Source organism: Populus alba, chromosome 13 (genome assembly GCF_005239225.2).
Source record: "Populus alba chromosome 13, ASM523922v2, whole genome shotgun sequence".
Lineage (NCBI taxonomy): Eukaryota > Viridiplantae > Streptophyta > Magnoliopsida > Malpighiales > Salicaceae > Populus > Populus alba.
This window is the reverse complement of record NC_133296.1, coordinates 12,116,488-12,173,345: the sequence shown is the minus strand read 5'-3', so window position 1 is coordinate 12,173,345 and position 56,858 is coordinate 12,116,488. Positions and strand designations below refer to the sequence as shown.

The following is a 56,858-nucleotide window of genomic DNA, read 5'->3' as shown; positions in this document are numbered from 1 at the left end:
TAATATATATATATATATATATATATATAAATATAGGAGCTCATAAACACCGAGGGACTAGGAACAGAGACGTGGGACACAAGGCTGGGCCGCCAGCTTGATCTTACCTGGGCTAGTTTTGGTTGCACAATAATAAACTCCACGTGAACAGGTTGATGACATGCAGGAAATTATGGTTTACTTTCACATGTCAATTGCCCGCCTGCTTCTACGAGGGCTAGTCCATCGGATTCTGACAGGTTTTTCATCCCCCCTCCCCCTCATGCTCGTCCATATCACCAAATATTTGATGCAAAACATGATATTAATTGTTGATTAATGTGATTCATTTTAGCATATGCTCCTGTGTCCAATTCTTTAATTGTGAATGGACCGACGGAATTGGAGGGTTGTGTTGCACTCTGTGTATGGTGGCCTAAGACTGTCCATGCATGATGTGGATGCCGACTCCATGAGTTGGAGAGTTTGGATTACTTGACTTTGTCAAATATATATACACTCCACAAATAAATAAATATTCCAATAAGAAAAGTAGGGCAAGTTGGAGTTGACTGGCCGATTTTTTAGTCTTCGTCGGAATATATATATATATAATTTAATAAAATGTTAAAAAACAAAAACAAAAAGGCAAAAGGGGAAACAAGGAATGGTAGTGTATTGTGGAGTGGGGCTGTGCTGGGATGAGTTGTCAAAGTCCACTAGATGCTTGGCTGAGCTGTCTGGCTTCTGCCTCTTGAATGGACACCATTATGGCCATGTTGCTTGTCCTGCCAATGGACCTCCTCTACTGAAAACTTTCTCCTTCGTTTTTTAGGTCATCTCTTTTATTTTATTTATTTAAAAAATACATCCGACACTGAGGCGCAATTTGAAACATTTCATGAAAAATTAAAATTTATTTTTTTATATTTTCAGATTATTTTTAATGTATTAATATAAAAAAATAATTTTAAATTTTTTTAAAAATATATTATTTTAATATTTTTTTAAATAAAAAATTCTAAAAATACTGTCGATATCACACTTTAAACACTACTAAATCTATTATGGTTACTTTTTATTAATATTTATAGTTTTTTTTTGTTTTGTTTTTAATTACAAAAAGGTATAAGAAAATGAAGTGAAATAAGACGAGAAAATTTATAATTTTCATATTAACAAGTCCGGTGTTGAGTAAACTTAACATTATCAAGTCAAGAAAGATCTACCAATAATAAATTCAACAGATTATTTATCCATAAAACATTATCTCCAACAAAACCACCACCATTTTAAAAGCACAAATTAAGAGATGTTCCATGCTAGACGTCGAGAAACATAATAGGTCCATGATAATGACATTTTCCCCATGAATAAGAGTACTTTTTTTTACAAGAGTAAATCATAATTACCATGAACAATTTAAAAAATTTGACAAAACCTCTCTAGCCTCCGGATCTAAAAGGGATTGTGTGTAGTAATTTATATATAACGTGTAAAGGAGGAGGTTGTTTGAACTTTTAAAAGTGCTGGCAATGTCATAATACATTAGAAGATTAGTGTAGTAATTTACCTATATATTAATAATAAAGATTTTTTTTTATTAAAGATTTGTGAAACTCAAACAGATGATTTCTAAAAAGCAAACTTAGAGACCTGACCAGTTAAATTAATAATGAGTGGTGCAGCTAAATTGGTCAGGCTTTGAGTTTACTCCATAGAGATCACCAATTCGAGTCTCATAAATTTCAGGATTATTGGAGGTTTTTATGATTATTAACTTTAAAATCTATAGAATTAGACGAGATACATTCAAGTTGTTCTAGACACCCATATTAATAAAAAAAAATTAATACTTGTTTCATAATATCGTGCATGCGTAACATTAATGTTTAGCAATGCGGCTGGTGCATTTTCAATAAAATTTTAGTTAATTTTAAAAATTATTATTTTTTAATAATTTTAAATTGTTTTAGTTTGTAATATTAAAAATAAATTTTAAAAAAATATATATTATTTTAATATATCTTTCAAAAAAAAAAAAAACTTTATTATCACACAGTACCTAGAAAAATCTGTGGCTGGAGAGACATGGTTTTCATCAATATTGGGTTCAAGGAAGGGTTATGTGTCAAGAATGACCAACTCAAACCAAAAAATGAATGATTACGAAGAAAATTGCGAGGGAGGGAGAGAATGGGGCAGTAGGAGTAGTAGGGGGCCTCAGCTATGTAGGGGACCCTGGAGGCCTGGACTGAATTCTTCAAGTACCAGCATTTAAGGGCTGTGTTTTTCTGCAGTTTCTTTTGTCTGTACCCACACACAACCTGTAAGAAAAAAAATAAAATCCATGTCCTTCCTTGACAGTTTCACTGCACAAAATTACACACAGAGGAGAGACATGTAAGAAAGAGAGAAGAGGGCTGTTGGAGTTGATCGTTAGCGTCACCAAGATCGTCATTATCAACAAGAAAACTTAAAAAGGAAAGAGGATGGATGGGATCATCATGGATGATAGGTTGATTAAATAAAGCCAAGAAGAGAAGAGGACACCTATCGGCGGTGTCTTATTCTTAATTTTTTTTTTAATATCTTGATGGAGATGTTCTTCTTTTTCCACACTTTCACACCAAAAGTCTTCAGCCACTCCTCTCCTCAAACAGTGCTATAATTTTATTTTATTTTGAAAAAGAAATGCGGGGATGGGTATGAATTGTAGAAAAATACTACAGGACTGGAGATTTTGAGATATGAAAATCATGGAAGCATAGCCTGTTACTGCTACTCGTCCAATTAACATTCCTCTATGATCAATCAAATTTGAGAGAGAGAGAGAGAGAGAGAGAGAGAGAGAGACCCCACGAGTGGGGCACTATTACTGCAATTAATCTTACAGGCCCAGCTATACAGATTCTTTCTTAGCTTTATTGGCTCTCGTCTCACCTACTACTCCTCTCTCATCTCTCTCTCTCTCTCTCTCTCTCTCTCTGTGAAGAGGGACAGCAGTCAATCACAAGGAAGAAAAGAAGATCCCCACGCACTACCAGACTATCAGTGCTGCGTGTCTAGAGAGATAAAGAGAGGATATTTACGATCCACAAAGACTTTTTTTTTGAAGAAATACACAAGGTCTTCCATATATTTATTTATTTTTTGGTGGTGGTTTTTTGTTTTCTGTGGTACTGGTGTGACCTGAAGGAGAAGAAAGTAGGGAGATAGAAGACATAATGGGTTTGAATCAATTATAGAAACAAGACTTGATTTTCTGGTGAGGAAGAAGAAGAAGAAGAAGAAGAAGAAGAATTATTTGTTGAAGAATTATTTGCTTCAAGTTGAAACCAGCCTCAGCCAGGGATGGAAGTAATGGAATCACAAAGAAACACAGCAAACCAACAAAGCAACAGTAGTGGTAACAAAGATCACCATGGCCAAAAACAAGAATCAGTAGCAGCTTCACTGCAGTTAGTCCCTCTTGAAAGTCGACCATCACAACTTCAACAACAACATGGGTCTACTGCTACTACACCCACTAGTCAGGGCCCATCCATGGCTCCATATCTAGCCAATTTGGTACCCATCCCTCCACTTCAACATCCAATTCTGCAGTCACAAAGTCCACCACAAAAAGGCCCTCAAAGGACCGCCACACCAAGGTAGATGGCCGCGGCCGACGCATCCGGATGCCAGCCATGTGTGCTGCACGAGTGTTTCAGCTCACAAGAGAATTAGGCCATAAATCTGATGGAGAAACTATTGAGTGGTTACTACAACAAGCTGAACCGGCCATAATTGCTACTACTGGCACCGGTACAATTCCTGCCAATTTCTCTACTTTGAATGTTTTCATTACGTAGCAGTGGTGGTACTATTTCAGCATCTGCATCAAAATCAGCTCCTCTTTCTTTTCATGGTGGATTAGCTTTCTATGATGCCAATAATGCCAGCGAGACTCGAAGAGCTATGGCTTCTAACCCTCCGATGTTAGGATTCCACCATCAGTTGTATCCTCAAAACCTTGTTTCTGATGATAATTACATGAGGAAGACTTTTCGAGAAGATCTTTTTAAGGAAACCACACAGCAACAAAGCACGGAAACAATTGAAGCCAGTAATTCTGCTAAATCAAGAGCTGGAGTTCAAGATCAAGAAACAGCCGGTTCTATGAGGCCAACAACAAACATGTTATCAACTCCAATGTGGGCAGTTGCGCCGGCGGCAACCACGAATGGAGGAAATACATTCTGGATGTTACCGGTTGGAGGTGGTGCCACCCCAACAGCTTCCGTTCAAGAGCCCCAGATGTGGACTTTTCCTGCGGCAGCAGCCGGAGTGCCATCAATGCAAAGGGTGAATTTTGGCGGCAGCGGCGGCCGCGTTTCAAGCCCGGTTCAACTTGGGTCCATGATAGTACAGCAGCAAGTGGGGGCTAATCAGCAACTTGGATTAGGAATATCAGAGAGTAATATGGGGATGATATTGGGTGGTGTGAATCCTTATAGCAGTAGTAGGGTTGGTTTGGGCATGAATTTAGAGCATCATAATCAAGACAATCAACCACAAGGCAGTGACAGTGGAGATGAAAACCCTAATGATTCTCAATAATATTAATTGTCAAAATAAGCAAGTTTTTTTTTTTTTTTCCAGTCTAAATTCAGTTTTGTTTGCGGCTGCCCTTTTTTTTGCTTTGGTATGGCTTTTTAGCAGTCGTTTTTGAGCTAAAATTATTTGGGTTTCTGTTTTGATTTTCGCCTTGTAACTGTAGAGTTGCCTTTTGAAGCTGCCATTGTTGATTGTTAGCCATGTCTGTTCATATGAAAGAAATGGAATTCTATGCATAACTTGGTGCCACAAATGATTTTCGCTTTAGAATTTTGTGTAACACAACATGGATTCAGTGGCCACTCTCCTGTCATCCTGAGAGGTTTCAATTTTGAATCAAGAACTGAACTTGGCCCCCAAAAGCCCCATTTCCCTACCAAGATCTGGTCTTTGTTTTCAAGTTTCCATCTTCTTTCTTTTGTGAAGGAGAGCTTTTGGTGGGTGGAAGGTAAGAGATTATTGTTGTTTTCTTCCCAGAAAACCAACCAAGATCATCGTTCATCTCCTTAATTTCTTCCTTTATTGAATATTTATTCTTTAGAATTATTATATATTAAAGACATGCAAGTTTCTGCGTGATCTCATTTTCCTGTGCTAATGCCTGTAGATTCTTCTTAAACAAGGGTTGAAGACACCAATGGCAATTACATTCCTGAATACATACATTAAAAAAAAAAAAAAAAAGCCAAGAGAACTTTGTTATTAATTTCTGCAACCATTCTTGTCCCATGCCTGCACTAGTCCTAGCATGATCTGCACAAGGAAATAATCTTTTAATCATGGGATAAACCTATCTGCAGAAATCATGGTTGTTTATATTTTAAGTTTATGGTTTTTGTCATGAGCAAGTAATTAAGGGGCGAATATTATATAAATAGGAAATGGAAAAACAACAAGAAATCAGTATAACTAAGAGAGAATATAAAAGATCTGAAAAATGGGATTCTCTCTTACCACATTATATTCTCTCATGGAAATAGGGAGCCTGTAAAAACGAAAAGAGTGCTGTAAGATGGAGGATGGCCTTGCCAGTTTCCACATGGCCTTCCATCAATGGATGAGGAGGATCCATCTTCTTCTTCTTCTCCTTCTTTTATATATACATGATTTGATTTGTTGGATTAGGGTTTGCCTGGTTGTCCACTTGTAGCATAAAGCAAATGGTGGAGGGCAAATAATGAGGAATCTGGTCGTCTACCTTTTGTCTTTCCCATATCCCGTTTTGTCCAAACAAGCTTGTCACTTTTATTATCCTTTTGGGTTTTTCATTTTTTAGATTTTTTCCTTTGCCAAATAAATTCTTGACTAATTATCATATGTGATTGCAGTCGAAATTGAGTAAATTCGAATTTAGAAAAATAAAATCAGGGTCCAAAGAGTACGATCTCCATTTGGAATTAAGGGGAGATCATGAGAGTTTTTTTTTTTTATATAATAAATACACTTTATAAAAGGGCTTGGCATCAATAATGCCTTGAATTCACTTGGTTTTTACTACAAAATAAACACCAAAATAAATTAAAAACAATAATAATAATTTTTTGATGTTAAGAGACAATGGAATTTCTTCTCTTTGTACCTAATATATACATGATTTATTAAGCAAACGATATGTTGGATATATAGTATTTATTATTTTTAAAATATGTTTTAAAATTCAAATAACTCATTTATAGTAAATAAACAAAAGATTGTACGATAGAATAAAAGTTTCCATTGATTAAAAATAAATAAATAAAATTAATGTTACCCATGCACGATAACTTGGTATGCTATCATTGGTTAAAAGGAATTTATGTTGTCTAGGCAGTATGAGATTATTGTGCATGTGTTAAATACTACTTAATAAACGTCAAGAGGAGGTAGATTTTAAAATAATTTTTAATTAATGCTCTCTTGTGATCATCACAAAATTGAAGCTCTCTTCCTTGATAGATGAAGTATGGAAAAGGTCATGTTACCCATATATATATATATATATATATATATATATATAGAGAGAGAGAGAGAGAGAGAGAGAGAGTTTTAGGATTTTGTTGGGAAAAAAAAAAAACATTCTTGATGGAAAAGTAACTCTATTTTCACTGCCTTTTTTCGGTGTAAGGAATTGAAAGCCCTGACTTGACTTAAATAATGTTTTACTTGTTATGAAATCTTGAATTATTATATATATTTTTTTCTTTTGAAAGAGATATTAATTTATCTCTTAATTGATACGGATGGGATGTTGCATCACTTGAATTTTCTTTAAGCATAATAATTTATGGAGTGCAACATGATTAATAACTTTTTTTATTATTAGTAACGTGAATGTTCGAGCTAACTTGCATATACCTCAACTAATTTTATGGGTCTTGAAATTAATGATCATGAAAACCTCTAACAGCTCTAAGGTTTGTGAGATTCGAACTAGTGACCTCTAGGAAGTAAATCTAATGTCTAACCAGTGAGTCACATCCCTCAAAGTTAACGTGATTAATAACTTGTTTTGGAGAGTGGTAGTTTTTTATTTTTAAATTTATCTTAAAAAAATTAAGTTGATATCTTTTAGTATTTTTTTAATTATTTTAATGTGCTACTGTAAAAAAAAATATATAAAAAAACTATTTTAATACATTTTCAAGTAAACTTTTTTAAAAAAAACATCTTACTTTACAAAACCAAAATACTCACCAAGTACTTATTTGACATTGTAATAATTTTTATTTTTTAAAGTATTTTTTACTTGAAAAATATATTAAATTAATATTTTTTTTATAGCTTTGATGTACTAATATTAAAAATAAAAAAATTAAAATTTATATTTATTTTTAATTTAAAAAATACATTAAAAATCAAATTATCCTAATTGCAATTATTGACCATAGTTAGCACCCAAGATGCTCCCCAGCAAAGCTTATCCAAAAGAACATGATCACGGCCGTCATATCTCGAATCTTCTTAATTTTAAATATACTAATTTGCATTATCAGGTTCCTAATTCTTCCCCCAAAAAAGCAAATATCTTAAAGCACCTTCACCATTGTTCAAGTAAAAAAGAAGTGAAAAAATAAGAAAGAAGACACCTTCACTTTTTCATGTATTGGCCATGGTCACCTTTACCTGTAATTACTTTACGCAACAAAAAAATAAGAGAAGTGTGGTAAATCAACAGCTGCTAGAGACAAAGGATAAAGACGAATTTGCTGCTAACGAAGACAGTTGTCCACAAGCACTTCCATGAAAGAGGGGAAAAAACACGTACTGCCTTGCTGTGCATAATAATTTTTTATTTTTTTATTTCCTTGTCTAAAGATCAAATCAACCTCTAAGCTAGTAGTAGAAGGCAAGCTATCCAAGCAACAGCTTGATCTGAAATTTGAATCCCCATACCTAGTTAAAGAGGGATGAATCCCCTAAACCATCAAAACACACGGATCTTGCAAATATAGGCCTGCAACCTGCACTTTGCGAGCATGAACTGCCGTTCAAACAGCCTCCCATGCTGCTCCATCCCTTTCTTTCGATCACCCAGAAGACAAGGATATACAAAAGCTTTCAGGTTACTGAAAAGGGCTCCCGCTGCCGTAAACACCTGGAGGCAAAACGTGAGAGCTGAATGGCAGGGGCAAATAGTTGGGTAAAATATAAAATTATCCAGACATATCAAGTGCTGACAAATTTCCTAGAATTATAACCCATTCCACTATTATGTGCCTGAAGACCAGATGGTCTCATCACAACAACTAAAAGAAAATCGAGTTCTAATGTATCCATCTTAAGCATGATGAACAAAGCAAAGAATAAGATCTTTCGACGAAGTAGTTTTCTGTGCCAAAGGATATATTATATAGCATGCAGTATTCGATAACCTCTTTCCAAGATTAAAGAGTGAAATACACACTGCCCAGTGAACAAAAAACAACCCTAATTGGGAAACTGTCAACTTGAACCAATGTCAACAATTCACAACAGAAGCGGGAAAAACTTGTTCCTGTTATTGCAAAAGCTCTGAATAATGACTTAGCCGGAAGCGGTCTTTTTCTGCTGGAAAATGACAGCATAGACAGGTACCATTACTCCAATGCTGAAGGCAGTGAACACAGCAAGAGGCATTTTGATTTTCTGATACTTCATCCTGTCCAAATTGTACATGTGCTTCGCATGAAGATAAAATGGTTCGTCATGCCCATGTGCATGACCTCCTCCCATCCTCTTCACCCCTGTCGAGTGGATGCCTCTATTCACTGTCATTAGACATGAAAAATTGATTCAGTCCTAGTATCATGAGAATAATACTGACATAAACCAGGCACAAACGGGCTGGGAGCAAAAGCAATCGTGAAAGAATAAATTTCTCAATAAGTTTCTTTCAAAAATTCAGATTGACTTTGGGGGAGATATCAAGTGGCCAGAAAATGGGGGGAGTGTACAAGAAGCAACACTTTTTCAAAAGATAAGCCTCCTTTGAGGATCAAATTATGTAAAGGAACTAGCATGGGAATTCAAGATGCTTGTCAAAATCCATAATCACACTCTCAAAACTATCTTATAGAAACTTCAGCAAGTCCAATACAAAAGGAGAGAAATGGTCAAAAAGTGCACGAACACTTAAAGCATCACAACTCATTATGTCTTCCAGCACTCTTTCATGGCAGTTTCTCAAATCAATTGAAAAAACTAACAAAAAAGGATACAAGGGTGTTTATCTGCTGATGTGGATGCCTATTAACTGACATCCCATCCATGCCAACCACATTCATTAATATGATTCCCATGTCTCTCACTTAACTAATTTTGATCATTAAAAGAAAAGGAAGCAGAGCAACAAAAACTAAGAAACTGAAAAAAAGTGTGGGGAAATAGCTGGCAAAGGAAGGGAATTGTGGATGCTGCACCTCCACTTAGCTGTTAAAAGGCATAATGCTCACTAAGCTTACATTTCTAGCAAAATAAATCCAATAAACCATGGCAACAATCCATTTCTCAGTATCGTGTCAAAAACCAACAATTTCCAATCATCATCTTTACATGAAACCCCAGAAAAGAAAGTGAAGTTTATCTGAAACCTCATAATTCACACACCCATCAACAGCACTCACAATCCCTCAGTCTTACGCTGGTATGAGATGGGACTTGATAGAATTGGCAATAACAAAGATGCTAGATAGGTTTGGTAGCAAGAATGAAATGCAAAATAATGGATTAGTATTTAATTTATCAATTAAACACTGAAAATAAATTGATTTTACTCAATCGTACTGAGAGCTATAGCTTTGTTATTACATGCACCTGATAATTAAAAGACAGGATCCGTTATTCCCAAAAACAACAAGAGTTAGAGTGAAAAATAAAATATAGATACAATTAAATCATCAATTTAATATGTTTTAATGCACAAATTAATATATATAAAAAAATTATAAACTAATATTAAGACCAATCAAGCATTTGCAACCATGCTTCTATTATAACATGCATTTATCGTTCTACATGACCTTTGGTATATATTTCACCTATATAATAATTATTATAGTCTCTTACTAGTGAAAAAAAATAAATACCCTTCATTAAAAGCAATACTATGTCGGAGTGGGTGAAAAAAGCCTTGCCAAACAGCTCGTCTTCATATAACAAAAACCAAACCTCAATTCAAACTACAGCTCATCTTTGCACGGCTACAATAACCAAACCTCAATCCCAAACTATAGCTTGTCTTCGAACAACGAAAACCAATCATCAATCTCAAACTATAGGTTGTCTTCAAACAACGAAAACCAAGCATCAATCCCAAACTATAGCTCGTTTTCATAAAATAAATATTAACTTACACTTGCCATTACATTTCATTGAAGACAAAGGTTGCAAAACAGCTCAATTAAAACCCTAACACATTTGCAATGATAACTGTTGTTACAGCATTGAGCATGACCTAATAACCAAAAAATATGGCATGAAAGGAATGATGACTAGAAGTTTCCCGGCACAATAATACACTTCAACCGCAATTTTTAGTCTTTTCCACCATGTATAGCACAAACAACACAAAACTTGAATAGCAGAAAATAAGAAAGAGCAGAAAAACAGAGATTACAAACAATATCCACTAAACATTATTTCTCTAAGAAATTATTAAGACAAAACCCACAATTTCACTTCAATCAGACCAACTTATGATAAAAAAAAAAAAAAAAAAAAACTATCAATCATTACCGAAAAAACCAGAAACCCTAAAAAATGAAAACAAAAACAAAAACCAATCTTAAAAAAAAAAAAGACACACAAACACATAATAAAACCTAGTATTTTTTATCTAAAATTTAAATCAAGATCATAAGAGAACCCTCCATTTCTATCCAAAAACCCAGACAATCCCAGTTTCCACTACTCCCCCTCAGTTTCTGAGCAACCAAAAAGACCAGAAGAGATTTTCCTTCACTGATAGATAACAAAAGGTTTAAAATTTTAAGATCATGGTCGTTGAAAAGATGAGAGTAACTGACCTGACTTGGATAGAAGAGATTCGGAAGCAGTGAATAGCTTGGAGGCTGATCTGAGACCGTTGTTCAACGCCATCTCTGCTGCTGTTTTACCAGAGAAAAAAATGAAGGGGAGAAAAAAAAACCTCTCTCACTTTTATTTTTCAGGTTTTTCTCTTCCACTGCTTGCAAGCATAAAAAAATGGGGTGATGATGGATGGGCTCTAGGGTTGTAGGCTGGCTGGGACTCTACGTATCTAGGCTTGGCCCAAATTTACCACCCTTTCCTGTTTTTTCAGGCAATTTTTTTCATTTTATTTTGCTCGTATGAAGTTTTTAAGTTTTTTTATTTTATGATCTCCATATAACATTTATTATCTAATAATTAATGTTTTAATAAATGACTTATATTGGGTTATTTTAAATTTAATTTAATTCTTTTAGTTTGATTTTAAATTCTTCTTACTTAATTTTGTCATATGGAGCCATTATGTCTTCTTGTAGAATTTGTAGTTTAAATTATAGTTATGATAATAGTAAAAAATAATAAAAATAATGATTTTTTTAATTTTAATTCTCATTCTTTGAATTGTCTTTTTGTTAAACTGATTTTTCTTTTCAATTTCACCCTTCAATAAAAAAACTTTAATTATCCTCTAATTTATTTATTTTTATTTCTATGCCAATCTTTATATTTTAATTGCTATTTTTGTTTTTGATCTCTTTGTATAGTTTATTTTTTTTTTAATTTTTATCTTTCAACATTTAATTTGTTCAATCTCACACTTTAATAAAAAAGAGTTAGTTACCCTCTAATTTATTTATTTTTATTTCAATATTGAATCTCATTCTTTTAATTATTATTTGTTGTTTTGGATCCATTGTTTAGTTTGTTTATTTTTTTCAATTTTATTTTTTTAACACTTGATTAGTTGGGGATTGAATTTTAAAATACTTTTATTTTCCAATTGTATTGTGGTGGAATTTATGGGCTTGCTTCTTATTTTTATGTATTATTTCATCAAGATACAAGTTTTAGAGAGCCTGCAGCAAGCCTCAATCCAAGAACTTTTGAGTTTGCTCTATTCTTGGTTAATGAACTCGACCCTATTTATTTTTACATTTTAAAAGTATTTTTTAAAAAAATTAAAAAAAATTTTTTATTTTTTTTTATTTTAAATTAATATTGTTTGGTGTTTTTTAAATATTTTGATGTGTTGATGTTAAAAATATTTTTAAAAATAAAAAAAATATTATTTTAATATTTTTTCAAATAAAAAATATTTTAAAAATAATTATAACTACATTTTCAAACAGTTAAGATTGCTTAGGAGGTTGGAAAATTTTGGTTAGTTTAATTGCTTTGACAATATTTTTTTGACTTTTCAATTTCTTTTTGCTTAGGAGGTTGGAAAATTTTATTATCTTATTAAGTACTGGATCGATCTTACTGCAACAAGTCTTGAAAAAAGCAATACAAATTATTCATTTTTTTTTTTCTTAGTTGTTCTGCATTTTTCCACTTATTTGAATCAATTGGGATTTAGAGCTCACTTTCACTGCTTAAATGTTTTATTTTATTTGATTAATATAAGTGTCCTAACCAACTTGAATGCACTTCGACTAATCTCACAGGTTCTAAAGTTAATGACTATGTAAACATCTAATAATCCTGAGATTTGTAAGATTTAAATTAATAATCTTTAAAGAACAAACTCAAAACCTGAATAATTGAGGTATATTTCTCAAGGTTGCTCGGTAGTATTTTTGCTCAATCACATCATGGTAGAATTTAGAGATTCTTAGTTACTAATATATGACATTCTTTGTTGTCTTTTTCTTTGAATCATTAATTAATAACAAAAGATTGAGGCTGGTACTTTCTGATTTTTTTTCTTCTGTAATAGAGTCTCGAACAAGTGTAGCGACTAACAAAATCTTCTTCATGGTTACAGCTAAAAGATCAACAAAAAAATTTTATTGCCAATAACCACAAACTGAACAGTTGTGATATTCAATGACAATGTCAGTGGTGGAGCTCATGGTTGAAAGAAATCATAGATAAGAAAATCTGGCCTTAATGTTGTCAGAATGTTTGAGAAGCTACTACTTGCCATATCAAATGGTTGCATCGAGTTTGGCAGGAGATGATTTGGAAAGATCTGAAATTAAGAAGAAAAGAATAAGAGACTGAGATTGTTTGTTGCTATTTATTTCATGTATTTTTTTTTATTAACGTGGATGTATTAGTTAGCTTACATGTACTTTGATTAATTCCACGAGCTTTAAATTTAACAACCATATAAATTTTTAATAGTCATCATATTAGGAACCACGTGACTTAAACTTGAGACTACAGTTGAGCAAATCTTTTAATCCCAAACTCTATTTATTGGGTCACTAGATGATTAGTTATTTCTTGTTTTTTCTGCAGCATGTTGTTGCATATTTAACTGTTTCTGCTAGCTTTTTCTCCATTTTGTTTCTCTCATTTGCATTGCTAGAAAAATAGGGTGTAAAATGGCTATGACAGTCATGTTTTTAGCAAAAACAATTGCCAAAACAATCAAAGCATGATGAAGAATCATGTCATGTTATTCAACAATATGATTGTCACCACATTATATTGGTTTGCTGTTGTTTATTTCTTTTTCCTTTTACAACAAGTTGCTGCAAATTTGACAATTTCTTTACGGGAGAAACATGCATTTCACTCTACTTCAATTAAAATTTTGCTTTCATATGTATTTACTAAATCCGTGTTGATTTTCTCATTCATATGCGACTATTTTACTTTACAAAATATCATTGATTAGTTAGGACTAGTTACATGACCCGTGTGATGCCGTGGATCCATTTTTTTGCATAAAAAATATTTAAAAAAAAAAAAACCAAGATCTAAAAGTATTAGATCTTTTTGCAAAACTATACCCAAGAGTCTTGGGTTTAGCTACAACGCTTGACCCAATAGTAATATTTATAATATTAATAATAACATTAAATTTGCATGACCCAAGTTTAAGTGGGTCTGGCTGCAATACCAGACCCAATAGTCTAGGATGTAGGTCTGGTTGCAAGATCGTGTTGTAAAAGTGTGATAATTAAATAGATTAATTAAAAATAAAAATAAAAAACAAAGAAAAAAAAAACCAACAGGAAGAAAAAAACTAATGAAGAAAAAAAAAATCTGAATTAACTGGGTTAACCCTTCAAACCAGGTTAACTCGTCAAACCTTGAATTCGTGTCGTGAAAGTTTGATAAATAAATAGAAAAAAAAAATTGACCTAACCCGTCAAACCCGAGATCCATGTCATGAAAATTTGATAACTAAATAGAAAAAAATCAAACATTAACAAACTAAATTAATTAAAAAATAAAATAAAAAGCATTAACCTATTCACCGTGGACTGCACTGTGCAGTCCACAGTCAATGTCATAAAAATGGAAAAAAAGCAAAAAAATAAAATAAAAACATCAGCCGATAACTAAATAGGAAAAAAAATTAATATTCATGAACTAAATTTAAAAAAAAAATAAAAATAAAAAAATAAAATAAGAAAAAAAATAACGAAGAAAAAGAAAGAAAAGAATAAATTAACAGAGTTAACCCGTCAAACTTGAGATCCGTGCCATAAAAGTCTGATAACTAAATAAAAAAAATTAATATCAACAAATTAAATAAAAAAATAAATTAAAAAAAAGAAGAAGGCATCAGCCTTTTCACCGTGGACTGCACTGTGCAGTCCACAGTGAAAGGCATAAAAAGAAAAAAAAAAAAAGCAAAAAGAAAAAAGAAACTAAAGGCATCAATCTTTTCACTGTGAACTGCATATAATATTAAAAGATAAAAATGGAAGAACAAAACTAATGAGAAAAAAGAAAAAAAAAATCTGAATCAACTTGGTCAACGCGCCAAATCAGGTTAACCCGTCAAACCTAAGATTCGTGTCATGAAAGTGTGATAACTAAATAGAAAAAATATTTAATATTAATGAATTAAATTAAAAAAAATATTAATTAAAAAGGAAAAAGCAAAGAGAAAAAAAAAACCTACAAGAAGAGAAAAACTAGTGAAGTAAAAAAAAAATGAATCAATTGGGTTAGCCCGTCAAACCTGGGATCCGTGTCATGAAAGTCTGATAATTAAACAGAAAAAAATTAATATTAAGAAACTAAATTAAAAAAAATAAAAAAACAAGGTAAAAAAGAAAGAAACTAAAGGCATCATCTTTTTCACTATGGACTGCATTGTGCAGTCCACGGTAAAAAGACTTAAAAATGAAAAGAAAAAAAAAACAAAGACATACGCCGCGGGTTAATTTTTTTTCCTTGCATAAAAAATATCAAAAAAGGCTAAAGATCTAAAAGTGTTAAGTGTTTCTGCAAAGATATACCTAAGAGCCTTTGGTCTAGCTGCAACGTTTGATCCAATAGTAGTATTTATAATATTAATAATAATATTAAACTTACATTACTCAAGTTTAAGTGAGTCTGTTGCAATACCGGACCCAAGTGCCTTGGATGTGGATTTGGCTGCAGGGTCGTATCATAAAAGTGTGATAATTAAAAAGAAAAAAAACCAACAAGATGAAAAAATAATAATAAAGAAAAATAAAAAAAATCTTAATTAACTGGGTTAACCTTTCAAACTAGATTAACCCGTCAAACATGAGATCCGCGTGATGAAAGTTTGATAACAAAATAGAAAAACAAAATTGACGAGTTAACCCGTCAATCCTGTGATACGTGTCATGAAAGTCTAATAATTAAATAGAAATAAATTTAACATTAACAAACTAAACTAAACGAAAAAAATTAATTAAAAACAAAAAAAAAATTCTGGTTAAACTCGTCAAACCGTGTTAACCAATTAAACCGGAGATCCGTATCATGAAAGTCTGATAACTAAATAAAAAAAATTTAACATTTACAAATTAAATTAAACAAAAAAAAATTCATTAAAAGAAAAAAAGCACAGAAAAAAGCAAAACAAAAAACCCATAAAGGCATAAAAAGGAAAAAAGGGAAAAAAAGGGAAAAAAAAAAAAAAGACAGCTGAGTGTTTCACTATGGACTGCATAGTGAAACATTGAGTAGTTTTAGTATATGTTACTAGTTAGATGACACCCGCCGATGCTGTAGGTCAATTTTTTTTTTTATAAAAATTATATAAAAAAAACTAAGATTTAAAAGTATTAGGTCTTTCTGCAAAGCTATACCCAAAAGTCTTGGGTTTGGCTGCAACGCCTGACTCAAGAGTAATATTTATAATATTAATAATAACATTAAACTTGCATGATTCAAGTTTAAGTGGGTTCGATTGCAATACCAGACCCGATAACATTGGATGTGGGTATAGCTGCAAGGTCGTCTCATAAAAATATGATAATTAAATAGATTAAGTAAAAAGAAAAAAAAGATAGAAAAAAAACCATTATGAAGAAAAAGAAAAAAAATCTGAATTAACTGGGTTAGCCCTTCAAACCAAGTTAACTTGTCAAATATTGGATCCGTGTCGTGAAATTTTGATAACTAAATAGAAAAAAAAAATTGACGAGTTAACCCAGAATTAACTTGGCTAACTTGTCAAACCCGAGATCCTTGTCATGAAAGTTTGATAACTAAATATAAAAAAAACGTAATATTAACAAACTAAAATAAATGAAAAAAATTAATTAAAAAGGAAAAAAAGAAAAACAAAAGACATCGGCCTTTTCACTGTGGACTGCACTATGCAGTTCACAGTCAAAGGCATAAAAAAAAAAAGAAAAAAGAAAAAATTAACTGGGTTAAAAAAAAACCTATAGCAAGAAAAAAATGAATGAAGAAAAATAAAAAAAATCTAAATTAACTGAGTAACCCGTCAAAACTGAGATCCGTGTCATAAAAAGGTTGATAATTAAATATAAAGAATTTTAATATCAACAAACTAAATTTTAAAATAAAACTTAATTAAAAAGGGAGAAAAGAAGAAGAAAAAACCTATCTAGAGAAAAAAAATAAAGGAAGAAAAAGAAAAACAAACTGAATTAACTGGGCAAACCCGTCAAACATGAGATCCGTGTCATAAAAGTCTTATAACTAAATAGAAAAAAATTTAACATAAACAAACCAAATTAAAAGAGAAATATAAATTCAAAAATAAAAAACAAAAACAAACAAAAAGCCATCAGCCTTTTTCACTGTGGACTGCACTAATATTTTTTTATTTTTTAAAAGTTATTTTTTAACTTCAGTGCATCAAAATGATCTAAAAATACTAAAAAAAAATATTAATTTGAAGGAAAGAAAATTTTTTTAATTTTTTAAAAAGAATTTTGTAAATACAAAAACAAACATAAAAGTGTTTTCTATTAGTGCGTTTGATAATGCGGTTACAACGTTGATAATTTGAAAGAAAATTGTTTTAAAATAATTTTTTTAGTTTTTTTTATTTTAAAGTGTTAATGTAAAAAATAAAAAATTATTTTAATATATTTTCAAGAAAAAAAACAACTCAAAGTTCAACTTTAACATATTTTCAAAACATGATGTATTTACTTTTTAAAAAATATTTTTTAATAAATTCAATAAATTAAATTAAAAATTAAAAATTATTTTAATATATTTTTAAATAAAAAATAATACAATCAAACAGAATCTCGTGCATACACCTAAAAGCTAAAGCTAAAATTAACTTTTCAAGTTTTGCCGTCAATCATTCACCCTCCTCTCTTTCTCTGCATCTCTCTGCCAAATCCAAATCCAAATAAATAAATAAAACAAAGATTGCTGTGCGTTTGAAAATGACATCAACAGTTCCTTTCCAAATAATCGACGACGACGACGACGTAACTTCTTCAATTCTGTTTCCTTAAACCTCCAATCCAGCAATCAATCTTTCACTAAATTCTCTCTCTCTAACTTCACTTCACTCTGTTGCTTGCAGGAATTTGATTGGGAGGCAGCAGTCAGAGAAATCGATGCCTCTTGTGAAAGAGCAAATAACCCTTCATCTACTACAATTAATCAAGCTTCTTCTTCCAATTTTACCCCTCCCGTTAATATTCTTAATAATTCTTCTTATTATTCATGTACAAAGACTGGGACTTGCAAGCAATCCACGCTCGATAAGTTTACTGGCAGAGCGAATCCGCCGGTGAACCCAACGGTTGAGGTCCGACATCTTCAGGGTAATGGCATCATCAACAGTGATGGGAGGCCGTGTTGCGTTGAGATTGATGCCGAGGCAGCTAAAACTTGGATTTACCCAGGTCTTTATCACCTTTTCTCTTTCAATGCTTCTCTTATAAATTTAGGGGGGTTTAGGCAAAAAGGGTGTTTGTGAAATTTTGGGTTTTGAATGAATAATTTTATTGTTTTTAGAGATTATTTTATTTTATTTTCTGGATGATAAATATGTCTATCGATTCTTATATTGCAGTCAATGTACCTCTCCGAGACTATCAATTAGCTATAACAAAGACCGCATTATTTACAAACACATTGGTTGCATTGCCAACTGGGCTCGGAAAGACGCTTACTGCTGCTGTTGTTATGTATAACTACTTCAGATGGTTTCCTGATGGTAAATCTCTCTACACAAATGCTTCAGTAAATGCACAATTTTTTATTAGAACTCACCTATAGTTTGAACCATAAAATGTGTTGGTTAATCGATTCAATCGGGTTCGGTTTATCATTAAAATAAAATAATTTAATTCTGTTTATTTTATTATTAAAATAATTGTTATCAGATTGATCTTTTGTCAATTCAATACAATTTAATTTGGTTCTTACTATCAATTGGATGGATGTTTCATCATAGCTTGAAGATTTGATGGAACGCTATGGGTTAGGGAAAAAATGTAGTGGTGAGTGAATTATTACAATGAGTCAACTTGAAAGCAGTTAATGCCGTGGGCCTCCTATGTTTGATAGGTTTGAATGTTTGATTGGTATGATGTGTATTCGTATTTCATTGCAGGTAAAATAGTTTTTGCTGCTCCTTCTCGACCGCTTGTGATGCAACAAATAGAAGCATGGCATAATATTGTGGGGACACCACAAGTAAGATGTTGAATTTAGTTGTCAATGGAATGCTTTGCTTACATATTGGTTTTCGGTTGGGAACTTCAGTTTGGCACGGTTAGTGTAATAAACTGATTGCAGGAGTGGACAATTGATATGACCGGCCAGGTATGCCCTACAAAAAGGGCATGTTTTTGGAAAACTAAACGAGTTTTCTTTGTTACTCCACAAGTGCTGGAAAAGGATATTCAATCTGGTAATATTCCTAGTAACGCCATAACACTCCTAACTGCAAAAAGGCTACACCTTAAATATTTTACATGGAAACTTTGTGAACATAAAATGGTTATGATATGTGAATTTTTGGAGTGAAAAAGAATTTTGGTAAGGAAGATGGAAGACTTTGTATTTTTTTTTTCCATACAGAATATGTGAAAATATATGTCCTGCGATTCCCAGCTATACTTGCATTGTATTTCTTTCGTTTATTCCATCAATAGTTTTCTCACTCGGAGCAAATTTCAGGAACATGTCTGGCAAAACACTTGGTTTGTTTGGTAATGGATGAGGCTCACAGAGCATCAGGAAATTATTCTTACTGTGTAGCAATTCGCGAGGTTTGTTGCTCTATTTTCTTTAGTTTTTGTTGTTACTGGCAATAAATTACTGTTTTGAGATACTATTTGATAATCTTGCTTTGTAGGTGCTGGCCATACCAGTGCAACTGAGAATATCAGCATTGACTGCGACTCCAGGATGTAAGCCACAAATAATCTAATTAGGTTCATTATAAAAGTAGCCACGCCATCTGAAAACTCCCATGTTAAATTCAAATTGTTTAGCAAAACAGCCGGCTGTCCAGCATATCATTGATAACTTGCAGATATCAGCTCTTGAATATCGCAGTGAAAGTGATCCTGATGTCATTCCATATGTTGATGACAGAAAGATTGAACTAATTGAGGTATGGTCTGCTATGGCTCTTTGAAAAATTATTGTTGGGTATTTGTATTTACCAATGAATTTGACATAGTCTATGAAATGTTGCTAGGTTGCGTTGGGGTAAGAAGCTGTTGATACTAACAAACGGCTTTGGAAGTGATGCGTCCATATGTGGCAAGGCTTTCTAAACTCGGACTTCTCCAGAATAGAGACTATCAAACAGTATGGCTTGATAAATTACAAATTCGTTCAATTTTCTTCATTGTGTTAACCCTAGTATGTTAATGTTACTGCTTTCTTTTATTCAATAAATTCTCAGGCAATAATACCATTTCTTTCAATGTACATTTTAGAGCGTGGTAGCTCCATTATCACTGTTATTTATTGACTGAAAGGAGTTATAGTAAACAGTATGGTTGATGGTTTCTCTTTATGGCCTGCTCAAGCTTTATTAGCTATTTTAGCCGTTGATCTAATAAATTTTCAACCACAATGGCAATTAAAATGCCCAACAATTTCATGAATGGGAGCAGTTAGAAAAGAGGGCAAATTAGCTTCTATTTGGATACCTAGATCAGTTCTACATGGTACATTAAGGGGCAAAAAAAACCGAACGAACTATATTATCCACTGGTGATGGCCCCAAATGTTTTCTAGACATCCATTTTCAACATGAATACATACCTCCAAATATCATAAAAATCTGAAAGAAGCTAACAATTCAAATTTATGCAGTGAAAGTTATGTTTAGACTCCATAATATATATAGTTGCATGCTTGATTCCACGGTAACTTTGTTTATCTTGAGTAAAAGGTCTCATTATTGACTTTGAGCTAGCTCAACATGCCATTGTGTTTTTTTCTCTGCTGCTCTCCTCCAAATGAGCAATGCTATGACCAAGTGTGTTTTAATAAAAAAAATTTCCATGTTGGACTAATATTCCATTTTTAATAATAAAGCGTTCCTATGATATTTTATGCTGCAATGCTATCTACCTTGTTCTGGTCATTACTTAATGACACCACAACTACTTCTGGTTTTCTTACTTCGACATCAAAATATGACAGTTAAGCCCACCTGATTTACTCAGCTGAAGAGACAAAATTCGCCGACCACCTCCTCTGGACCTTCCCCTGAACAGATATGGAGAAATTGAAGCTTGTTTTGGAGGTCTTATTACTCCTCACCACATCCGTAAGCTCCTTTCAAGTCATGGAATAAGGCTGGCGTATGAGATGCTGGAAGAGAAGTGGAAACAATGGTATCTTCTTGTGCATTCTCCACTCCAGCACTGCCTTGATCATTTAAACATTAGTTTCCATGATCAGTTTCTGGTTTTCATTGGATATGCAACATCATCAAAATGAACTTCTTCATCTTCTGACCATAATAATCTAAAAGTGTGGTATCTGTAACGATGAAATGTTTCGATGCCAGAAGATTATGGTACAGAAAAAAAAATTGGCCAAAGTGGTACAGAAAAAATGAAGCAGTTAATTGTACAAATTTAATTAGTCGAAGGAGGTATATATTTAGTTTATGCAGTCAAGGAGATCTTTAATCCTTACATTAATCATGCAAAACCAATACCGTGTCATAAGAAATGGATTCGGGGGCCACAATTAAATCTCATATGTGTTTGTACATATATTAATAGAAAATGTGTTCGTACACAATTACATTGATTTTGCACGCTTTGACTATTCCCTTTTCTGTGGATGTCCATATATTAATAGAAACCATGACCCATCACCATGTCAATAATAATCATAATTGATTTGATTATAATTAAAATGAAGAAGAAGATACAAATCGAAAGAGGAAATGAATACAGGTTTGTAAGCCATGTAGTACACAAATAGTCAAGATATTTCATGGGTTGCACTTTGCATGTCTCTAGTTTGCGTGTGTGGCTAGGTTTCCCATCTATTTTATGAATTCATGCAAAGCTATTATGATAATATTTACACACCAAGCACCGGAAACTATAGGAGAAAAAAGAAAATCTGACAATAAGAAAAATATATTGGTCTCATAATATATATTTAGCCTTGCACTTCTGAGAAAAGATTAATTTTCCATTAGCACCATGGAAATTTGAGAATTTTTAATTTTTTGATTTACATTAATTTTTTTTTGTATGTTTTTGTGTTATTTAAAAAAAAACAATTTTGAGATTGTTTAACCTCGAAGAAATTTGAAAACTTTTTATTTTTTTTCTTCAAGTGAAATTGGTTTTTATATATTAATTTTTAAACATTGTGTTTTTAAAAAATTATATTGAGATTGTCTTGAAAACTTTTTATTTTTATGTTTTTCTATTATTCTTTTAAATATTTTATTTTAAAAAATATATTCAAATTGTGTCTTCAAAATTTAAAGTCAAGAAAAAAAATAATTAAAAATTTCAAGGCACAATCTCAATATATATTTTTTTTTAAAATATTTTAAAAGTAATACAAAAAAATATCAAAAACATTAATTCAAAATTGATTAAATTTTTTTTAAATTTCTGAGGTCTTGCTTGTCAAAAGTTATTTTAAAAATTATAAATTTAAAAAATTAATGTTGTTGGGTCTTTTGACAGAGAAGGCAACGCCCAGTGCTTGGGTTCTGCTTGAGGCAGGACCCAACTCTAAAGGGTTGAGCATGACCAAACAAAATGAAGTCCTGGTGTCAGCAGGACGGAATAACCCACGATCAAATACTTTGGTGGGTCTCCCAACAGCTCTAGAAAGAGAAGGCAAGTAGGCAACGCTCTAGCTGCAAACTTTGACCAACAACATAGTAGGGAACGGCCGCGCTGCTGGGTCTAGCAACACAGCCACACTCAATAGCTTTGGGAATTGCTACGTAGCCATACCCAGCACCTTTGGACGCAAGACCCAAAATGGCTTGAGGTAGCCATAATTAATTTTTTTATATTAATTTTGATTTTTTACTTGTAATATCACACATCTCTTATTTTTTTTCAATATAAATTTTGCTTCCTTTCATATATATATATATATATATATATAAACGTGTAAAATAAAATTAATAAATTTTGCAACTAATTCGAACATTGTTTCCTTTGAGCGGATGCAGCGGTAGCTGATCGCATGCACATTTGGCAATTTTTTTTCAACTTGGAAGGGCATTAACCTCATTGTCTGTACCGAAAGTAAAAATAACACAGTACGGAAAGAAAGCCAAAAGCTTACACTGTAGAGAGGCAAGAGAAGAGAACCACTGATCCACAGCACTGGTCCTTTCTATCAGAAATTCTCAATCAAGAAACCAAACACAAAGCCATGACCACGAGCTTCTCAATGGGAATCTCTTATCTTTTACACTCTCACTTTCCTTCCTCCACTTCTTCTTCTTCTTCCCAACCTCTTTCTTTTCATGTGAAGAAGAATAGCAATAATAATGAAATGACCGGGAGGAGGAGAGTGGTTTCTGCTTGTATGGGTCAAGAGGATCCAAAAGACATTGTTTTCAGCAAGAAGAGAGCTGTTCTATTTTTGGGTATTTCAGTTCTTCCTTTATTGCAACTCAGGGCCAGAGACAAAGCCATGACCACGAGCTTCTCAATGGTAATCTCTTATCTTTTACACTCTCACTTTCCTTCCTCCACTTCTTCTTCTTCTTCCCAACCTCTTTCTTTTCATGTGAAGAAGAATAGCAATAATAATGAAATGACCGGGAGGAGGAGAGTGGTTTCTGCTTGTATGGGTCAAGAGGATCCAAAGGACATTGTTTTCAGCAAGAAGAGAGCTGTTCTATTTTTGGGTATTTCAGTTCTTCCTTTCTTGCAACTCAGGGCCCGAGCTCTTGAAGGTCTTGTTACAAGTGAGTTTAATTTCTTGGTTTTTGGTATTAGAGACATGGAGTTTTGTTCTTCATTTTTTTAAAATTGTTGTACATTGTCAAATGAGTTTTCTCTTTTTATCCCACGTCTTCAATTAGTGGATAACAAGTGGTTTGATGCGAGTGTGCTCTTGCTGTCGATTATTACGTAATTTACTTGGTTCTTGTCCTGAATGTGGTAGTATCTGCTGCTTGAGCTTAGGTGGTCTTTCGCGCAATTGCCTGAAGCATCTCGTTCTGCTACCTGCAACTTCCTTCTTCTTTTTTTTCAAGGATTGATAAACAATTTTTCTTTGAGAGTCATTTCTCTTCTTTATTTTTCTTCAAACATTTTTTGTATTATCGTTTGTTATGTTAACAAAAATATTTATAAGGGTTAAGAGTTACTAATAATTTTTGACAATCGTTGTCAAGACGCGACTCGTCGTTCTTTTAACTTTTGATTTAATTAATCACTTTTAAAGACAGCAAGCAGGGAAAAGGGGAAGAAAAACATTCTCCATATGATGTCCGTCCAGTATACCACACTGTTTTTTTTATAATACAGGTGGCAGCTCCCTAGGCAAAGGGGACCATTGCACGCTCGCTGTTATAACTGAATGAAAAGGCCTCCAAGAATCAATCCTCTCCTCGCAGTATAACAATGGTGAGAAGAGCGTGTGTTTTAAATTGCTTTCTTCTATTGTTTCTTTCCTTTTCTCTCTAGCTAAAGATTGTCCAAAACAGTGCAATGGTGAGAGTGAACAGGATAAAATAGCAGTAGCTCTGTTTTTAAATAGCTAGAAACATCTAATTGAGTTTTGGCTTTGTTATATCAGCATTCATCGAAGTTTTTTGGAGGCAGCAGCGACAGCAGCTCTGACTCAGAGAGTCCTCAGCAAAAGACTTCTGACCGCCGATACAAGGAGGACTTTGAGGAGATTCAATGCCTAGGTAAAACATAAACTTACGTTGTTGTTGTTGTTTTTCTTAGTTTGGTTGTTTCTAGAATGTTTATTTTTTTTGTACATAGGCAATGGCTCATATGGAAAGGTAACAAGGTGCAAACATAAGCTTGATTTAATGGAGTATGCTGTGAAGAAGATAAAAATCGGTTACCATGACAGGGACGTGATTTTAAGGTATTAAATCTCTATTGTTTTCATTTTATCTGTGCTGTGCTGTTAATGCAAAACGATACCAAGACAGAAACAATATTCACTAAATTTGGTTCCAGCAGAAGAAAACGAAGAAGAATTAACAAATGGAAAGAAAGCTGATATTTATTGAAGGGAAATAAAGATTACAATGAAGATAGAACAAGTAGCCTCACACCACTCAAGAGAATCACTCTCATTTTGGAATCACACCAAAGACAATACTGTATTACAATCTACTGAATCATACAAACATTCTACATTAAATAGAAATACATATTACAGTTAATACTAAATAACTACTTAAGATAAGAACAATGACAGTTATAGGAACTGCTTCTGCCACTTGGAAGTATAAGATGATCTTCAGTTATTTGTTTGTAACTTCCACTTTTGTCAACGTGTAATCTTGATGTATTCCTTTACTTGAATTGGTTGATCCTTGTCAGCAGCTGTTATGGCCTTCTGCTGGTTTGGATTAGAGTGCTGTCACTTGGAATACCTGTACTTGCATCAGCTGTTTTGTTTTGTTTTAAGCCTAGCCTTTATACCTCTTTTTTCGGATGAATGATTATTACATGCTAAAAAATCTGTGATGTTATAATGTGCAGAGAAGCATCTACGCATGCTAAGATGCACCATAAACATATTGTGCGGTACCATCAGGTATTTTACTGTTTGGCATTCAAAACTCTAGCTATCTGATCTCTCTTTTTTCTTTTCAAATGAGTTTAGAACACATGTTGACAATTTGTCTTTGTCTATCAGGCCTGGACAGAGAATTTGCAGCCAAAGAGTGATGACATGCGTGGCTCAAGCTCTGCTGGTGAAGATACTGCGGCGTTGTTTATTCAAATGGAGTGCTGTCCGATGTGAGTGAGATGCCATGCATTTTTTTTATGTTCTTCTTTTTTTATATACAGTTGCTTACAGCAATCTATTTTTATCACAGGACTCTTCATGATCTGCTCTCTAAAGAGACGGGCCTCAAGGGACGCTTCATGATGGCCAAGCAAATCGTTGAAGGAGTGTGCTTCATCCACGCAAATGAATTTGTCCATAGAGACCTTGGCACAAAAAACATTTTTGTGGGAGCTTCTCAAGCTCAGGATGAGAAGGAGATAAAAATAGGAGATTTTGGAATTGGTGAGCGAATCAAATTTAAATGTTTTTAAATTTGATAGTTTATATTTCTTATTAATCTTGTTTTTGCAGCGGTCTTCTGTAAGAAAGGTGAAAAGGTTCAGGTCGACGCAGAGGGAAACAAAACATATAGGGCTCCTGAGGCGGAAAAGGGACCCATCGATGCCAAGGCGGATGTATACAGCTTAGGAATTATTTTATTCATGCTGTTACACCCCACAACATCTGGCACAGAAAGGAAAAATAGTTTGGATAAACTAAAAAGAATAGAATTTCCAGATGCGTGGAAAAATGAGAGTTACAGACCTCTAAAATCTCTTCTCTCGGACATGCTTGCTGAAAACCCTGATGACCGTCCTTCTGCTGAAGAAGTTCTGCCCCGAGTTCAGGTAATATATTAACCAACTCCAAGGGCATCTTCAACTGTTTTTTTCTTCAACCTTTTATAGGACTGTTATTTTATTTTCATGTTTATTTCATCAAATACTAGCTAATATCATTCTTTGCTTTCGTTATAGGATCTCTCTCCCCTCTTTGAGGTATGCTCATTACTCGTTATGCCTTCCTGCTCTATGCATGTCAGTTGGGGTATTGAAGTAAAAGTAATTGCACTTTCTTATGACATTTATTTTCTGTTTATGAAAAATTTGTTTGGCAGCATGATGAGGCTGTGCAAGGCAAAGAAGAGGGAACGGATGGAAAAGTTGACAAGGAGCTGGAGACCGGTGAAAAAGTTGACAATGAGGAGAGGACTGAAGCTGTTGGAGAGGATAGCGCGGAGGAGGAGGAGGAAGCTTGAGCTTGGGCTTCGGCGATAGCACTTTTCAATCTTCCAGTTTATTTCGAACTGCCATTTCTGTTATATAGTAGCAGATACACTAGTTTGTGTTGCTGCAGCAATAACTTTTGCGAATTAGCAATTAATACGTGAGACATGAAGGGAATGTTCAAAGGAGGGTGAAATTTCAAAACGAAGCTAAAATTGTTCAAATCGGAATTAACTTTTCAAGGTTTGCCGCCAATCGATCACCCTCCTCTCTTTCCCTGCATCTCCCTGCCAAATCCAAATCCAAAAAACAAAATTCACGAAGAATGTTGTGAATTTGAAAATGACGTCAGCTGTTCCTTTCCAAATAATCGACGACGACGACGTTTCTTCAATTCTGTTTCCTTAAACCTCCAATCCAGCAATCAATCCTTCACTAAATTGTCTCTCTCTAACTTCACTTCACTCTGTTGCTTGCAGGAATTTGATTGGGAGGCAGCAGTCAGAGAAATCCATGCCTCTTGTGAAAGAGCAAATAACCCTTCATCTACTACAACTTGGATTTACCCAGGTCTTTATCACCTGTTCTCTTTCAATGCTTCTTTTATTAATTTAGGGGGGTTTAGGCAAAAAGGGTGTTTGTGAAATTTTGGGTTTTGAAGGAATCATTTTATTGTTTTTAGAGATTTTTTAGTTTATTTTCTGGATGATAAATATGGCTATCGATTCTTATATTGCAGTCCATGTACCTCTCAGAGACTATCAATTAGCTATAACAAAGACCGCATTATTTACAAACACAGTGGTTGCATTGCCAACTGGGCCCGGAAAGACGCTTACTCCTGCTGTTGTTATGTATAACTACTCCAGATGGTTTCCTGATGGTAAATCTCTCTACACAAATACTTCAGTAAATGCACAATTTTTTATTAGAACTCAACTATAGTTTGAACCATAGAATGTGTTGGTTAATCGATTCAATCGGGTTCGGTTTATTATTAAAATAAAATAGTTTAATTCTGTTTATTTTATTATTAAAATAATTTTTATCAGATTGATCTTTTGTCAATTCTATACAATTTAATTTGGTTTTTACTATCACTAGCATTGATGTTTCATCATATCTTGTAGATTTGATGGAAGGCTATGGGTTAGGGGAAAAATCTAGTGGTGAGTGAATTAGTACAATGAGTTAACCTGAAAGCAGTTCATGCCGTGGGCATCCTATGTTTGATAGGTTTGAATGTTTGAGAGGTATGATGTGTATTCGTGTTTCATTGCAGGTAAAATAGTTTTTGCTGCTCCTTCTCGACCGCTTGTGATGCAACAAATAGAAGCATGCCATAATATTGTGGGGACACCACAAGTAAGATGTTGAATTTAGGTGTCAATGGAATGCTTTGCTTACATCTTGGTTTTCGGTTGGGAACTTCAGTTTGTCACGGTTAGTGTAATAAACTGATTGCAGGAGTGGACAATTGATATGACCGGCCAGGTATGCCCTACAAAAAGGGCATGTTTTTGGAAAACTAAACGAGTTTTCTTTGTTACTCCACAAGTGCTGGAAGAGGATATTCAATCTGGTAATATTCCTAGTAACGCCATAACACTCCTAACTGCAAGAAGGTTACACCTTAAATATTTTACATGGAAACTTTGTGAACATAAAATGGTTATGATATGTGAATTTTTGGAGTGAAAAAGAATTTTGTTAAGGAAGATGGAAGACTTTGTATTTTTTTTTTCCATACAGAATATGTGAAAATATATGTCCTGCGATTCCCAGCTATACTTGCATTGTATTTCTTTCGTTTATTCCATCAATAGTTTTCTCACTCGGAGCAAATTTCAGGAACATGTCTGGCAAAACACTTGGTTTGTTTGGTAATGGATGAGGCTCACAGAGCATCAGGAAATTATTCTTACTGTGTAGCAATTCGCGAGGTTTGTTGCTCTATTTTCTTTAGTTTTTGTTGTTACTGGCAATAAATTACTGTTTTGAGATACTGTTTGATAATCTTGTTTTGTGGTTGCTGGCCATACCAGTGCAACTGAGAATATCAGCATTGACTGCGACTCCAGGATGTAAGTCACAAATAATCTAATTAGGTTCATTATAAAAGTAGCCACGCCATCTGAAAACTCCCATGTTAAATTCAAATTGTTTAGCAAAACAGCCGGCTGTCCAGCATATCATTGATAACTTGCAGATATCAGCTCTTGAATATCGCAGTGAAAGTGATCCTGATGTCATTCCATATGTTGATGACAGAAAGATTGAACTAATTGAGGTATGGTCTGCTATGGCTCTTTGAAAAATTATTGTGGGGTATTTGTATTTACCAATGAATTTGACATAGTCTATGAAATGTTGCTAGGTTGCGTTGGGGTAAGAAGCTGTTGATACTAACAAACGGCTTTGGAAGTGATGCGTCCATATGTGGCAAGGCTTTCTACACTCGGACTTCTCCAGAATAGAGACTATCAAAAAAGTCTTATTACTCCTCACCACATCCGTAAGCTCCTTTCAAGTCATGGAATAAGGCTGGCGTATGAGATGCTGGAAGAGAAGCGGAAACAATGGTATCTTCTTGTGCATTCTCCACTCCAGCACTGCCTTGATCATTTAAACATTAGTTTCCATTGATCAGTTTATGCTTTTCATTGGATATGAAACATCATCAAAATGTTCTTCATCTTCTGAACTTAGCAATCTAAAAGTGTGGTATCTGTAACGATGAAATGTTTCGACGCTAGAAGATTATGTTGCTTAGCTTTTGAAAATTGTCATTGGAGGGGAGGCCATCGAGCTTTCTTGTATGGAGTTGGGGTTCTCTGAGGATTTGAATTGAAAAGTTCTGCTTGCAAAAGATCCTTTAAGATTTAAAGTTCTTCTCTAACTGAAAGCCCATACCCTCAGGTTACCAAGTAGAGATGCCCTGTATGATGATTTGACAATGGCAATGGCATTTGTTTTGATCATCTGAAGTTCACCAAACGGTGCCTAGGCTGAGGGGTGAAATTTGTTAATGTGAACATATTTAATGCTGCTGCAGTGTTAAAGGTCATTGATAGTTTTGCCTTTTGTTATGCAGATGGCTTGAGCTGATCTAACTTGATTGCTGCAGGTCATTTGCCAGACTGATGAGCAAAAATGAAGATATTAGGAAAATAAAGCTTTTAATGCAACAAAGCTTGTCTCATGGTGCACCTAGTCCTAAATTGTCAAAAATGTTGGAAGTACTTGTTGACCATTTCAGTGAGTGGCATCCTCTTTCTTGATCATGAAAAAAATTGCAGTTTTGATTTGCATGCTAGTCTTTTTATTCCCCCTTTACACTTCTGCATTACCATGTTAGAAACTTCAATTCTCAACTGTTACAATAGGAGGCATCCCTGATCAAGCTGGAAAACCTGTGCTTTTAGGGTAAAATTTGGTGGGAAAAAGGAACTTTAGGTGTTAAAATTTGGGTCTAAAGGAATTAAACTATGTTGCTGTTTGATAGAATGAATGCTGCAAACATTTGCAGAATCTAAATCTGCATGGAAACAAGAAGGAAAGAAATGATAAGTTTATGCCATCACACCTAGGACAAGAAGGCAGTCACACCTTCATTCAAGCTTCAAACATCCTGAAAATTGTTGTTAATTGACATTCTATTTGTTTGAAAGCATTGCATTGACATAGAGGCATAGCATTTTTAGTTCTCGGTTTGACTTCAACATCTAACTAGAAAATGCAACTGCACTACATCAACAAAGAAATCAAAGACCAGAAATGAAAGGTTTCGCGACAGCATATAACTTTTTTCTTTTTAAAAATTTTGGGTTTCTGTTGCTTCTTTCTCCAGCAAACCTGGAATCTACCATTATACCTTTGATCTTTTGGATAAGAATTTGCGTACTGAAGCTGAAATAGCTGCGACTTGACTTAAATGAAATAATATTGTTGTTTGCAGTGGAACTTGTTTATGTTTTTTCTTCTTCTGTGGATAGGAAACGTAGGTCAACATGCACACACACACACACACACGTTTGTATGTATTTATTCCATGGCGGATCATCAATATTGTCTGCTTAGTCGCAACCCAAATCCATGTCAGTCTATATTTTTGAAGAAATGGTTGGTTTTTCTTCTGTTGATTGATATAGAATACAAATGCCGAAAAAGTTTGTATCTTGAACAACAAATTAAGCCAATAATTAGCAGTTTTAGCTTACAACAAAACTAATCAAACCAGCACGTCAATTCAAAAAATAGAATACAGAGCATCAATGGAAAACAGCCTTCATGAAATTTTAGATTCCATAGCTAGCCATCTCAGAGAGCACGGATAAATAGTTTTTATAAAAAGAGTGCTTACAACTGGACTATTAACCACAATTATTATCAAAATTACTCAAAACAGCAAAACAGGGGGAGTAGAGGTGTACAAAATGCTGGCCTAATGATATTTTTAATCCGCTAGACAATTTAAAAACCTCTTCGGATTTGTTGGATTTAAGATCGTAACTTAAGACCATGTTAGGGTTTCCAAGAAAAATAATATCAGAAGCTGGATGAATAGCATATGTATGAAAATGAAAGCCTGAATTACGCACGTCAGGATATTTGGACGTCAAGGAGTCCATTGAGATGCGATGTGTGAGTTTCCAAGAAGGATCACGTTTGCAACGGTCTTCCAAAAGCCAAACGGAGATCATCAATCCAGACTCGTCATGATTTGAATAACACAAGCTTCCTCTAGACATCCCAATGAATCCATGGCAGGCGGCGGCATTCTTGTGCGGGAGTTCAATTGCCACATCGCTCGGCGCATTTAGGTCAAACCTGATGAGGTAGTTGACGACAAAGGATAGCTTGTAAATCATTCCATCCAAATAAATAGAACGCCTGATACAGCCATACTCATCTGCATCAGCAGCAGCAAGAGGAAGTTCGGTGGATAACATGACCCCGCGCCTAACCCACTTTCCGGTATCGGAAGAAAATATATCCAGCTTTACCGGGCAAGAAGTTTTTTCTTCAAAATAAATAAAGCGAACAACTTTGTAGTGGGGAGATTTGGCAGGATCATAGGCAATTGCAGCGGCGAATGGAGCAGTTCGTGGACGGGGATTAGGAATTGCAACGCATTGTCTGGTAGTGGTGTTGCAAACAAAATAATAATGCGGAAGAGCCTCCCGTTGCTCTCTTCTAACAAACAAGAGCAACCCATTACAACAATCAAAATAATGATCAGAAGAAAGCATGAAGGGCAACATACAAGCATACGAATCCACAAATCCATCGGTCTGACCCACGCAATCATGAACATCGGGATAGCTGGCATACGCAGCAAAGTATCCCAACCCACCAATTATTTGATAAGAACATAGGAACAAAAAGCCAGAAGGATTGGCCGCGGCCGCGGCTGAGAACAGCGGGGCACAAACATTAGATATGATACGATGCCATGCTTTTGAAACAACCTTCAATCGCATCACCACTTTTACTGGTAATCGACATAGAATTTCAACTATCATGTCGTCTGGCAACTGCACGGCCATTGTAAATTTAAAATAGGATTTCAGGCACCTAAATAAACAAAGTAGAAGTCAACAACAATTACAATAAAGACAGACTCTATTTATACTTGCAATCTCCAATGTATTCTCCCGGGCGAGGTTGTAGAATAAGAGCAAACCCTAGCTGTTGGCTAAAAGTGTTAAGAATTAGAAATTATGGTTCTGAAATCAACTATTCAGGAAATATAATTATGGTTCTGAAATTAACTATTCAGGAAATAACAAAGCCCTACCTTCAACACTTTTATATTTCCTGATTTAGAGAGACACATAAAACAAATAGGAAAAAAAGATTTATCTTTCGGCTATCAGCATCTCTTTAACACACTAATATTCTGGCGCATTCTACCTGTTATTTTGGGTTTATGTCGATTGTGATTCGAAAATAAATAGAAAAAATTATAAATTATAGTTTCATATAAAAATTATAATTTATATATATATATATATATAATATTTCTTTAAAGTTTGATTTATAAATTCAAACGCATATCTTTAATATTTTGTTGGACTTGAATAGCTAGCTGTTATGTAATATACTAAAGATCATCTTTAAATTTGTAATATACTGCAAGTGTGGTTGTAAATCTATGGTTGTTTTTTAAAATGTTTTTACTAAGAAATATATCAAACTAATATTTTTTTTATTTTTTAAAAATTATTTTTGACATCAATGCATCAAAATAATTTAAAAATACTAAAAAAATACTAATTTGAACCAAAGAAAAAAAAATTAATTTTTTTAAAGAGTTTTGTAAACACAAAAACAAATAGAAAAGTGTTTTTTATGATCGTGTTTGATAATGTAGTTAAAATGTTATTAATTTAAAATTTGAAAAAAAACTGTTTTAAATTAATTTTTTTTACTTTTTTTTTTATTTTAAAGTGTTAATGTAGAAAATAAAAAAATTATTTTCATATATTTTTCAAATAAAAAAAACTCAAGGAGAACTTTAAAATATTTTTCAAACATGATGTATTTATTTTTAAAATATATTAAAATAATATTTTTTTAATAAATTTCATAAATTAAAATTAAAAATAAAAATAAAAAAATTATTTTAATATATTTTTAAATAAAAATATTATAGTAAAACAGAATCTCGTCCATACACCTAAAAGCTAAAGCTAAAATTAACTTTTCAAGTTTTGCCGCCAATCATTCACCCTCCTCTCTTTCTCTGCATCTCTCTGCCAAATCCAAATCCAAAAAACAAAATTCACGAAGATTGTTGTGAATTTGAAAATGAAATCAACAGTTCCTTTCCAAATAATCGACGACGACGACGTAACTTCTTCAATTCTGTTTCCTTAAACCTCCAATCCAGCAATCAATCTTTCACTAAATTCTCTCTCTCTCTAACTTCACTTCACTCTGTTGCTTGCAGGAATTTGATTGGGAGGCAGCAGTCAGAGAAATCGATGCCTCTTGTGAAAGAGCAAATAACCCTTCATCTACTACAATTAATCAAGCTTCTTCTTCCAATTTTACCCCTCCCGTTAATACTCTTAATAATTCTTCCTATTATTCGTGTACAAAGACTGGGACTTGCAAGCAATCCACGCTCGATAAGTTTATTGGCAGAGCGAATCCGCCGGTGAACCCAACGGTTGAGGTCCGACATCATCAGGGTAATGGCATCATCAACAGTGATGGGAGGCCGTGTTGCGTTGAGATTGATGCCGAGGCAGCTAAAACCTGGATTTACCCAGGTCTTGATCACCTTTTCTCTTTCAATGCTTCTCTTATAAATTTAGGAGGGTTTAGGCAAAAAGGGTGTTTGTGAAATTTTGGGTTTTGAAGGAATAATTTTATTGTTTTTAGAGATTATTTTATTTTATTTTCTGGATGATAAATATGGCTATCGATTCTTATATTGCAGTCAATGTACCTCTCCGAGACTATCAATTAGCTATAACAAAGACCGCTTTATTTACAAACACATTAGTTGCATTGCCAACTGGGCTCGGAAAGACGCTTATTGCTGCTGTTGTTATGTATAACTACTTCAGATGGTTTCCTGATGGTAAATCTCTCTACACAAATGCTTCAGTAAATGCACAATTTTTTATTAGAACTCAACTATAGTTTGAACCATAAAATGTGTTGGTTAATCGATGCAATCGGGTTCGGTTTATTATTAAAATAAAATAATTTAATTCTGTATATTTTATTATTAAAATAATTTTTATCAGATTGATCTTTTGTCAATTCAATACAATTTAATTTGGTTTTTACTATCAATTGGATGGATGTTTCATCATATCTTGAAGATTTGATGGAAGGCTATGGGTTAGGGAAAAAATCTAGTGGTGAGTGAATTATTACAATGAGTTAACTTGAAAGCAGTTAATTCCGTGGGCCTCCTATGTTTGATAGGTTTGAATGTTTGATTGGTATGGTGTGTATTCGTATTTCATTGCAGGTAAAATAGTTTTTGCTGCTCCTTCTCGACCGCTTGTGATGCAACAAATAGAAGCATGCCATAATATTGTGGGGATACCACAAGTAAGATGTTGAATTTAGTTGTCAATGGAATGCTTTGCTTACATATTGGTTTTCTGTTGGGAACTTCAGTTTGTCACGGTTATTGTAATAAACTGATTGCAGGAGTGGACAATTGATATGACCGGCCAGGTATGCCCTACAAAAAGGGCATGTTTTTGGAAAACTAAACGAGTTTTCTTTGTTACTCCACAAGTGCTGGAAAAGGATATTCAATCTGGTAATATTCGTAGTAACGCCATAATACTCCTAACTGCAACAAGGTTACACCTTAATATATTTTACATGGAAACTTTGTGGACATAAAATGGTTATGATATGTGAATTTTTATAGTGAATAAGAATTTTGTTAAGGAAGATGGAAGACTTTGTAATTTTTTTTTTCCATACAGAATATGTGAACATATATGTCCTGCGATTTCCAGCTATGCATTTTATTTCTTTTGTTTATTCCATCAATAGTTTTCTCACATGGAGCAACTTACAGGAACATGTCTGGCAAAACACTTGGTTTGTTTGGTAATTGATGAGGCTCATAGAGCATCAGGAAATTATTCTTACTGTGTAGCAATTCGCGAGGTTTGTTGCTCTATTTTCTTTAGTTTTTGTTGTTACTGGCAATAAATTACTGTTTTGAGATACTATTTGATAATCTTGTTTTGTAGTTGCTGGCCATACCAGTGCAACTGAGAATATTAGCATTGACTGCGACTCCAGGATGTAAGTGACAAATAATCTAATTAGGTTCATTATAAAAATAGCCACGACATCTGAAAACTCTGATGTTAAATGGCAATTGTTTAGCAAAACAGCCGGCTGTCCAGCATATCATTGATAACTTACAGATATCAGCTCTTGAATATCGTAATGAAAGTGATCCTGATGTCATTCCATATGTTCATGACAGAAAGATTGAACTAATTGAGGTATGGTCTGCTATGGCTCTCTGAAAAATTATTGTTGGATATTTGTATTTACTAATGAATTTGACAATATTCTATGAAATGTTACTAGGTTGCATTGGGGAAAGAAGCTGTTGATATTAACAAACGGCTATTGGAAGTGATACGTCCATATGTGGCAAGGCTTTCTACACTTGGACTTCTCCAAAATAGAGACTATCAAACAGTAAGACTTGATAAATTACAATTTCATTCAATTTTCTTCATTGTGTTAACCCTAGTATGTTAATGTTACTGCTTTCCTTTATTCAATAAATTCTCAGGCAATAATAACATTTCTTTCAATGTACATTTTAGAGTGTGGTAGCTCCATTATCACTGTTATTAATCGACTGAAAGGAGTTATTGTAAACAGTATGGATGATGGTTTCTCTTTAGGGCCTGCTCAAGCTTTATTAGCTATTTTAGCCGTTGATCTAATAAATTTTCAACCCTGAAAGTGCCACAATGGCAATTAAAATGCCCATGCCCAACAATTTCATGAATGGGAGCAGTTAGAAAAGAGGGAAAATTAGCATCTATTTGGATACCTAAATCAGTCCTACTTGGTACATTAAGGGGCATAAAAAAACGAATGAACTATATTATCCACTGATGATGGCCCCAAATGTTTTCTAGACATCCATTTTCAACATGAATATATACCTCCAAAGATCATAAAAATCAGAAAGAAGCTAACTATTCAAATTTATACAGTGAAAGTTATGTTTAGATTCCATAATTTAGTTCCATGCCTGATTCTATGGTAACTTCGTTTATCTTAAGTAAAAAGTCTCATTATTGACTTTGAGCTAATTCAACATGCCATTGTGTTTTTTTCTCTGCTGCTCCACTCCAAAAGAGCAATACTATGACCAAGTGTGTTTTACTAAAACAATTTCCATGTTGGGCTAATATTTCATTTTTAATAATAAAAAGTTCCTATGATATTTTATGCTACAATGCTATCTACCTTGTTCTGGTCATTTTACTTAATGAAACCACAACTTCTTCTGGTTTTCTTACTTCGACATCAAAATATGACAGTTAAGCCCGCCTGATTTACTCAACTCAAGAGATAAATTTCGCCGAGCACCTCCTCTGGACCTTCCCCAGAACAGATATGGAGAAATTGAAGCTTGTTTTGGAGGTCTTATTACTCTTTACCACATCCGTAAGCTCCTTTCAAGTCATGGAATAAGGCCGGCATATGAGATGCTGGAAGAAAAGTTGAAACAATGGTATCTGCTTGTGCATTCTCCACTCCAGCACTGCCTTGATCATTTAAACATTAGTTTCCATTGATCAGTTTCTGCTTTTCATTGGATATGAAACATCATCAAAATGAACTTCTTCATCTTCTGACCTTAGCAATCTAAAAGTGTGGATCTGTAACGATGAAATGTTTCGACGCCAAAAGATTATGTTGTTTAGCTTTTGAAAATTGTCATTGAAGGGGAGGCCATCGAGCTTTATTGTATGGACTTGGGGTTCTCTGAGGATTTGAATTAAAGAGTTCTCCTTGCAAAAGATCCTTTAAGATTTAATGTTCTTCTCTAACTGAAAGCCCATACCCTCAGGTTACCAAGTAGAGATGCCCTGTATGATGATTTGGCAATGGCAATGGCAATGGCATTTGTTTTGATCATTTGAATTTCACCAAATGGTGCTTAGGCTGAGGGGTGAACTTTTTTAATGTGAACATATTTAATGTTGCTGCAGTATTAAAGGTCATTTATAGGTTGCCTTTTGTTATCCAAATGGCTTGAGCTGATCTAACTTGATTGCTGCAGGTCATTTGCAAGACTGATGGGTAAAAATGAAGATATTAGGAAAATAAAGCTTTTAATGCAACAAAGCTTGTCTCATGGTGCACCTAGTCCCAAATTGTCAAAAATGTTGGAAGTACTTGTTGACCATTTCAGTGAGTGGCATCCTCTTTCTTGAACATAAAAAAAATTGCAGTTTTGATTTGCATGCCAATCTTTTTACTCCCCCTTAACACTTCTGCCATACTATGTTGAACTTCACATATTATTTAGAAACTTCAATTGTCATCTATTAAGATTCACAATAGGAGGGGTCCCTGATCAAGCTGGAAAACTTGTGCTTTTAGGTTGTATTTTGTGGAAAAAAGGAACTTTAGGTGTTACGGATAAAATTTGGGTCTAAAGGAATTAAACTATGTTGCAGTTTAATAGATCGAATGCTGCAAACATTCGCAGAATCTAAATCTGCATGGAACCTAGGACAAGAAGGCAGTCACACCTTCATTCAAGCTTCAAACATCCTGAAAATTAATTTTAATTGACATTCTATTTGTTTGAAAGCATTGCATTGACATAGAGGCATAGCATTTTTAATTCTTGGTTTGACTTCAACATCTAACTAGAAAATGCAACTGCACTACATCAACAAAGAAATCAAAGACCAGAAATGAAAGGTTTCGCGACAGCATATAACTTTGACTTTTTAAATTTTGGGTTTCTGTTGCTTCTTTCTCCAGCAAATCTGGAATCTACCATTATACCTTTGGTCTTTTGGATAAGAATGTGCTACGATCTGACTTAAATGAGCATGCAAGGATTATTTGGATGAAGTGGACATTTAAATGTCTATATGCATTGGTGTTGGATTGCAAATATGGATTTTGAGGAAAACAATTATTTTTTTCTGCAATGAAACTTGTTTATGATCATTCCTGTTTGTTGGATAGGAATTTTGAATGAAATAATATTGTTGTTTGCAGTGGAACTTGTTTATGTTTTTTCTTCTTCGGTGGATAGGAAATGTTGAGCAACATGCTCACACATGTTTTATGTATTTATTCCATGGAGGATCAGCAATATTGTCTGGTTAATCGCAACTCAATTCCATGTTAGTCTCTATTTTGAAGAAATGGTTTTACAGTTTTGGTAGATTTTTCTTCTGTTGCCAAAGCTCAACAAAGTTGATTGATTAGAGCCCAATCATTTGAGGATCATCAAGACTCAGTTCCGAGTTTATACTTATGCTATTAACTTTACTTTCTAATGAATTGCTAGTTTTTAATCTTGAATTTTATGTCTTGTATTTCATTACACTTGAAAGTTTAATTATCTTCTGGTGAATATGATTGTCAAACATGTGGTTGCAGAAACTAAGGATCCACAAAACTCAAGGGTTATAATTTTCTCCAATTTTAGAGGAAGTGTAAGGTGAAAAGAATTTCTTAAGTTCATTTTTACTGTATTGCTTTATTCAATATTTCTAAATCTTTTATTGCACATTCCTCGTCTTAGAAAAGTTTTTCTCGGGGTTACTATGTTGCTTTTTAGGGATATAATGAACACATTAGCAACCATTGGAGATCTGGTTAAAGCAACTGAGTTTATTGGTCAAAGTTCAGGTTTGTAGCTCGATTCATTTTTATTTTTATTTTCTTTCTCATTTATTCCTTCCAAAAGGAACTACTGTCTTCTTTTTAATGTTGCAATGCGCCTTATTTTGTTCCTTTCCTTTTTCTTATGATTTATGGAATTGGATTGAACATGATAATATATGTGGCAATCATTTATGAGATGTTAGTTACTGATAAAGTCATGCAGGAAAAGCATTGAAAGGCCAATCACAGAAAGTTCAACAGGCTGTATTGCAGGTATTTATGTTACATAGTATTTTCTAAGCTCCTTGCATTCACTTACTTCAATTGCTCACAGAAATTTCGAACCGGTGGATACAATGTAATTGTTGCAACATCAATTGGTGAAGAAGGCCTGGATATCATGGAAGTTGATCTTGTAGTATGTTTTGATGCTAATGTATCACCATTGAGAATGATTCAACGTATGGGAAGAACTGGAAGGAAGCATGATGGACGAGTTGATATCCTTTGTCATTTTCATTTTCATTTTCATTTTCATTCTGAAGACTGTAAAACTGTTTGCTTTTGCAGTTCCCTACGTTCCTTTCAATTAGATCCTTGACAAAGTTTCACTAGTTTTAGCTTGTGAAGGGTCTGAGTTGAAGGGTTACATGCGAAAGCAAGCAAACAGCAGGGCAATAAAGAAGCACATGCATAATGGGGGGATAAATAGCTTCAGTTTCCATTCTAGCTCAAGAATGGTGAGATCTGTTGGAAAGTTCTCTGGTTGTATCCCTTGTTTGTTAATACTTTTATCTTCTTAAGCTAGAATTCTGTTATGTTTGTTTCAGATTCCTCATATTTTTAAACCAGAAGTCCAATTTGTTGAGCTGTCAATTGAACAATATGTTCCTCGTGGAAAGAAAGTGAAGGATGATAATACCATTCAGACGCCAGTTTTCAAAGAAAATCTAACTGTTGCAGAGACTGCTTTACTTGCCAAGTATTTCCACCCCGGAAATACTTGGACACCATCTCTGATTGCCTTTCCTCGTTTCCAATCATTTCCATCCAGAGTGCACAGAGTAATGCATTCTCACCGAACAGAGATGCTGATTGACTCAATGCAACATTTGCAAGATCTAACATTTACTAGGGAATGCGGAGCTTTCTCTGCTGAGGTTTCCTTTCAAGCTTGGTTTCTTGACATTTTTTCTCCTTAGTGTTGGATTCTATTGTTTACATGTTTGTATAATGGTTGTAGGATGAAGCCTCTTCACGTAAGTGCTTGGAAGCTAACCCTGTTCAAGAAGGGGATAATGTCAATGAAGGTAATCATCTTTTACAGCTCCAAATGCTTGTACGCCAAACATGGTAGTTAATTAGCTTTTTGCAGTTTGTCATATAATATTGGCCAAAGTGGTACAGAAAAAAAATGAAGCAGTTAATTTTACAAATAATTAGTCGAAGGAGGTATATATTTAGTTTATGCATTCAAGGAGATCTTTAATCTTTATATGTTCATTCAAGACATTTACATTAATCATGCAAAACTCATTCTGTGTCATAAGAAATGGATTCAGGGGCCACAATTAAATCTCATATGTGTTTGTATGTTTGCACGCTTTGACTATTCCCTTTTCTGTGGATGTACATATATTACCTGGTTTCTGTATTTTTCTCTGACCATATGCCTTTTTTTTTTCCTCTGTATGGAAATTTACCAAGTCTTAAAAATAATTTTTACTTCTAAAAAGTTCAAATTTAGGAAGGGAACTTCTTTACTTGTGATGCCAAATATCTAGAAGGCCCATGCTAAGCTGCGATTTTGTGTTTCATCTGGTATATATGCATAAGCTCTTAAAAAGATGTTGCAGGTCCAGTGACATGGGACAATTCTCCAAGCACCAAATCACAGGAAAAGGTAGTAGATTATGAAGAATCACCCATACAAACCTTGAGACCTGACAACGAGCACAGTATGCTGGATCTTAACAAACTATGTCGTCCATCTCATTCCTATCTGTTTGGTTCAGATTATGTATCTGTAGATTCTCTTGGGAAGGTCCTAATTATGTCTGTCCCTTTATTTCCTTCCGAAGAAGCAACACATTCTAAGGGTCAAAGTTCCTTAAATCAAAATTCTTGCTGTTGGAAGACTCCAAGTCAAAAGGACAAAGAATTAACCACCCCACACAAATCCTCTATGGACCTGACAACTTCTGAGACACAGTACAAAATGAATGCCACTCTGGCAATATCTAGATCATCTAACTCTATTTCCCAGCAAGAGAAAACATTGCATCTGATGGAAACAATTCCCGAGGCTCCAATTTTGAAGAGAAATCTACCAAATGAAGAAGATTGTGCCAGCAAGTCTCTTGATGTTTTGGGAATCAAGGCATCGTCTCTGCAGGCTGATGAGTTCAATAATAATTTCAAAGATTCTGAGCTGAGCCCCCGATTAACAAATATGATTCAAAGTGGTATAGTTCCAGAGTCTCCAATCAATGACAACGGTCAGTATCTATCCCAAGAATAATCTTTGTAATTCAAACCTCAACAATTGAAAACTTTGCTTAGTTTTAACTGCTGTGAAGAATGAAAAACTTATCCAATGACTTGGATTTTGCAGGACTGTTAAATGATGAAGGAACAAATGAATTTATTGTTCAGGACCTCATTTCACCCACAAAACTGTGCACTGAACTGCCGTCAAATTTACAGAGTTCACAGAAAAATGAAACTGTCATGGATAGCCATGATTGTCAAAAAAACATTTCAGTTTCTCCGAGTAATAATGAAATTGAAACTCCTCTACTAAAGGTGAAGAATGTTGCAAGAAAAGGTAGATTGATGTCAATTTCTCCAGTGGTTGAGGAAACTGATTCTCCCTCGGCAAATCTTACAAAAAGCAGCAACAGTAAAGATTGGCTTTTGAGTTCCGGAAACAAGTCAGAAGATGTTGAACGAATTTGCAAGTTCAAAAGGCTGCGGAAAGTTGGAGATATTGGGGAGAAAAAAAATTCAAAGGGCACAATAGAAAATTCTACAATCCCTATCAAAAACCTTAATAGATCCTTTTCAGGTACTAGTCCTAATCAAGTTAAGCATGGTGATGGGGCTTGTAGTCATATTTGTTGCATCTAGCTACCCATTCTGGCCGTGGAAAAATATTTATCTAGCAAAGTAGGTCTGCCTGTTGTTTGTCTTGAATGGATGCCTGAGTATGCTAAAGCTCTATGATTGTGAAATGTTTTGGAATCAAACGCAATATTACTATCAATAACACTAATCAACTTTGCCTGTGTTTAGGTAAAAAGAAGCGAGTTGGCAATGCCAGGGCCTTCATTGAGGAGGAAGCTGAGTAAGTTCATGTTTGAATGAAAAGTTTATGCTGCCAGACTTGTTTCTTGAACAGAATTCTGATTTCTCATTTATAACCATTAGCTGTTTTTCAGAAACTTTTTATTTATTTATGGTACTATAATATAGATTCTATCATGCAAAGATGCCGAGTGAAGTAATTGTTTCCTAGAAATTGTAAGACACTGCTGTTTTCTGAATGTTCATGCTGCCTTCTCTGCATTTTGGGTGTGATCAGAGTATCTTCGGAAGCTGAAATATCTGATGACGAGGCAGATGACCTGGGAAACAGTTCAAATGATGATAGTTTCATAGATGACAGGATAAATCCAACAGTGGCAAGTGCTGATTCCAAAGCTAGCAGAGCTGACATGATGGCAGTTTACAGGTTTTTGACTCCCCGTCAGTCTATCTCGTGCACATGTCCATGTGTGTTAGGGCTTAATCTAAGATACATATATAAAAACTGCAGTATTGGAATTTGAAAGTTCTAGTTATCTGTCAAAGCTAAGTTGCATGCTTCATTTCGTTTTCTAGATGGTTATTTTAATAATCTCTTCATATACTTTCTATTGAGATGAAACTGCTGAGTGTAAATCTAATCGATGTTGTCATGCCACAGGCGTTCTTTGCTCAGCCAATCACCAATGGCAAGGGAATCTAGTTCTAGTGCCACCTTTACTCCTGAGTACGGGGCGTCTACAAGTAGAATGAATGGAAGTGGGAGCTCTTCGGTCAAGACACCTCAAACTGATTCAGCCAATCAGTCTGCTGGAAGGGATTTAGGACCCTTCCAAATCAACCAAGAGAGGATCTCTGCAGCAAGGCCCTGTACAACCACTGATTTTAAGAGAGAGAACGAGACAATATCAGAAACCAGGAAAGGAAATTCTAGTTTTTTTCAATCATCTATTCCTGTTCTGAACTTAGAGCACAAGTTCTCTTCGCCGTCAGAGGTTCCAGAGAAAGCATCATTCCAGCAAGGTCCGGCAGACGAGATTGATGCCAATGAGGACATATTCTATGATGATTTTTTTGCCACTCTTGATCTTGATGCTGTGGAAGCACAAGCTACATTACTTCCCAAACAACGATCAGATTTGTCCGTACAAAAGCAGGATGTGATTCTGAAATCAGACCTACAAAGTTCCCCATCATTTGATCTTGGGATATTGTAATGCAGTGAAAATCTGTCTAGGTCACCGCATACCTTCAAAGAATCGGCGGTAGCCGGCATTTTGAAAATACTCTGGAAAGGTATAATCTGTCAAATGGTCCAACGTGAGATAGAGCTGTTGGAATTGTAGTATAGGTTCGTTTTAAAATATTTTTTTATTTTAAAAAAAATTATTTTTATCATCACATAAAAAATAATTTAAAAATATTAAAAAACAAATTTTAATAAAAAAATTAAAATTTTAATCCAATGATGTTTTTGCCTACAGACGAATGTCTTTACTACTCTGTGACTGAATATTCATTCGCCCTTGGCATGCTTTATTCTTCTGACATATGAAAGAGTTGGTCTCAGTAATCCTTTTATGACATCATTATCTAATATGGTTTGGTATACCAAATTAACATGGCTGTCCAAAAATGTGAAAGCTTTCTCAACTAATTTAAAACAACCATTTATTGCTTTCATCTATAATAGGATTTTTTTATATAATGGATAGTTTTATACTAATAAATATAAATTTCATATTTTAAACACAGAAAAAAAACTTATACCTTTTAGTGTATATTTTAGTATAGAGTAATATTAATTTTTTTATTCTTCGTATTAACAATCAAATCAATTCTTAGTGTTTTAGTTGTTTAGGTAATGCGGTCACAAGTTTGGAACTTTTCTCTGAGATTATATTATATTCATTCAAAACTATCGGTTATTGAATCAAAAGTAAAATGGACAAGTCTCAAACCATTTTTCTTGTATATGAATCTTTGTATTTGACATGGTAATTTCGAATCCAACGCATATTTTTGTGCTTAATTTACATGGAGAAAATAAGTTTGATATATATACACACGTAATATTACAGGGGTGATATAATAGAAATAGACTATGTCCTAGTCAGTTTCCTGGGAACTACCACCGTGAACATTTTGGAAATTTCATTAAATCTAAGTAAGCTAGGTAGCTTGATATATTTTTTCGTAAATCTCACCCGTAGATCAGGTTGAGTTATAAAATAAACCGGATGAAAGTTGCTTAATATAACTCAGCTCACCTTATAGGTGTATCTATAACTTTCTTAGCTTGATTAAAATTCAGCTTAAATTTAAAAATTAAAAATAAAAAAATATTAATTTAATATTTTTTATTAAAAAAAATTGAAATAATAATATCTTAGATTAACCCACGTGTCAAACTAAGTTAATTTAATCAATTCATGACTTATATCAAGATTTTTAATGAATTAAATAACCTTGTATTTTTAAATTTTAATTTTTACTTAATTAAATTATTATAAAAATAAATATTTATATAAAAAAAATGACTGAAATTATCGAGAAGAAATATATATTACCTATCTAAAATCCTTTTTTTATTAATGATTTCTTGATTGTTTTAATGAAATCATGTTTTTTTATTATATAAATATTATTTTTTAAATAAAAATATATGATGATCTTAAAAGCAAGTTTTTTAAAAAAATATTAATTTTTTTTAATATTTTATATTTGATTAAAGGAAAAAATTTAATATAAAATATAAAATAATATAAAACATCCATCACAAAACTTAAAGAAAGTTTTATTTTCATGAGCAATCTTTTATTTTTTGTTTTTGCATGGTAGGTATATAGTCATCATCGGTCAAATCCATCACAAAAATCCAGAGGCCAAATTCTTTAAAAGGAATCTGATAGAATATACTAAAAAGCTTGTATTTTTGCCTAATTGTCATTTTCGGTCCCTGCATGCATATTCAGTTTTCGTCGGCAATAAAATTGGATTTGTTTTTGCAAAATTGAGATTTTTTTTTACATCACAATAAACCCATAGAAAACTAATTAAATCAAATTATCACCCAAAAATACCAGCTAATGTAGTGTATAAGGAAGCAATTAAAAAAATTAAGGACTGGAATAAAAAATGTTTAAAAGACAAAATAAAACATAAAGAAATGTTTTAAAGTATTACTCCGCAGCAGGGTATGTGTGTAGTGATTTGTGTTGAAAATGCCACGTATAAGAAGAAATAATTGTGTCTGAACTGGTTAAAATAATAATAATGATTTATGATGTTCCGTGTCTTGTATATTGATAAAAGTAATATATGGTAGGATGTGAGATTGTATGAGAAATAAAGTATGTGAAATTGAAAAGAATTAAAATGTTGAGGAAATAAAATTTTAGATATTTAATTGAATTGGATTGTTTGTGAGGTTCTAAATTATATTTAGAAATACTTGAGTTTGTGAAAATTGGATTGTTAATTTTTTTTATTAATTTTATTCTTTATTATTTAATTATTTTATAATTCAAGTTGGTTTAAATTAAGTTTTTTTATTGTATTTTTTAATTACATTGTTTAAATTAACAATTAAACTAATAATTGGAATCTCATATTGTTTTCTCCTTAGCGTTTTTTCATGTTAAAATTCTTTTTTTCTGTACTGTGATGAATTATAATCTGGTTCAATCATATTTTGAAAATATATTAATTTTTTTAGTTTTAAATTATTTTTTGGATGTCATTTTGATATATTGATATAAAAATATTATTTTAATATATTTTTATAAAAAAAAAAACAATTAAAATAAAAATCCTAAATCTGAATACCACTGCGCCTCATATTAAATTTAAGCAGGCAAAGGTTTTTGACTTCGTAATTTACAGGGCGTTTTTTTTATCCACATACACTTTTAATAAAACAAAATCGTTGATTTCTGCACTGATATTTTTCTCTAAACAACAACTACAACAGATTCCAAACACGATGCCGCCGGAAGGGGAGCTCCGATACCCGCCACCGCCACCAACAGAGTCCACCACCACAATAGACGAAGAGGCGGGCTGGGTGTGGGCCCAGATAAAAGCAGAAGCGAGGCGCGACGCCGAGGCAGAGCCAGCTTTGGCAAGCTACCTATATTCGACAATTCTGTCTCACTCATCATTAGAGAGGTCGCTCGCCTTTCATTTAGGAAACAAGCTCTGCTCTTCAACGCTTCTCTCAACTCTCTTGTACGATCTCTTCCTCAACACTTTCACTTCAGACCCTGGTCTTCGCGTCGCTGCTGTTGCTGACCTTCGAGCCGCACGTGCTCGTGACCCTGCTTGCGTTTCTTTCTCTCACTGCCTCCTCAATTACAAAGGTTTCTTGGCCTGCCAGGTAAACTATTCCTAACTAACCAACTAAATAACCTTTTTCTTGATAGTCATACTGTTTTACTTTCACTTTTAATTGATTTTAGTTTTATAATTTTATCAGGCTCATCGAGTTGCTCACAAGCTGTGGAATCAGTCTCGTAGGCCACTGGCGTTGGCTTTACACTCTCGAATCTCTGATGTTTTTGCCGTTGATATACACCCAGCAGCCAAGATTGGCAAGGGTATACTTTTTGATCATGCAACTGGTGTGGTGATTGGTGAAACAGCAGTGATTGGTAATAATGTCTCCATTTTGCATCATGTTACACTTGGAGGAACAGGGAAAGCCTCTGGGGATCGGCATCCCAAGATTGGTGACGGAGTGTTGATTGGAGCAGGTGCCACCATTTTGGGGAATGTAAAGATTGGGGAAGGAGCAAAGATTGGAGCAGGCTCAGTAGTGCTAATTGATGTGCCCCCTCGAACCACTACAGTTGGAAATCCTGCAAGGTTAGTGGGAGGGAAGGAAAAACCAACTAAGCATGAGGAATGCCCTGGAGAGTCCATGGATCATACTTCATTTATCTCCGACTGGTCAGATTATATTATTTGATTGGTTTTGCTCCATACTTGTCACTTGGTTGGTACTGCAGCTACTTTACTAATAATGCTCCTTATTCGGTTGGTTTTGAGCAGCGTGATATGCCTCTTTATCTATAATTACGCATGTTTGTATTGAACAACGTCTATAATGGAGAACCTTGTCATATTTTTATCTTTTGAGCTCTTCAATTATTTGGTGTGGTTTTAGATTAGCTATGATATATCCAGATTCAGTAACAACTAATTGCAGGTTCATTTTTTTAACAATTTTATTCTTAAGTAGCTATAGAACTGCAGTAGCATGCTAAGAGTACGTCCTCTATGGACTATGAAATGTAACTTCCAGCTTTAATTTATACAGAAAAAAAAAAACTTTAAACTATCCAAAATCTCGATAAGGTTCTGCTAAACATAGTATGCCAAGAGTAGGCCTTTTGTAACAAAAAAAAATGATGGATAAAACTAGCTATAGACCTGCAGTAGTACCAAACATACAATGTCCTTCTTGAATGTTTTTCATTTCATTATACTTCACATATTTTTAGCAACCTGGCTGAAAACAGTTCTTTGGATGCGACTTTGGATTGTTTGAGCAGGCCCAGTGTTTGCCACTGTTACATTCTCTACTAAAAACTATATGTTTTTTTGCCTGGGATAGTGACTTTTGTCTCCTAACCAACTGGAGAAAAATTTATTCAGTCAACATAGGCAAGGTAGTTAGTTTTCTTAGTGATTTTTTATTATTGGTAATTAAGATTCCTTTCTGGTTTGATGTAGAATCCCAATGCTTATGGTTACTATGACCTCAAAAAATCATTGATCTCATTCAAACAGATGAAACAAGCTCTGAAATCTAAATGTATTGAGCAGATGGTAGAAATCATGGAAGGAATGTGGGAATCTAATGAAGCCTAGGCTTGTGTCATCCAATGAAGATCAGACCCTACTAATACTAAACATCTCTTTACAACCAATCTTAGGATCTTAATTGATGATCTGGATGCAAATCTTTGAGCTTTATTTGTTTCTGTGAAGGTTTGCTTACTTGTGTATAATGCAGGGGCCAAGGGATTTTTCTTGCATATGAAACTCCCTCTCACCTTAGCCAGTTTAGTTTAATTGGTCCATCCTTTTGAAATTTTCATAGATTATGCTATCAAATTTTATTTTTTGGAGGCTTTAAGGTTAACTTCACTTTGGTCTGGTCACCATTTCCATCCCTCCTTATCTTGGATTTGTTGTAAAATTGGCACTTTAAGTTTGAGTTACAATTGAAATTTAATTTAAAGTACAGATCTTTAAAATAGAAAACTAAAAATGAAGGTGAACGCACTCTCTTCTTTTGTGCTTTATACAGACCTTCAAAGGCCTGTCTTAGAGCAATTACCAGGGGAGTTGCTGTTGACCGTACTTGTTGAACATCAATCTCCTTTCAACTACAGAGATACAACTCCTTAGCTCCATACCAGCCTCTCTCCTTGCTGCAGGGAATCTCTTCAAGAAAATCTGAGGAAGGTTGTTTCTATTGTTGCTGCCTGTTCTTGAATTAAGTCATTGGGCATAAGTCAATGCTGTTCATGTCTCTCCTGGCCTTACTGCAATACTGAAGCTGACATCTACCCTCTGGCCTCCATATTCCATGGAAAATCTTGTGGCATTGATCTTTTTGTTGCTGCTGTTCTTACAGACCAAGTGATGATGCTATGGATGGTTGTTTCCATTTCAGTTTCTAATATGTGTCTTATGAGCCCCAGTTGCAGGGCTTGATGATACCATTTAGGTGGGCTACCTGTGCGATCTCCACACTTGATGGATTTATCCATCATAACATGTCCTCTGCTGTATACCGTTCCTTTTCTCTACTGAGTATGTGTTTTGCGTCCTTTTCAACTGCTGCATTGAAGTGGTTGCTGGTGTCAATGTTGTCTGGGATCTTCATGATTTTTCTTTGAGACCTGCTACAACTTGAGTTTGTGCTGCTGAAACTTTCTGTTGCTAGTCTGTTTACAATGATGCTTCATTGTTAGTGGTTCTACCCAAGTTCATAGAATAGAGTATCTGTGGTTATGATGGTTTGTTGCTGGTTCTTCTTTGGTCACCACTGTGTGCCATGTGCTACATGCAATTGTAGTAGAATAACATAGATCCTCATTGTTGCTATAACTTATTTTTTTCTGTTCTATTTCTGTTACTATGTCCACTGTATATTCTATGAAGTCCTATCCCATCTCCCTCTCCCTTCTACCTCTTTAGGCTTTCTGGCATGTCATGTATAACACCATTAATATGAAGTTGAAACCAGTCAAGTTGAAACATGCAATCACACAGGCAGATATACAAAAACCAGGCTCATGTTTGAGGACTAAGGTGCATACCTAGTCATATTGGAGCCCCGATTAATTAAGCCTGCCAGCAGATAACCAAAAACTTCCCTACATGATTTAGTCTGCTCTCTGATACTAATAGCCTCTTTATTTACTACTTCAATTGCTGGATTTATTTGTCTTCTTATTACACCATACCTGAGAAAACTCGAGAGGACAAATACACCAAACACTTGAACACCCAGAAGTATTGTTAAGGTAACCGAAAAGCCAGATGCTAGTGCTGAAACTGGTAGTTTGTGCATTGTGACCTCGAGCATCAGGAAATTATTCTTACTGTGTAGCAATTCGTGAAGTTTATTGCTCTGTTTTCTAGTTGTTGTTACTAGCAATAAGTTACTGGTTTGAGATGCTCTATTTAATAGTCTTGTTTTGTAGTTGTTGGCCATAACAGTGAAACTGAGAATATTAGCATTGACTGGGACTCCAGGATGTAAGTTACAGACAATCTTATTGGGTTCGTTGTAAATGTAGCCATGACATCTGAAAATTCTTATGTTAAATGCAAATTGTTCAGAAAAACAGCCGGCTGTCCAGCATATCTTTGATAACTTTCTAATGAATTGCTAGGTTTGCAATCTCCAATTTTATGCCTTGTATTTCATTACACTTGAAAGTTTAATTATCTTCTGGTGAATACGATCGCCAAATATGTGGTAGCAGAAACTAAGGATCCACAAAACTCAAGGACTATAATTTTCTCCAATTTTAGAGAAGTGCAAGGTGAAAAGATTTTCTTGTATTCATTTTTGCTGTATTGCTTTAGTCTATATTTCTTAATCTTTTGTTGCATATTCCTAGTGCTAGGAAAAATTTCTTGACAAAGTTTAACTAGTTTTAGCTTGTGAAGGGTCTGAGGTGAAGGGTTACATACGGAAGCAAGCAAACAGCAGGGCAATAAAGAAGCACATGCATAATGGAGGGATAAGTAGCTTTAGTTTCCATTGTAGCTCAAGAATGGTGAGACCTGTTGGAAAGTTCTCTAGTTGTATCCCTTCTTGTTAATACTTTATCTTCTTAACCTATATTTCTGTTACATTTATTTCAGATTCCTCATATTTTTAAACCATAAGTCCAATTTGTTGAGCTGTCAATTGAACAATATGTTCCTCTTGGAGAGAGTGAAGGATGATAAGACCATTCAGACACCAGTTTTCAAAGAAAATCTAACTGTTACAGAGACTGCTTTACTTGCTATGTGGATGTACATACATTCAAGACAGTGAACCAGGCTTGCCCATAGCTTTTTGCCCTTTTTGTCCTTAAGGAATTAAGTCATTTTATCTTGTTTGGTTATTATCCCAGAAAACTAATTTGTGTCTAGAGAGAATATACATATTTTCTAAAATAAAAGCTATAAAAATAACTTGGCCCTTTTGTCTTCCCTTTTCATTTCAAAAATAAAAGCTATGAATGTCATTCTGCAATATCTAGATCCTTGCTCCGCAAGAGAGAACATTGGATCTGATATGGAAACAATTATCTGTCAAAAGATGAATCTGACCTGACAAGGAGGTCAGCTTCGATAATTTGAAAGCAAAGAAGAACAGAACATGGGAAATCGGTAAGATTGTGCCGGTAAGTGACTCAAGGCATCATCTCTGCGAGCTGATGAGTTCAGTAACGATTTCGAAGATTTTGAGCTAACCCCTCGATTAACTAATTGTTCCCGAGTCTCCGATCAACGACGACGTTCAATATCCATCCAAGAACAATCCTTGTAACTCAAACCTCAAACTATGCGTACTGTTGTGGAGGACGGTCATCTTCTAAGCGCTTACATGTCCTGTCCTAGAATTTCTACCAGCGAGGTGATCTGGGCTGGTTGTTGGGTTAATTTTTTTTTAATATTAAAAAAAAAATCATAATTAATTTAATAAATTCCATTGATTTAATAATATAATTATAAAAAAAACTAATGAGAATAACTAATAATAAAAATAACTATCGCCAATATTATGAAAAGATGCTTTCTTAATATTATTAAAAGGTCTTAATAATTTTATTTTAACAAATTAAAATTAAAAATTAAATTAGAATAAAATAATCTAAAATAAAAATAAATAAATAAAATCCAATCTCAGTTACCGGCATATGAAACATTAAAATACACACGCATGCACAAGGATACTCCCACGTAAGAATATGTGCTTCACGTTCAAGTGACAGGTAGGGTAAAATTGAAAAACCATTGAATGTCTTCAAGGAACCGGGGATCATGGGATCTTGTCTGTTTTGGTATATTTTTCCCAGAGATCGAATGTGTGAGCCATTGCCAGCATGTCGAATAAATTTGAATAATAAATTGAAATATAACACAGTTATCCACATCTTAAATAAACAGGTTAAGCTAGGGTGAAAAAACACCTTAACAACCAATTAAACTAAAAAACCTAAAAACAAAATAACTAAAAAAACTAAATCAAGAGAAAAAAAAAACGATAAATTAAAAAATCACAAAAAAAACTCTAATTTGATTTGATTTCAGTTTCTAAAATCTAAATCGATTGAACTCAACTACTTCAACCAAATCAATACTTAAAAAAAAACAAAAATAAATAGAATATTTTTTTCTAATCATAAACCTAAATTAGTATTCCCTAAAATAAAATCAGTCGCCCCCCTCCTTTGCCCTCTGTGTCTCTCTTCTCTTATATTTTCCTCTATGCTCAACAAATGTTAAGCTCGGTGCTCCTTAATCATCTTAATCAAAGGCAGTTGCCTCCTTGACTGAACAATCATACGAGGAGGATAGATTTGGGGTTGCACAACTCACTGGTGGCAATGTTACTGTTCTCTCAACACTGATCTCTAGCCTGCTGGCTATTAAAGCTTTCACAGGGAAAAAGGCAAGCTTGCAACCCCAATAGATGATGGAGCTAGTTACTATTAAATGGAATATTCCGAACACAACAAGAAGAAATGTTGCGATAGCTATATCACGAGCACCAAAGCAGGTCTTTTTGAGAAGGATTGGGTCACTAAAAACAAACCCCTTTTGAAACCTATGAGCTGCTAATACAGAAACTGCATCATTTTTTGAATTTTCAAGCTAGCTAGCAAACTGAACCAGTTTGAAAGAAAAAAAACTCAAATCAAACCAAACTTGATTGGTTCAAACTAATTTTTAGTTTGGTTCGATTCAAAAACTTGAAAAGAAATAATTTTAATTTGATTATTTATTTTAATCCAAAACAAACTGAAAATGCTCAATCGAATGGCACAGGAAAGGATGGATTTTTATATCAAGTTCACAACGCCATGTTATCTAGGATAGAAATGTTTAAGATGTAGAATTTGATTATTGATAAATTGCCTCCCATATTACCACGTAAGTTGGAAAAACATCCTTCGTTACATCATGGCATGTATCATCTGGCGACCCAAAACACATACATGTCTACGTTAATAAAGGTATATAGCCACAATTCTTTTGCCAATCTCCTCAAATGCCTGAATTACCTTCACTTCTTGTAGTTAAAGAACGACTAAAGTTGAGCATTATAAATTAACCATAATACCTTCTGAACTTGAAGCATTTTAACGAAAAATAAAGCTTCTAGCCTTCAACAATCTTACAACCATCTCTACATCTCTAAATCCTAATGGTTAAAAACATTTTTACACGCAAAGGAACCAGGCACAGCATCCACAGACATGTCAGACAAGCACACAGGTATCCCCTTACATGATCCTTGGGTCAGGAAAAAAGAAGGCCAGTCAGACAATCACTGGTCAGACAGGAGTGACATGGCTCGAGTAAAATCTAAGGATTTGAGAGCATGCTCAGGGAAGCGTGTTCCATTTGGTAAAATCAACCCACCTTCATGAGGAAGGATGACGTTTTGCTGGTTAACACCACCTTCATCAGCTTTTGTTGATGAAACTTCCTTCATTTGCTTCACATGTTTAAAGAACTCAGCAACTTGGCGCGCATAGCTTCACAAAGGAAATTGTTAAACAAATTAGTCCAGCAGCACATGGGGCTTTATGGATCAAAAAACGTATAACAATTTTCAGCACAGTACTGATAACCCTTCATTCAGGAAACAAGAGCAGTTTGATTTTCCTCACGGATTGCAGAATACATCCAAGGTGAAGGTACATCCTACACTTTTCATATGGGCTACAGACCAGGAGGTCACAGTATAATTCTAATTATAACAGCTATATTTATAGACTTCTCGTCAATATTCTACCCATGAAAAATCAACATGTCTTCATTTTTTTGTATGCATGCACAAGAGTGTCTGTTAGCTGTAGAGTGCAATGTTAAGTGCTCTTCTTGCTTGTACTATATTTTTGAAGACTCGACATATGAGAAAGAAGATTATCAGTGAACTTACAATTTTGGGATCCATGCTTGTGCAACAACTAATTAGGAAGATAAAAGCTAATACAGCCAGCTTCAAAAAGATTTGGCCAAGAAACTGAAATTGAGTGTATGGGAAGACTTGTGTAGGTGTGTTTGCTGTATTCTTACAGAGAAGGAAGAATTGTTAACACTTAGTAGTGGTAAGCACAATTTGCAATTGTCTGGAGTTTCTTAATCGGAGCTCAACTCTATTTTCACAGCAACTTTGCAGGATAGGTTATTTTATTTTATCCAATGCCCTTCAAAGTTAATTCATTATTGTTCCTATATTGCATGATGCCCATTCTAAGGGGTTTTTTGACATTTCCCACATTAGAGGGGAAATGCCCATTCTAAAGGGTTTTTTGACATTTCCCACATTAGAGGGGATGGCTATTCTCCTTGTTTTAATTCATCATCATTCCTTCTAATAAATTTTTATACTCTATCTAAAACATCATATGTATAATGGTGAGTGTGACAGTTGTGAAATAAGATAAAATCCATATTTCTCTGCTCATAAGATAAGACATTTAAGTGATTGCTATCTTACTTCTCCTTAGCTTCAACATCCCTGCTAAAATCAATGTTGGCTTCGCAATCAAGAATCAAAGCAGGGACCTGCTCAGAACAAAAGCTTTTTTAAGCCAGGGTTTCTTTTTAAACATATGAATCTCAAAGGAAAGGATAAGCTTTTGATACCTTTTGAATACTTGAATGCATATGATCGCCTTCCAAATAAAACACCCTGTCTTTTATATCCGGATGTAGTGAATTATCCAGATTTAGTGGAAGCTTACTCACAGAAAGTACCCCATGATTACCACTTTCAAATGGGAAAAGCCAGCTCTCATGTTTCTCATGCAGATCACAAAGATAATCTAGGCTGACTCCCCCTTCTTCTGTCCTTTTCCTATGCATCATTCTCTTGTGACAAGTATCAGGGCTTGCTCTAAGGTAGATGAAAGCATCAGGAATAAGCCCCGGCAAAACTGAGACAACTGGATCAAACCATGAGTCGTAAATGCTGATCTCCATTTCATTCATCCACTTCGCCTCATGCACAGCTCGTACAAAGACCTTTATCAAGTAAAAGTGAGACTAAAATGCATCAGCCTTCAAAAACTTAAATCAGGGTTTTGTTCCTCTCGCATGGGATCAACCAAATGAGAAAGAACTACAAGGTTTTAAATCCATGTTTGATCATGCTCAAACTTAAGCAAAAATCCAAAGTCCTTTAATCAGATCACTAGTGATGTCAAAAAGCAGTGTAAAAATGAAAAACATTAGTCTATAACTATTTGCCAACTTTAAAACTGTGATTTAAAGGATGCTTACCATTCTGTCACTGAAAACACTTCTTTCCATCAACCTGAGTGGCTTCAACCCACCAGATGATTCTCTTTCCTGCATAACCCTTGTGACAAAAACATAATTCTGGAAGGTATAAGCATACCTTGATGGGTCAGCATAGAAAGCATCAAGTATATTAAAGTGGTCAGGCCCAACATCCTGCCACTTATCAATGGGTTCAGGCACCACCTCAACAAGATCTCGCAGCTCAATTGTATCACTAACTATTCTCTTAAGAAATGTTGTCTTTCCAACACTGATATTTCCCTCGACACAAAATGTGAGTCGCTTCTTAGGTTTGGTCCTTGCATCTGGATTTAAAACCTTTAACTCTTCATCCACACTCTCTTTGATGAAAGTAGTTATACTCTCAGCATGATTTTTGTGAATAATTCCCACAGAACTCTGTAAATACTCAACCATTGTCTCACTGGATTTTCCAAGAAACTACAACAGGAGAACCAGAATTCATGTTAGTAACTTGGTATGCAAAAAACAGGGGGGAGAGAAAGGAAACACTATATCCAACCACCCAGTGAAATTTCTTCCATTCACATCAAACATAGAATTAAACTTTCTCTGTAGATCTATTTTTTTGGAATCCATGATTATAGAGTTTTGGGCATTAGCCAATTTGGATACAACAGGCATAAGAGATCACCTTTAATATTAAATTGCAGTTTGCAGTGGTTAGTATATAGCAAACAGGATTTCGTCTGTTCTCATCAAAACATGACAGTGAAGTTTAATCTCTTAAGTTGTTTGTTCAACTCCATAGCTGTTAAAATATGGGACCAATGACGATCATTGAGCTCAATTAGGATATGTTTCTGATGAATCTTTAACTCCTATAGTTATAAAATTCTAAAACTACTGGGACTCAGCAAGATCAGCACCCAAAGGAGTTTGGTTTGCATCAACAAAACCAAGACCCCATTCCAACTTTCCTCAATCTAACCTAAAGCCCACCGAACAAACACTTAAAACACAACAAACAAACCACAAATTGAAAACCCCCCAGAAAATAGTTACAAAACAACCACATTTTTACACGATAACACCACAATCAACAACTCAAAAAAAAAATACCATTACCTTATCCTTATAAAACTGCTTAAGCTCAGCCATTCCTGTAAACCCTTTCTCCACCAATTTTCTCAAATTCTTTGGCCCTACACCAGGAATTGTCAGCAAATCAGCATTCCCCTCCATATCACCACCCGTCCTCTTCTGCCT

The 56,858-nt window shown here is 34.1% G+C and overlaps 8 protein-coding genes and 1 pseudogene across 26 annotated transcripts in view; 6 read left to right on the top strand and 3 right to left on the bottom strand.

Moving 5' to 3' along the window:
- Nucleotides 1-2,834: 2,834 nt before the first annotated feature.
- On the top strand, nt 2,835-4,831 carry LOC118035438 (transcription factor TCP23-like; annotated as a pseudogene).
- Nucleotides 4,832-8,177: 3,346 nt separating this feature from the next.
- Nucleotides 8,178-11,221, bottom strand: LOC118035439 (uncharacterized). The gene is made up of 2 exons (XM_035041001.2): nt 11,061-11,221; nt 8,178-8,804 (listed from the first exon to the last, which is right to left on the bottom strand). Exons 1-2 carry the CDS (start codon nt 11,131-11,133, stop codon nt 8,581-8,583), a joined length of 297 nt encoding a protein of 98 aa, XP_034896892.1. The 5' UTR covers nt 11,134-11,221; the 3' UTR covers nt 8,178-8,580.
- Nucleotides 11,222-17,703: 6,482 nt separating this feature from the next.
- On the top strand, nt 17,704-30,197 carry LOC118035443 (DEAD-box ATP-dependent RNA helicase FANCM). Of its 13 annotated transcripts, XM_073404062.1 has the most exons (14): nt 17,704-17,867; nt 17,966-18,041; nt 18,276-18,290; nt 18,461-18,604; nt 18,852-18,890; nt 19,004-19,086; nt 19,189-19,303; nt 19,573-19,664; nt 19,751-19,805; nt 19,890-20,011; nt 20,099-20,211; nt 21,058-21,251; nt 22,578-22,890; nt 23,078-23,568. In XM_073404062.1, exons 1-11 carry the CDS (start codon nt 17,823-17,825, stop codon nt 20,111-20,113), a joined length of 801 nt encoding a protein of 266 aa, XP_073260163.1. In that variant the 5' UTR covers nt 17,704-17,822; the 3' UTR covers nt 20,114-20,211; nt 21,058-21,251; nt 22,578-22,890; nt 23,078-23,568. The 13 variants fall into 13 exon arrangements, with proteins under 13 accessions (XP_073260163.1, XP_073260162.1, XP_073260161.1 ...); XM_073404061.1 differs by having other exon boundaries at nt 17,966-18,290; nt 19,954-20,011; nt 20,099-20,163; XM_073404060.1 differs by having other exon boundaries at nt 17,966-18,290; nt 19,954-20,011.
- LOC118035442 (eIF-2-alpha kinase GCN2) lies at nt 23,577-26,920 on the top strand. The gene is made up of 10 exons (XM_035041007.2): nt 23,577-23,824; nt 24,390-24,488; nt 24,661-24,775; nt 24,855-24,963; nt 25,590-25,644; nt 25,747-25,850; nt 25,931-26,124; nt 26,194-26,510; nt 26,640-26,660; nt 26,780-26,920. Exons 2-10 carry the CDS (start codon nt 24,486-24,488, stop codon nt 26,918-26,920), a joined length of 1,059 nt encoding a protein of 352 aa, XP_034896898.1. The 5' UTR covers nt 23,577-23,824; nt 24,390-24,485.
- LOC140954459 (DEAD-box ATP-dependent RNA helicase FANCM-like) lies at nt 27,324-30,197 on the top strand. 4 transcript variants are annotated; one of them, XR_012167713.1, is made up of 10 exons: nt 27,324-27,458; nt 27,628-27,771; nt 28,019-28,057; nt 28,171-28,253; nt 28,356-28,470; nt 28,740-28,831; nt 28,918-28,972; nt 29,057-29,178; nt 29,266-29,470; nt 29,983-30,197. XR_012167713.1 is itself a non-coding variant. In XM_073404064.1 (9 exons), exons 2-9 carry the CDS (start codon nt 27,741-27,743, stop codon nt 29,278-29,280), a joined length of 504 nt encoding a protein of 167 aa, XP_073260165.1. In that variant the 5' UTR covers nt 27,324-27,458; nt 27,628-27,740; the 3' UTR covers nt 29,281-29,869. The 4 variants fall into 4 exon arrangements, 2 of the variants coding, with proteins under 2 accessions (XP_073260165.1, XP_073260164.1); XR_012167714.1 differs by having other exon boundaries at nt 29,266-29,480; XM_073404064.1 differs by lacking the exon at nt 29,983-30,197 and having other exon boundaries at nt 29,105-29,178; nt 29,266-29,869.
- On the bottom strand, nt 29,386-32,437 carry LOC140954409 (F-box protein At5g07610-like). The gene is made up of 2 exons (XM_073403829.1): nt 31,486-32,437; nt 29,386-29,504 (listed from the first exon to the last, which is right to left on the bottom strand). The coding sequence occupies exons 1-2, from the start codon at nt 32,435-32,437 to the stop codon at nt 29,386-29,388; spliced, it is 1,071 nt and encodes a 356-aa protein (XP_073259930.1).
- A 1,152-nt stretch (nt 32,438-33,589) lies between these two features.
- LOC118035440 (DEAD-box ATP-dependent RNA helicase FANCM) lies at nt 33,590-44,038 on the top strand. 4 transcript variants are annotated; one of them, XM_035041003.2, is made up of 24 exons: nt 33,590-33,743; nt 33,844-34,168; nt 34,339-34,482; nt 34,730-34,768; nt 34,882-34,964; nt 35,094-35,181; nt 35,449-35,540; nt 35,627-35,681; nt 35,766-35,887; nt 35,976-36,089; nt 36,950-37,143; nt 37,696-37,826; nt 39,039-39,099; nt 39,220-39,290; nt 39,490-39,539; nt 39,601-39,766; nt 39,879-40,006; nt 40,097-40,426; nt 40,510-40,576; nt 41,114-41,764; nt 41,881-42,333; nt 42,561-42,612; nt 42,850-42,999; nt 43,234-44,038. In XM_035041003.2, the coding sequence occupies exons 1-24, from the start codon at nt 33,702-33,704 to the stop codon at nt 43,787-43,789; spliced, it is 4,164 nt and encodes a 1,387-aa protein (XP_034896894.1). In that variant the 5' UTR covers nt 33,590-33,701; the 3' UTR covers nt 43,790-44,038. The 4 variants fall into 4 exon arrangements, with proteins under 4 accessions (XP_034896894.1, XP_073260158.1, XP_034896893.1 ...); XM_073404057.1 differs by having other exon boundaries at nt 35,067-35,181; nt 41,123-41,764; XM_035041002.2 differs by having other exon boundaries at nt 35,067-35,181.
- A 2,406-nt stretch (nt 44,039-46,444) lies between these two features.
- LOC118035444 (serine acetyltransferase 5) lies at nt 46,445-47,705 on the top strand. Its single transcript, XM_035041017.2, has 2 exons — nt 46,445-46,950; nt 47,050-47,705. Exons 1-2 carry the CDS (start codon nt 46,558-46,560, stop codon nt 47,539-47,541), a joined length of 885 nt encoding a protein of 294 aa, XP_034896908.1. The 5' UTR covers nt 46,445-46,557; the 3' UTR covers nt 47,542-47,705.
- Nucleotides 47,706-53,392: 5,687 nt separating this feature from the next.
- Nucleotides 53,393-56,858, bottom strand: part of LOC118035445 (uncharacterized) — a 4,061-nt gene continuing 595 nt past the window's right edge. The window contains exons 1-5 of the mRNA XM_035041018.2: nt 56,718-56,858; nt 55,608-56,069; nt 54,972-55,349; nt 54,823-54,890; nt 53,393-53,854 (exon numbers count right to left, since the gene is read on the bottom strand). The exon at nt 56,718-56,858 is cut by the window's right edge and continues 595 nt beyond it. Of these exons, the coding sequence (XP_034896909.1) occupies nt 53,644-53,854; nt 54,823-54,890; nt 54,972-55,349; nt 55,608-56,069; nt 56,718-56,858 (1,260 nt within the window). The 3' untranslated portion in view covers nt 53,393-53,643. The remainder of the gene's footprint in view (nt 53,855-54,822; nt 54,891-54,971; nt 55,350-55,607; nt 56,070-56,717) is intronic.

Bases quoted from the DNA above. Each gene is read 5' to 3' on its own strand.
- LOC118035444 (XM_035041017.2), top strand. From the start codon at position 46,558: ATGCCGCCGGAAGGGGAGCTCCGATACCCGCCACCGCCACCAACAGAG. The intron at 46,951-47,049 runs GTAAACTATTCC...TAATTTTATCAG, and splicing joins AAGGTTTCTTGGCCTGCCAG to GCTCATCGAGTTGCTCACAA.
- LOC118035443 (XM_035041009.2), top strand. From the start codon at position 17,823: ATGACATCAACAGTTCCTTTCCAAATAATCGACGACGACGACGAC. The intron at 18,891-19,003 runs GTGAGTGAATTA...ATTTCATTGCAG, and splicing joins GTTAGGGAAAAAATGTAGTG to GTAAAATAGTTTTTGCTGCT. The intron at 19,087-19,188 runs GTAAGATGTTGA...AACTGATTGCAG, and splicing joins ATATTGTGGGGACACCACAA to GAGTGGACAATTGATATGAC.
- LOC140954409 (XM_073403829.1), bottom strand. From the start codon at position 32,437: ATGGCCGTGCAGTTGCCAGACGACATGATAGTTGAAATTCTATGTCGA. The intron at 29,505-31,485 runs GTAATTCAGGCT...TAAATGATCAAG, and splicing joins GTCCAAATATCCTGACGTGC to GCAGTGCTGGAGTGGAGAAT.
- LOC140954459 (XM_073404063.1), top strand. From the start codon at position 27,741: ATGTATAACTACTCCAGATGGTTTCCTGATG. The intron at 27,772-28,018 runs GTAAATCTCTCT...CATATCTTGTAG, and splicing joins CTCCAGATGGTTTCCTGATG to ATTTGATGGAAGGCTATGGG. The intron at 28,973-29,056 runs GTAAGTCACAAA...CAAATTGTTTAG, and splicing joins ATTGACTGCGACTCCAGGAT to CAAAACAGCCGGCTGTCCAG.
- LOC118035440 (XM_035041002.2), top strand. From the start codon at position 33,702: ATGAAATCAACAGTTCCTTTCCAAATAATCGACGACGACGAC. The intron at 34,769-34,881 runs GTGAGTGAATTA...ATTTCATTGCAG, and splicing joins GTTAGGGAAAAAATCTAGTG to GTAAAATAGTTTTTGCTGCT. The intron at 40,007-40,096 runs GTGAGATCTGTT...TGTTTGTTTCAG, and splicing joins TCCATTCTAGCTCAAGAATG to ATTCCTCATATTTTTAAACC.
- LOC118035439 (XM_035041001.2), bottom strand. From the start codon at position 11,133: ATGGCGTTGAACAACGGTCTCAGATCAGCCTCCAAGCTATTCACTGCT. The intron at 8,805-11,060 runs GTCAGTTACTCT...GTCTAATGACAG, and splicing joins ATCTCTTCTATCCAAGTCAG to TGAATAGAGGCATCCACTCG.
- LOC118035442 (XM_035041007.2), top strand. The intron at 26,125-26,193 runs GTGAGCGAATCA...TTGTTTTTGCAG, and splicing joins AATAGGAGATTTTGGAATTG to CGGTCTTCTGTAAGAAAGGT. The intron at 26,511-26,639 runs GTAATATATTAA...CTTTCGTTATAG, and splicing joins AAGTTCTGCCCCGAGTTCAG to GATCTCTCTCCCCTCTTTGA.